At 47.4% G+C, this 72089-nt stretch overlaps 2 protein-coding genes across 2 annotated transcripts; both read right to left on the reverse strand.

Moving 5' to 3' along the window:
* Positions 1-10188: 10188 nt before the first annotated feature.
* On the reverse strand, positions 10189-16667 carry LOC140217259 (uncharacterized). The gene is made up of 3 exons (XM_072287661.1): positions 16653-16667; positions 15505-15603; positions 10189-11682 (listed from the first exon to the last, which is right to left on the reverse strand). The coding sequence occupies exons 1-3, from the start codon at positions 16665-16667 to the stop codon at positions 11293-11295; spliced, it is 504 nt and encodes a 167-aa protein (XP_072143762.1). The 3' UTR covers positions 10189-11292.
* A 34-nt stretch (positions 16668-16701) lies between these two features.
* On the reverse strand, positions 16702-42584 carry LOC129386581 (uncharacterized). Its single transcript, XM_055074662.2, has 5 exons — positions 42308-42584; positions 38637-38765; positions 34101-34173; positions 32466-32637; positions 16702-17012 (listed from the first exon to the last, which is right to left on the reverse strand). Exons 1-5 carry the CDS (start codon positions 42490-42492, stop codon positions 16702-16704), a joined length of 870 nt encoding a protein of 289 aa, XP_054930637.2. The 5' UTR covers positions 42493-42584.
* Between the last annotated feature and the right edge of the window lie 29505 nt (positions 42585-72089).

Consider the following 72089-nt stretch of genomic DNA (forward strand, 5'->3'; position numbering starts at 1 on the left):
CGTTGTCATACATTCCTTGTCATCCGTCGTCGTGATGCTTTTGTGGTCGTTCCATAGTCGCCATTCCACCTTTGTCAACCTGTTCTCGTCATATCGTCGTCGTCAAGCCACCGTCGTCATACACTCGTGGTCATCCTATTGTCGTCATTCCGTAATCGTCACGCTGTCGCCTCTATACCGTCGTCATTTCAGAATCGTAATTTGATTGTCCTCGTGCCGTCGTCGTCATACCGCAATTTTCGTTCCTTCGATGTCATTTCTTCTCCGTCATTACATCGCCGTCAAGCCATCAAGCTCACGGGCGAGCCTGGCAAGTGAGTGTCACAGAAAAGTAGGCCGATACAGGAGACCCGGTGTGTCGCATATAGCTGAAGCAACGCAAGTCTCCTAATGACCACTATGGAATTTAACAACGTGACTTCCGCAATGCAGCGTGTCGCTAAATTGCTTGAATGTTAATCGCATAACTGTGGACAGTCGTCGTGAAATTAGCTCTGCCATAAGTTTTTTTATCCTTGATTTCGCGGAGGATACGCTGGACAGGTGTGCTTCTTCTTGGAGTGTATATAGATGCTTTAGAAAGGCTCGTCTTACTTTCGTAAACTTCAATATCTCTAGTTGGTTCCCTATTTGTGCTTCAATGAAATATTCCCTGGTGTCATGAGCTCCCTTCTTGATGAGTTTTATTGTAGATGTGGTGGGCTAAAATCCCGTGGCGAAAAAAAAAGAAAGGTTGGCAGCTCTTCACACAGAAAGTAAAATTCAAGCCATGATTCAGGCGCGCAGGCGAGGAAACGCCCGTAGAAGCATTAGCGTTTGCTAGGCTGAGAAATTAGGGAGCTAGCGTTTCGTGTTCGGCTATGGGAAATCATACATTTCAATTACTGTGCTGGTCGTGTCGAATTCGTGGACCGGAGATAATACATAGCAAATAAATGGCTGATTCGTTCAGAGTTCCCACCTGGATGCATTCACGACTTCGAATTCGTCCACTTGCCGACTACAGGTGCTTTTCATTTACGTGTTCCTCTGTTCTGTGCCGTTTGAAAATCATGCGTTGTGGTAGCGAGAGGTTGGAAACAAGCAAGCGAGATAGATAGATAGATAGATAGATAGATAGATAGATAGATAGATAGATAGATAGATAGATAGATAGATAGATAGATAGATAGATAGATAGATAGATAGATAGATAGATAGATAGATAGATAGATAGATAGATAGATCCACCCAGGCAGCCGCGATGTCCAGCCACGGCAGTTGGAGCCTCGACACGACAAGCTAAAAAGGCGGCGTCCAGCTTTTGTCTGCCATGTGACCGCCTCTGAAACACCCAGCTGACCGCCGGGCTAGGAGGCCACGACCTTGATCCCGTTTTGAGAATTGTAGCATTGTTCCACGCTACAGCACAGACACAGTGACATCGTGGTATAGTGCAAGAAGGTGACGAAATATGCTCCAGCCGTGACTGCGGGTCAGATGTCCTGATCTTCGGGGCCGAATCTTCACCACGATAGATATTCAAAAGCTGCCTCATTTTCCCGTTGCGGTGACATGCCAACTTTGGAAACCGATAAATTTACACAAATTTACGTGAATGTCATAGTGCGACTAGAAGCACTTGAAAACGTTGCGCGCATGTATTTCCGACTTCTTCGCCAAACTGATTGTGGCACCGCGATTAAATTAGGAGGGAATTAGGGATCACTTGCGGGAAAAGATTGCAGTATTCTGGTTGTAACGGTGGGTTAAATAAAAATTGCAAGACGCTCGTTTTCTCCATGTTTAGATGCGTTATATGAAACGCGTAGAAAGTTCGCCTGATGTCATATGAGAATTAACTGTGGCCGCGACTTTATATTTGGAGATATGTGGGGCTTCTTATGGATGATACGCAGTGGAAGTTTTGCGCGTGTAGGTTATTTGGAGGCTTTGGATAAAATTACTAAACACCCGCTTTGTTTCTATGTAAAGGCTTTATACGAAGTGCGTGCTTTGTTTGCCGCAAATGCAGAAGAGAGACTCGTGCTTATGTGCGCAGTAAACTTGAGGTAGGGGAGTTAAGTGCACCCTTTGCAGTAGACTACTTAATGCACCGCCTGAGAGCGTTGAATAAGCATTAAGTGTTAGAATTTCCGGAGTTCTGGAAGAGCTTAATGTGACCAAAGGAGTTTATATTTGGATGAAATAGAGAAAATGTATGGGTCATATACGGGCAAAGTCGTGAGTTATTGGCTTAATTGCGTTCCTCTAATAAATTGGCTAATGCACGTGCTCGAAAGAAGGATCTCTGTTGAAAACTGGGTTGAGGTACAGCAATGTAACCCAAGTCTGCTGTATTATCTTTTTTTTATGTGTGTACTAAGACAACTATGCTGTCATCCTTCTCCACCAATGCTCCCGGTTCCTGTTGCCCACCTCTAGGTGCAGTCGGCACCACAATAGATGTACCGAGGAGGCTGAGATAAAGGTGTATATTTCTGCACCCTAGACAAACGGCCTGGCATTGGGATTTCCTGCGGGTTTGAATACATACTAAGAACTTAGTGACGTACGGTTTTTTCCTGGCTATGGTCCCACACTGCTCGAAAATTAGGCTCTTTCTCAGATATCGAGACCCGTGAACAGGTAACGCCGGCTGTATACCTTTTTGCATATTAATGCACCCGTGACGAATTTTAAATGGCAGTCTTTCTTAGTTCTCTGTGATAGCTTGGGCAACTTAGGACGGAAGAAAATTACATATAAATGTATAGTCCATCGTGTTGCTGGCTTGCGTACAGCAGCAGCGAATAGATTTAGTCGTTATTGCAAAACGCTCTTCAGTAGTATTTAGCCCTCAAGCACCACGTCCTATCCTCAAAACGTAAAACGCGCATCTCCCTCCCCCTCCCCCCCCACTCTTGGAGTTGTAAAAAAGGATTTCTCTTAATATCTGCTTTGCGATCACTAAGATGGCAGTTGGGCCAAACTGTTTCTGCATTATCAATGGGCGTCAACGTACGAATTTGCTGAAACTGCATTTTCAATGTATGTATTTGGTACTGCACTTCCAATGTAACTTTTCGGTCTTGTACGTAACATATTAAATGCAATAGTTTCTTGTAATAAATTACATATTTTGCTAATTTTGTAACTTATTTAATGCCTTCGTTAAGTGGGGTAATGCTCATTGTAACTCAATTGCTTTTTAAACAATCAATTACACGTAAACAGTTACATTTTATGACGAAATGAGCTATAACGGCAGACGCGGCATCGAGTACATAGATTTGGCGGAAACTACAGCGGCCAAAGGGATAAAACACACGTGTATGCGTTACTTCCCTCCGCACAATCAGCGTCCTGCAGATACACCTCAATCACAACATGACAGGCTTGCCAATTTGCACACCTCTCTTGGAAGTCTGGCTTCTCAGCTTTTCTCTTATGATAAATTTCTGTCTCTCTCCTGGAAGCGCTTTTAATTGGCCTTCATAGACGCTAAAAGCTGCTGCCTACTTCTTTGCGTAGTGGAGCCTATAGCTTCTCTGATATGGGCATAAGCTGTGCGCCATTAAACGCATATGTTTCTATTTGTTTGCTAATACATGATTCATACACATTCATTCTTGCGATTGTAACTGAATAAGGACTGAATAATATGCAGCGCTATAATAAATTACATTACAAATTTCCCAATTTCCTAGTTCATCACCTTCGCAGGCGCTAGTTGAAATACGTCGGCGCAGTAAAGAGGTAATTGGAGATCGCAGGGAGAGGCCTTCGTCATCCAGTGGCTGCTGTTGATGCTGATGATGGCATTACAAATTTGGTCACCTTTATAACTAAGGAAGTGAACGTTTGCTTGACTTCGTTCACCTGACGTGGTTGCTTAGTGGCTGTGGTGTTGGGATGCTAAGCACCAGGCTGCGGGACCGAATCCTGGCCATGGCGGCCGCATCTCTCTGGAGGCGAAATGCCTAAACACCCGTGTACTTAGATTTAGGTGCACGGTTACGAACCCCAGGTGGCCCAAATTTCTGGAGTCCCCCATTACGCCGTACCTCATAATAAGATTGTGGTTTTGGCACGTAATGCCCTACAATTTTGGACTCCGCTGCAGTTAGTCGTTTAAGTCTAAAAGGCTAAAGAATCAAGGGCGTCGGGTGGACGTCTACCAGATGTTGGTCGACCAATTGAAGCAGCGCTTCTTTGACTCGACAGCGATGGCTACTTCGGGAATCACTTCAGGAATACCAGGGAATCACCCATGGACGATATTTCAATCTCTTTACTGGGGTTATCGAGAGCGCCTTCCCCTTGCACCAGAAACACTGAAGCGCTGCGCTCCATAGAGTACCCAGATCTGATCATTACGGCACTGAGTAACCACAATCGTGTGAGCAAGGCGTTCACACGTTACAACACTGCATCGCTACAGAGCAAACGGCGAACGCGTTTTCAGTATCGGTGCAGAGGTCTTCACAAGAAAACGAGAGAAGATCGAGTGCGGGAGAAAATTTTGAAACGCAATTTTTAGTAAAAAACATGTGAGGAGCTGCAGAGGACGCGTTGGAAGGACACAGGCCAGCTCGTTCTATTTACTGTACATGTACAATGTTAGCGAAAATAGGAAAGTAAGTAAACTTCAAATAATCGATTATTTTTTCAATAATTGCTCAGTCGCTTTAGTGAGGTTGCAATTGGGTAAGTGTTATCAATTGTATATTTTAAAGAAGTAATTGTACTTTTAATCGGTTACTTATGTTTTGTAACTTGCGCAAGTTTGTATAGCGTCTTGCATTATAGTTCTTTACTAATGCCACCTAAAATATTCTACTTTATTTTTCAGGCTAACATGCATTTTGTCTTCCACTACGCTGACACCAATGTCTCCTCGGCGAAGCAACCTCGGTCCACAAGTAGGTATTGGCTCAACCACCAGCAGCAAGCCACCTTGCTCTGCATTGCAGTGTTTAATCCAGCGCCCCTTCCGTTGACATCTATTGCCTGTCTCAACTGTTCTTGTTGTTTTTATAAGTGGTTGTTAAAGAAAAAGAAATGGCGAGAGGTCTTTTACCAGTGCATCAGACATCTCGGGGAGCGTGAAAGTGCTATAATGGATTATGGGAACGGATTAAGAGAGAAAAACACAGGAGGGTGAAATATGAAGTGTAAAATAGCGTCCGAGACTGGTTTTTCTAGCTTGAGTCTATGTGACGGAATTAGGTTCCTTAACGACTGAAGTCTTAAATTAGTGGGGAGGTTCTGCATGGGAGCTCTAGTTGCGTTTTGTCACGATCCACCCGGGTTCGTGAACAAGGGAGGGCTCGAGGCACTCTCCGTTAGACGGACGCTCCGAAGCGTTGTGGTGGTGAACGATGACTGACCGCTGAGCAGCTGTGCTCGTCGGTGTTTATTGCAGTGCGGTGACCAATGTTGCCTGCCGAGCTTGGCAGGCCACTGAGCCTGGCGGCGAATGAACATTATGCCTGAGGGGGCGTCACATGCTTGCTACACTCCCTTACCCCCAGTTTCTTCGTTAAATAAAAGAAACAAACGTCCATGTTCAGAGCAGAAGGCTCTGCTACCGTCCCAGCCAAGTCAACGGTGCCTGCTACCCAGGCGAGTAACGGTCCGGTGGCCTCCGCCGTAGAGTACTCCGCCTGGGCACCGGTGTTGATGGGTCGGGTGTGGCAACGCCGGGTCCTGCCTGAGCCAGCCTCGCTCGATCCGGAGGGCCCGTAGTGGTCGGCTTTGTGAGTGGTGCCGGGCTCGACACCGGTCCAACGGGTGCCGTACCACTGGCAACGGTTGTCACCTCCGAGGTGGGTGGTGCTCCGCTGGAAGCGACTGGTGCTGCCGCTAGTTCTCCTGCGCGCTGGAACTCAGAAGTGGCAGTCGAGGGTGCTTGTCATGTCCCGAGGCGAGGCCTGACCTGGTCGGCGTGTCCATGCCACATGGCCCCGTCTGGTATGTGGACGAGCAGTGATGAAGCGCTGGCAGGAGACACCACCTGTCCGGCAGACCAGGGTGAGCCAGGACGGAAGTTCCTGGCAAAATCTGGAGCTCCCGACTCTGGCAAAGGCCCGGGATGGCACCCTTGGTCAGCAGCCAGTTTCTGCTTCAGCTGCTTCAAGAGCACTGTGGATCTTCCACAGTGTCCGGATGCAAGACGTCCAAGGGTGTCTTGACCATCCGACCCGGCAGGAGCTCACAGGGCCAGTGACATCGTGGGGCGTGGTCCTGTACTGAAACAGTATCCGGGCAATCTGCGTCCCGAAATCCGCAGTCCGGCTCTTCTTGAGCTTGTCTTTGATGGTTTGCACCACCCGCTCGGCTGCACCATTTGAAGCAGGGTGATACGGAACCCTCATTCGGCGGATTCCGTTCTTCGTCAGCCAGGCCAGGTACTCTGTGCTGGCGAAAGCAGGACCATTGTCGGACACGATGACATCCGGCAACCCCTCGGCGGCGAAGACCTGTCGTAGCGCTGCAATGGTCGCACCTGCTGATGGAGTGGTGACAGGTAGAACCTCCACCCACTTCGGAAAGGCGTCCACCATTACCACGAAGTAATTGCCCTTGAAGGGTTCCCCAAAATCCACATGTAGGCGGGACCAGGGTCTCTGTGGGAACGGCCAGGGGGTGATTTCCACATGACGCGAGGCTCTCTAATGCTCCTGGCGGATTTGGCAGCTCTGCGCCAAGTGAGCGATGTCCTGGTCCAGGCCAAGCCACCAAACATGGGACCGGGCCACCATCTTGGTCTTTTGTACGCCAGGATGACCCGCGTGCAGCAACTGCAGGACTCTGGACCGGAGACTTTGTGGGATCACCGCCCTAGAACCCCACAGTAGGCAGCCCTGCTGCAAGCTCAGCTCAGCGGCCTTGTGGCTATAGGCCTGCTGCACCAATTCCTCTCCACGGGACACCGCCTTGACCACCTGAGACAGGACTTGGTCCCGGCTGGTCGCTTGAGATACCACAGATCTGGAGAGCCCCTCTGAGTACGCGTGCTCCAGCATTAACACTTCAGCAGGTTCTGGAACAGCATCAGACACCTCTGGCAGGGGCAGGCGGCTCTGGGCATCAGCAGGTCCCAGGTCCTTTCCCGGACGGTAAACCAGCTGGTAAATGTAAGCTGCCAGCCTCAAGGCCCAGCGTACCACTCGAGGTGATGCCTGCACAGGAACTGCCTTGTGAGGCCCCAGCAGCCCCAACAGCGGCTTGTGGTCCGTGACCGTCTCGAACTTCCGGCCCTACAGATACTGGTGGAAGCGTTCGACACCGAACATGAGGGCCAAACCTTCCTTGTCCAGCAGGCTCTAACGTTGCTCTGCAGCATGAAGCCGACGAGAAGCAAACGACACAGGGCGTTCCTGGCCATCTTTGTCCCAGTGTGCCAGGACGGCTCCCACACCGCACGGCGACGCATCTATGGTAAGGGCGACAGGCTTAGCAGGATCGAAGTGCACCAGCACTGTAGCCTTGGTGATTAGATCCTTGCTGCGCTGGAAGGCCCGGTCCTGCTCCTTCTTCCAGACCCATTGCTGACCATCTCGAAGCAGAAGGAGCGGCTGTAGATGCTCCGTCAGGTTCGGCAGAAAACTCCTCTAGAAGTTGATGATGCCGAGGTAGCTCGGAAGCTCCTTCTTGTTCTGGGGCTTAGGTGCCTTGAGAACAGCATCAACTTTGCGGGGAGCCGGGGCTAGGCCTGCCTGGGAAATGATATGTCCTAAGTACTCAACGCTGGGGGCTAGGAAAACGCCCTTTTCCAGCTTGAGCTTGAGGCCGGCGTCCTGCAGTCATGCCAGGACGTTGTGCAGGTTCTCCAGGTGGTCCCCGTCGTCGCTGCCAGTAACCAGGATGTCGTTCAAGTACACCGCCACGTGCCTCATGTCCCTGAAGAGGTTGTCCATCTCCCTCTGGAATATGGCTGGGGCCGAGGCCACGCCAAACGGTAAGCGCGTGTACTGAAAGAGTTTCAAAGTTGTCGATATTGTGACATACTTCCGGGAGGCATCATGGAACACCAGCTGCTGGTAAGCATCTCTGAGGTCGAGCTTGGTAAACTTCTGTCCACCGGACAATGCTCACCAGAGATCTTCAATCTGGGTCAGTGGTTACTTCTCGACGGTAGCGACGGGGTTGATGGTAACCTTGAAATCCCTGCAGATCCTGACACTGCCGTCTCGCTTGAAGACTGGTACGATGCGAGCGGCCCATTCAGATGTCTTGACAGGCACCAGGATGCGTCTCGCTGTAACCGTTGAAGCTCGTGGGTGACCCCGTCCTTCAGGGTGAACGGCAGTGGGCGAGGCTTGAAAAAACCTGGCCGGGCTCCCTCAGGTACATAGATGCCAGCCGTCGTGCCGGAAAATGTGCCCACCCCTAGCTAGAAGAGGGACTTGAACTCGGTCAGAAGGCTGGGGATGTCTTTCACCACATGCACGCTGGCTTCCTGGCACTGTGGCAGACAAACGCCCAGTGCCTGAATCCAGTTTTGGCCCAGCAGCGTCGGCGACGACCCCTTCGTTAAGTAAAGGGTAAGGGTTGCCTGCCTGTCGCCAAAGCGAACGTTGACCTGTGCCTGACCCTGGACCTGGGAGAGTTGCCCGGAGTAGCTGCGCAGCATCACGCCCGAAGCCTCGACGGACACGCTGGGGAAAGTACGCTTGAAGTGTTTCCCGGCAATTACTCAGACGCTGGCCCCTGTATCCAGCTCCATGGAAATGGGGTGCCCGCAGATTTCGATGGTCAGGATGTACGGCGGCACAGAACGTACAAAGCCTGTGTGCCACAAGACGAAAATCGGCGGGTTCTCGGCCACGACGTGGAGCCTGGCCGCGGAAGAACTTGAACCTGCTGCCGCACGCCCCCGCCGCATACCCTTGCGACGGCTACCCTGGCCGCGGGCTTGTATGGTACCTGGGCTTGAATCAGGCTGCTGCTGTTGTTTGCTGTCGCATACAGCCATACAGCCAATATAGATCCGAATAGTGTTTGCAGTTGAATTCGATATTCGGCCCTTCTGTGGTAGATTAGGAAATAGTGCCGTATAACCGTTTGTAAGGGTCATAAGTTGCCTCAAACGGACTTGCTGGGAGCGGGAATAAGATTTGGGAAGGTGGGTGTGACTGACAAGATAAGCTAAATGACCTTTGCGTAGCTTCGCAATAGGTGTCCGGTCGTATTCAGAGTCCGAAGGGGTCCAGCTGGCTTGAGGCATGGTGGAATCTTGATCACGTAACGCCACGCGAGGCTCCTAATTTCCTTGTATTGCAAGGCGGCCGGGAACCCATGAGATGGCGACATTGACGTTGTAGCAGGGAAGCATAGTGGTCTTGCGTTCTTGAATTTGATGTACGCTCAAGGCTGCATGACGTGTGACTCGACTGTGATGCTATAAGGGTCTCGACCACCTTTTCTTTCGATGCGTGGCCTGAAGCGCTGCCAGCTTTTGTCCGCGTTTGAGTCTTGTCCCCGACTCAGAACCCGCGCTTCTCTACCCAGAAGGCATCACGCAGGCTTACGAGATTGCTCAAGCTAGCTCTGTGACAATCGTGGAAGAGCCTATTGCACAGGTCGGGGTTCATTGTGCATATTTTTTGTAATATTTCAAATTTTAATATGGTTAAAGCTAACACTGCGGAGAAAACGGAGACCAGCGATGAAACATAAGCGCTGATTATCAACGGGAAATTTACTGCTGATAAACGGCTGTTTATCTTATCTTGACACGCTGTAGTGTTCACCAACGAACCAGTACTAACTTACCTAGTTTTCTCTCCTCTTCAGTGAGATTTTATTGACCTCATTTATAACGGTTTATTCGCTTCTTTATTGTTGCTATATTTACAACCTTCTATCCAACTTCCGCATTTATATTGTTGAGTGCATACTTGCTTTCTTCATCCTTTATAGCCATATCTTTCCATATTAAAATTTTCTAGTTTGCTTGGCTCCGGGACAATTCTAGCATCTACCTACAGGCGTCAGTTACGACACCCACGGCATTTTCTAATCGAATACATTCTTTACTTTGAACAACAGAACTTGTCTACTTACTTTATGCCAACTCTCGGGTTAAGGCCAGGCGAATACGTTAGAAATACATGTACTGCTTGCGCGCTTTGTCAAAAAAATAAAAAAAAAATAATCAACACGCACACACATACACAAATAAGAAAAAGATAAGCAGAATACTTTGTGAAATGCATCGGCTGTTTTATTGCATTTGACAGGTAGGTGCATGGTACTGAATGGCCTGTCGGAAATGAGTCGGTGGCACAAGAAAGGGTCGATTCGCATATCCGCAGTTGGGCCCACAGGCACGATAAAAGAATAACCAATAACATATCCTCTAGTTTAGCGACATGTAACGTCATGTTTATTGCGATGGACAATCACAACGTATTTTGACATGTCCACGAACGTGGTCCGCAACAGAATGCTGTGATCGATTGCCGCAATAGCCGCAGATGATGCCGTGACAGGTGATGGGTGAGCAGCTGCCCGCACTAGGAATCGCTTCGACTACACACCATGCAGGCGGAATCAGCAACCCTGATTCACTGTCGTCTGCATGTCACTATATTGACAAACACGGAAACGAACGACACCATAGGAAAATATCACGCCAGCGCGATATTATAGGTTTAAAAGGGTGAGCAGTATTTAACACACAGGCACTGTTCAGTTCCGTGTTGTGAGAGGAAATGTACAATAAATTCAACAGTCCAGAATCTCGTCGCGCACAGCCTTTCTTTACCCGTGGAGCAATCGATGCTGCAGTAGAGATTCATACTGTTTCACAGGACGAAGTAGCCACAGGTAAAGAGGTCTACTGCAGCCTTCGGAAGGTTGGGTGATACTCGATCGACGGGTCAATGTGGAAGGCTAATGGTCAACTGTGAAACACTTTCTGCTGCTCTCTGCCTCTCTGCAACGTGTTAAAACCTGTTATCTAGGGCATCGCGAAAAAAAAAAAAATGTTCAGGCTCCGCACACGTTTTCACTTTCGTACACAACCACATGGATATTTGAATCGGGCTTGCGTCGGATTCAACTTCTCTCCTTGTCGTCACGTCGGCGTCACAGTCGGCTAAGAAACCGACATTCTTGGCAAATGCTGATTTTCTCGCTCGCAAGTTCGCAACAGAAATTTCCGTGGCCCTTTTTCACTCACTGCCGTCACTCGCTAACGACGAAGTGTCAGGCATCGAACTGACCAACTGGAACGGCGCTCGTCGACTGCACGCGTGGCCAGACCAGGCGCGCTGCGCTTATAACGGGCCGCGTGCGGCGCTAGCGCTTCCAGAAGTCGTCTTCCTCGCTCAGGGCGACGTAGTAGGCGTCGTTCGGCGCCACCGTCGCGGTCGCGTTCTCCAGGGCACCCCGCAGGTCTCCGATGGCGGCCCGCAGTCCCGTGGTCGTCTCGGCCACCTTCTGCAGCATGGGGGGCATTCGCTTCTCGAGGTCTGCCGCCGCTCGCGACGCCAGCGACGCCGCGGCTCGCAGTGGCTCGTACGCGTCCTCGGTGAAGACGCGCAGCTCGAGAACTCGCGCGGCGGCCGCGGACTCGGCAAGCTCGGCCCTCAGGTCGGGCAGCTTGCGGGCCTGGCCGTCCAGCGAGTCGGCCAAGTCTGTGACGCGCGACAGCGGAACTTCGGTGTCCCGTCGCACGCTCTCGGTTGCCTGCGAGGAGACCGTGCGCATCAAGTACTTCCCTACGCGTACCGTAAAGTTTCACAGTGTCAGTGGGTAGCGTTACATTCTAATGGTTTAACCAGCGTAGTAGAAGCCATTATTTATCATTATGGTATTTATCGAGTAGTCATTAGTGAGAGTGTCCATTGCGTCTTCTTTTTCTTTGTTTCCGTGGCTCAGTATTGTAATTTGTTTGCCAAGCAGCTTTCTTTAAAAACAAGAGATGGTTAATGTGTTGCGTTAAATTGACCTGTAAGTAAATTTAGCATAACATTTTCCAATCATTAAAATACTTATTCTTCCTTCTTCTAGCATAACATTGACTTTATTTTTGTCGACTTCATCTATATATGTTTATCGATAAACTTACCTTGGCCTATAAGTCAATTTATCGCAATGGTTGTAATATGCAACCAAACAATAAATGTTGAAGATATGAATAGGTAAAGCTTCGTAACATTTCGACATCTACATTTATTATACGTGAAAATAGAACATCAACATTTACTACATGCGAAAATAGTTTTTTTTTTCAGAATAATCAGAAGGTGGTTTTGGCACGTAAAACCGCATTATTTAATTTTTAATTTCTCTTTATGGCAGTGGCAAATAAACGTGGCGTCAAACTAATAAATTAATCATGGCCCCACAGCAAATTGCAATGACAAATCAGCGTTAAAAAAATTAAAGGAACGCTACAAGGAGGTATGGTAAGTCGTATCAGTAAATGAGAATAGGTTGGTCAGGCCAGAAGAGGGCGACGGAAAAAAAGTTCACCGACGCTTGCGGTACTTCCTGATGTGAAATTTGAGCGCAGATGTAAAGGTGCTTTCATTTCGCGATATATTGGCTGGCGCGGACAATCTGTCTCGTGAGACACGTTGCAAACGGAGCGAAGTTTCGCGCGACTGCCTCGCTAATAGGGAGATCGCGAGAGGAAGCGCGTGGGTGATGCGTGGTCGCGATTCGCAGCTGCCGCCGCCGACAGACCTCCGCTCATGCAGCGCTTTGTTTTCATATAGACGAAGCCCCTCATGGAGGAAGGAAACTGAGGAGAGGCCCTACCCCCTCCGCACGCTAGAAGAAAAGTGTGGAGGAAATGACGTAGTAGGTTCTCCTTTGTTTTGCTGTTTTTTTATTTCTTTGCTGTAGTGGCCCCGCCTTTCGGGCCACAATGGCGGCTTTGTTATTGTTCTGTGTGCTTACACGTGTAGCTCCGTAGGTTTCGTACCATGGCAAAAGCGCCGTGCGGGCAGGTTTGCGTTGGTCTCTGTGTTTTTTTGCGCTGCGTTATCTGGACCGTGCTCTACCGGATGTTGCTGTGGCCAGGCGGGACAGGAGGAACTAAAGTTTGTGAAATGAACGCGCATGCAACGCTGTACGCAATGTACCTCGCCACGGCAATGGCTACGGACGAAGGAATATTCACGGTAAATTTTGCCCTCTTTCGCGGAATCATGCTAACGTGCTAACGACTGCTTAGTATTGCTGCGGAGCGCATGGGTCCGAGCAGTACGGTTGCGCGCAGCACGGCGTGGTTTCGCGAGAAATGTAAACAAGAGAGGAGAGCTGGCCCGATAGGCGGAGCAACGCCATGATCAACGCCAACTTCCGGCTTCACTTTAGCTTCATAAAGAGTGACGTCACGGCCTCTCCTTAGTTTCCTTCCTCCGTGAGCCCACTACTCTGGCGCCATTTCGTAGCCATCGTCGCCGCAAGGCCACTCATGCGCAGCACTACGCTTCTCTTCTCATGATTTCGCCATACCCTCCTCCTCCGTTTTCCTCCTCGTGCTCTCTTCGCTCTCGCCGCTTATTTCATACACCGCGGCGCTCCGCTTTCGCTCTCATCGTTCGCTGTGTTCGTTCGCTCAGTTACGAGGTACGCCGACACCAACGCTCGCACCAGGAACGGGCTCTCTCTCTAAAGAGAAAGTGAGGGGCGCTTTTAAAGCTCGTTTGTTGTAGCCGTATAGGCCTTGTGCAAACTTCACAAATACTCTTACGCGAGGTAGGCCATCGTGCAATTCGATGTCTCTGACGCCTGTGAGAGACAACGTGACAGCGTGGTATCGCTTTGGCGTTGCACGCGTGGCAAGAAAATGCTTTGTTCTCCTGGTGAGAGATGACGTTCGACATGTCGACCTTACACTGAGTTGACCCCACACTAAAGCAATGTTCTGACAGCTGCAATCAGCAACTTTAGGTATGCACGCTTGCTTCTACTGATCGAGATGCACCCTACAAACTAGCTGGACTGTATAAACCATCTTGATAAAAACACATTCACTTCATCAAAGCTGATCGTCAATTTAGCAAAAATTTCAATAAATAAACGAAAAAATATTTGATCACTTGGATAACAACGTAATCAATTATTCGGAACATAGAACTTTGATAACAAAACTGATCAACTAGCCGAAAAACTAATCCAATCATTTAGGCTAAGCAACCTGCGCACGAAACTGAGTGAGCTGGACTATGTGTTTTCAAGTTAGTGCGGTGGTGCCAATAGTGCACAGGAACTGTGAGGTTTATTGCGTTCTACGCAGACATAAGCCAGCGTGGCCAGGTATTTTTGCGTACCATGTCTTCATTTGCATAACGCCGAGACACGTGACACATCTTCTGCAGTGTAAATTATACGAAACATATGTGAGGAAGCTATAAATGCCCGCGCACCAATTCTTCTGCATGATAAAAACCTGTCTTGACACCGTTGACGACTGAGCGAAACCTATGTGGTAGTTCTGCTAAAAAAGGGTCAAACTTCTTTTAAGAAGGACCTATGCGCGGAAGCGAAACTAAGTGTATAATCGAATTCGGCAAGTATTGGTAAATATTCGTATTGCGTTTAAGGCTATAGCTAACTTTTTCAGTAATTGATGTTGAACTTGCGTACGAATCTGTAAGCGTTAAATTGCAATGAAACTTTCGTATCCAACATCTGAGAAAAAAATGAAGACTATTACCCTGCTAATTGAGTACAGGGATAAATTATGACAAATAAGCTCTGCGGAATTCAACAAAATGGAAGAAGGCTCATGAAAGGAAAAAATTCTCATCCATCTGAATGTAGCCCGAACGTTCAAAGGGAACCCATACGGGTTTCAGTGTTCGCACGTGTACTTCAATTTATCGACTAATTCGCTCTTGCTCTACGATGAGCTGGCCTCCTCCTTTACTGATGGTAGAGCGACTGTTCTGCAAAGGCGGTCGCCCCAGACCAGGACAATTTTGTCTTCAAATGCAAAACTTTATTTCTGAAAATACCTTATGCGTCGCCTTTGAAGCTTCGGACTACAGTCGGATGGATGAAAATTTCCCGTTTCGAGATAGAAACAAGGATAACTATTTGGCCTAATGAATTTGGTGGTTGCATCCAGCGGCACTAAAGTGTACGCAGGTAATTTCATCTCATAGAGATTAACAACTGAGAAGGAGCGCTTAGAGAAGTTACGGCTCAAATGAAAACCTCCTCGTTTTTTTTTTAAGTTGGTGCTGACATTACGCACCTTATGTGATCAACGAGAACAAAGATACGGTTTTTAAAGTTGTATACCCGAAGCTCTGCGGCTGCGCTCACAGACAAACACGAATATGGGCCGCGCACCGTTGGAGGCGCTGTGGTTATCCTTTATAGCTTATTACATTCTGTTAGGACGTCATTGTACTTCGCTACCAGCATCCCTGATAGCTCACTGAACTGGTGCATAACTTGATCGCTTATATTCAATATGACGCTGCTCTAAATTTTTCGGACACCCGTTTTCTGGGTCTACCGGACTACGCGGGAATACGCTGCACGAACCTGGCGTAAGTGCTTAGCGATGTTGGTGCGTGTGGAGCCAAACAGGTCTGTGAAGATGCCGCGCACCTTATCCTGGCGACGGTGAGCAGTGGAGGTCCCCTGTATGAATGACAGAACGATAAGCTTAAAAATTTTCAAAAAAGACACCAGTATCCTTGGCATGTAATAAATCTTAGTGTCCGCTGTAAGATACATGTGCGATGTAGCTATGCTTGTAATGTTGTTAAATGCTTATGAATAGTAGTTTATGTGTGGATGTACTTACGGTTACTGCAATTGCTCGTAAATGTTAAGTGCGGGTATACTTATGGTCTGAGCACTCGCCTGTGAAGTTGTGAACTTATTTATGTGTTAAACACTTAAGCTTAGATATGTAATTGTATACATGTTCATCTTCTGTGCGTTCCTGGACAAACGTACGGAGCTTGGTGTCAATGCTGACTGACTTTTTCGTGATACTTTTGTGTCAGATATTGTTACGTATATTGTGACACTATCTTTCCTAGCCAAGAGACAGGTATAGGAACCGGTGCAATCTAAAGGAGTCAATTTCTCCTATTACGTCAATTACTAAAGAGAAGCGTGACGGTGTGTATCAGGATTAAAGAAACAGAGCCGGCAAGGGACACAGCAACGGAACAAGACAAGGCACACAGCGCAATCGCAACTAATATTGTGGATCTTTGCAGCGCACAAAAGGTGTTGGTTGATGCCGTCCTGCACTCAGTAAATGAAAAAAAAAAAAAAGAAATAGAATAAAAAGAAAATAAAGAATAAATAAATAAAGCATTGTGTTGCTTCTGGATACCGGTCTTGATCAAAACACTACTTTGCAAGTACAGAAATGCTTATGCGTTCATTTCGTCCAAGTAATATTATTGACCGGAATCATTCGTCACACCCTTTTGACTATGTTACAGATCAGTGCGCTTCTTTACTCCTCATGTACGTTTTAATATTTCTTGTATCCGCCCTGTATGAGCCTGGACAAGTCCCGCAGCATCGTTGAAGACGAAACAGATTTCCCTTCGTCAGTGAGATTCATAAAAAAATCGGCCTAGCGTTCCACCCTGAAGACTGACCATTTTTCTTGTAGTTCAAGGTTCGGTTAGTTGTTCTCATGAATTGAACATTTAGCAGTCGCGAACCGGTGCTGTGCGCATCGTAATTCTCTAGATGTGTCTGTATGTCGCGCTGTTATCGATACCCTCCCCCCCCCCAAAAAAAAGAATGCCTACTCGCCTTGCTGCGGAAGGGAGGCGTGGATCCCGTGGGTGACCTGTGGTTGTTCTTGAGCTCAACCATGTGCAAGGGCCTGGCACTTCCAGTACCGCTGGAGCTCAAGGTACCGGAGGACATGGAAGGCTGCGACTCCCAGGGCAGTACTTGTGGTCTCAGCAGGTGCGCCGCTCCGTTGGCGGACGTCTTACCTCCTACAATGACTGGCCGACTCGTCTGTATGTTGACCGCTGGCCTCGCCAGCAGGAAGCCTCGCTGCTCCAGCTTGGCTGCGTGCAGTGCGTTGCCATTTATTCGACGTGCACGCGAGAAGAATAGACCGCGGGGTCCGCGGCGCAGCGGAGCTGCAGTATCCGTGAAATGCGAAGAACTAAACTGTTTCATGGAAGCCATCGGGCTATAAGACGGAATAATATGTGATCAAACAATGCACGCTCCTGTAAATGTGTGCGAAAAAGTCGTTACATAAAATCTTTTTCAGTACGCTGAACGACAAGACCTAGAAATTCCTTTCGAGATCACCTTAACTTAAGAAAGAAGTCGAGGAAGTGTTGTTCGTGAGAAAAAAAAACAGCTAATCTATAACTCAACAGAATGATATACAAGGATAAATCAAGTTTGGGCTTCAGAACTTAAGCCGAGTTGCGAAACTGTAGTTATTTTAAAAGGCTATTGCATTCTAGCCTAAGAGATTTGTAACAGTATTGGTATTTATGTTCCCGCGGCCGCCATTGGAATATGAACCTGGCAACGTTTAACGCTAGAACGTTATCTAGTGAGGCGAGTCTAGCAGTCCTATTGGAGGAATTAGAGGGCAGTAAATGGGATATAATAGGGCTCAGTGAAGTTAGGAGGCCAAAAGAAGCATATACAGTGCTAAAAAGCGGGCACGTCCTGTGCTACCGGGGCTTAGCAGAGAGACGAGAACTAGGAGTCGGATTCCTGATTAATAAGAACATAGCTGGTAACATACAGGAATTCTATACCATTAACGAGAGGGTGGCATGTCTTGTTGTGAAACTTAATAAGAGGTACAAAATGAAGGTTGTACAGGTCTACGCTCCTACATCTAGTCATGATGACCGGGAAGTCGAAAGCTTCTATGAAGACGTGGAATCGGCGATGGGTAAAGTCAAAACAAAATACAGTATACTTATGGGCGATTTCAATGCCAGGGTAGGCAAGAAGCAGGCCGGAGACAAGTCAGTGGGGGAATATGGCATAGGCTCTAGAAATAGCAGAGGAGAGTTATTAGTAGAGTTTGCAGAACAGAATAATATGCGGATAATGAATACCTTTTTCCGCAAGCGGGTTAGCCGAAAGTGGACGTGGAGGAGCCCGAACGGTGAGACTAGAAATGAAATAGACTTCATACTCTGCGCGAACCCTGGCATCATACAAGATGTAGACGTGCTCGGCAAGGTGTGCTGCAGTGACCATAGGATGGTAAGAACTCGAATTAGCCTTGACTTCAGGAGGGAACGGAAGAAACTGGTACATAACAAGCCAATCAATGAGTTAGCGGTAAGAGGGAAACTAGAGGAATTCCGGATCAAGCTACAGAACAGGTATTCGGCTTTAACCCAGGAAGAGGACCATGGTGTTGAAGCAATGAACGACAATCTTATGGGCATCATTAAGGAGTGCGCAATAGAAGTGGGTGGTAACGCCGTTAAACAGGAAACCAGTAAGCTATCGCAGGAGACGAAAGATCTGATCAAAAAACGCCAATGTATGAAAGCCTCTAACCCTACAGCTAGAATAGAGCTGGCAGAACTTTCTAAGTTAATCAACAAGCGTAAGACAGCGGACATAAGGACCTATAATATGGATAGAATTGAACAGGCTCTCAGGAACGGAGGAAACCTAAAAGCAGTGAAGAAGAAACAAACAATAGGCAAGAATCAGATGTGTGCGTTAAGAGACAAAGCCGGCAATATCGTTACTAATATGGATGAGATAGTTGAAGTGGCTGAAGAGTTTTATAGAGATTTATACCGTACCAGTAACACCCATGAAGATAAGGTGAGAGAGAATAGGCTAGAGGAACTTGAAATCCCACAAGTAACACCGGAAGAGGTAAAGAACGCCTTGGGAGCGATGCAAAGGGGGAAGGCAGCTGGGGAGGATCAGGTAACAGCAGATTTGTTGAAGGATGGTGGGAACACTGTCCTAGAAAGATTGGCCGCCCTATATACACAATGCCTCATGACCTCAAACGTACCGGAATCTTGGAAGAAGGCTAACATAATCCTAATCCATAAGAAAGGGGACGCCAAAGACTTGAAAAATTATAGACCGATCAGCTTACTGTCCGTTGCCTACAAAGTATTTACTAAGGTAATCGCAAATAGAATCAGGAATACCTTAGACTTCTTTCAACCAAAGGACCAGGCAGGGTTCCGTAAAGGCTACTCAACAATAGACCATATTCACACTATCAATCAGGTGATAGAGAAATGTGCGGAATATAACCAACCCTTATATACAGCCTTCATTGATTACGAAAAAGCATTTGATTCAGTCGAAACCTCAGCAGTCATGAAGGCACTACGGAATCAGGGTGTAGATGAGCCATATGTAAAGATACTGGAAGATATCTATAGCGGTTCCACAGCCACCGTAATCCTCCACAAAGAAAGCAACAAAATCCCATTAAAGAAACGCGTCAGACAGGGAGACACGATCTCTCCAATGCTATTCACAGCATGTTTACAGGAGGTATTCAGAGACCTGGAGTGGGAAGAATTGGGGATAAAAGTTGATGGAGAATACCTTAGCAACTTGCGTTTCGCTGATGATATTGCCTTGCTTAGTAAATCAGGAGACCAATTGCAATGCATGCTCACTGACCTGGAGAGGCAAAACAGAAGGGTGGGTCTGAAAATTAATCTACAGAAAACTAAAGTAATGTTTAACAGTCTCGGAAGAGAACAGCAGTTTACGATAGGTAGCGAGGCACTGGAAGTGGTAAGGGAATACATCTACTTAGGGCAGGTAGTGACCACGGATCCGGATCATGAGACTGAAATAACCAGAAGAATAAGAATGGGCTGGGGTGCGTTTGGCAGGCATTCTCAAATCATGAACAGCAGGTTGCCATTATCCCTCAAGAGAAAAGTTTATAACAGCTGTGTCTTACCAGTACTCGCGTACGGGGCAGAAACCTGGAGGCTTACGAAAAGGGTTCTGCTGAAATTGAGGACGACGCAACGAGCTATGGAAAGAAGAATGATAGGGTAACGTTAAGGGATAAGAAAAGAGCAGATTGGGTGAGGGAACAAACGCGGGTAAATGACATATTAGTTGAAATCAAGAAAAAGAAATGGGCATGGGCCGGACCTGTAATGAGGAGGGAAGATAACCGATGGTCATTAAGGGTTACGGACTGGATTCCAAGGGAAGGGAAGCGTAGTACGGGGCGGCAGAAAGTTAGGTGGGCGGATGACATTAAGACGTTTGCAGGGACAACATGGCCACAATTAGTACATGACCGGGGTAGCTGGAGAAGTATGGGAGACGCCTTTGCCCTGCATTTTGCGTAACTAGGATGATGATGATGATGATGATGATGATGATGATGATGACCCCAGCATAGTCCATTAAAATAAAATGAGTTCTCTCATTAATATAAGGAACGTGCAGTATATACACTTACGCTCATCGCAATTATTTGCTGGCTGCGAGGAAGACAAAAATAATCGAAAATATTTTTATTTCAGGGCTAGGTGATTGCGCACCTTTACCGTTCTTTGCGTTGATTACGCGCTTTATGTCGCACTTAAGCCTGCCCCTGACTGAAGTAGCCCTTCCGGCACTTCGCAACACGTGGTGGTATATATTTTAGAATAATCACTGAGCAACGTAGCCGGTATAGTTCCAACTGTTGCCACATGGCGCCATTAGGATTTCCTTAATTACAATTTCTTTGCTTGAACCGGTGCAATGGTTTTACGTGGATAAAGAAACGTAAACATGGACAGAAGCATATTATGCTAGTTATAAAAATTGTTGATGTAGAAGCCTTCTCCCTTCCAACCTCCTTCCCCTCGCCCCAAAAAAAGGCATGTATCTAATGTGTGTCATAAAAAAGGTCATCATCATCATCAGCCTGGTTACGCCCACTGCAGGGCAAAGGCCTCTCCCATACTTCTCCAACTACCCCGGTCACGTACTAATTGTGGCCATGTTGTCCCTGCAAACTTCTTAATCTCATCCGCCCACCTAACTTTCTGCCGCCCTCTGCTACGCTTCCCTTCCCTTGGAATCCAGTCCGAAACCCTTAATGACCATCGGTTATCTTCCCTCCTCATAACATGTCCTGCCCATGCCCATTTCTTTTTCTTGATTTCAACTAAGATATCATTAACTCGCGTTTGTTCCCTCGCCCAATCTGCTCTTTTCTTATCCCTTAACGTTACACCTATCATTCTTCTTTCCATAGCTCGTTGCGTCGTCCTCAATTTAAATAGAACCTTTTTCGTAAGCCTCCAGGTTTCTGCCCCGTACGTGAGTACTGGTAAGACATAGCTGTTATATACTTTTCTCTTCAGGGATAATGGCAGTCATAAAAAAGGTAAACTATGGCAAATGACTTCTACGGAAATTCGCCATGTGGAGGAGGAGGAGGAGGAGATTTCATAAAAAGAAAACAAGATCATACAACAGAGAGCTCTCCCTGCGCAGTCGCTCACTGTTCGCGCGCTTCGAGGTCTCAGTGAATAATTGGCTTAGGCGTCGGGGTGACCTAATAGCTTTCTGATTAGCTCAGATCATGGTGGAGCGACCGCCCCTGAAAGGCGATCGTTCCGGGTTCGATCCCCGAGCCATGACGAACTTTTCTGCTACTGCAAAAAGCTTTCTTTCTGAGAAACCCGTATGAGTTTCCTCGGTATTTATTTATTTCAAAGTACCTTACAAGCCCCAAGGGGAGCATTGAGTAAGCGGGGCGTCATTGAACAAATGACAAGAGAAAACAGATATATGAGCGCTAAAAAATGTGACGGCTAAAAATGTTTATTATGATCACGTGCTTGTAAAACTGTAGCAAATAAAAACGCTAAATCAATACAAATAGTTGTCGGGAAAGGAATGAAAAGTACAATTCACGGTAACATAAAAAACGAGGTATCACTCGCGAAAAATAAGGTACATAACGCGAGCACATAAAGCAAACAAAATTGAAACAACAACAGCAAGAAAAAAAAGAATGACATGGCCCATATGTGACACGTATTACATGACATGACATATGTACAGATGAATATATTTGTTATGATGAAGACTACAGGTTCAGTAGTTGTCTGAATTTATTATTGCTCATTCGAGCGACAGTGCTGTTAGGAAGCGAATTACCGAATCGCTCGTGGTAGAACCGAGAAGTTAAATGCGTTAGTGTTGCCATAAATGCGAGTGAGGCTTAGATCATTATAAAGTCGTCGTGATATGCAAGACGCGCGTTCAAGTGGCAAGACTGATGGCTTCATTTGGTGAACATATCTATGAAGCAAGGACAGGAGTGCTATGTCACGTCGGCTACTCAGTGATTGAAGGGAAAGGTCAAGTTTTATTTGAGTAATGCTTGACTGGTAGCTGTAATTTCGGGAAATAAATCGACTAGCTCGGTTTTGAATGGCTTCTAACATGCGGATTAAGTATTCATGGTAGGGAGACCATATAGGGGACGGGAACTCGAGCTGAGGGCGTACAAATGATAGGAATGCTAATGTACGGATGTTAGACGGGCAGTTACGCAAGTTGCGACGAATATACCCAAGACATTTGGAAGCGTTTGCGCATGCGGTTGCGATGTGAAAGGACCAGGAAAGGCTCGGTGAAAGATTTGCGCCTAGATGTTTATATACTGATGCCTGAGATACTATATTTGTGTTTATATATTAGGAAAAGCTACGAATTGATGTTTTTCGCGTGAATGTTATTAGTTGGCATTTAGATGAGTTAAGTTTCATTTGCCATTCTTCACACCATTTGGTAACGAGATGAAGGTCCTCTTGAAGAATGCGATGGTCATCAAGGCTGCGAATTGGTCAATATAATATACAATCATCGGCGAAAACACGCATGCAGGATGAGATATTATTGAGCAGAATATTGATGTAAATTAGAAAAAGCAAGGGTCCTTGAACGCTGCCCTGCGGTACACCGGAACTGACATATGCAAGGGGTGACGTAAAACTGTTAGCGACTGTAAATTGCTGACGATTTGATAGAAAGTTACGAATCCAGGAGAGCGTTAAGGACTCTAATTTGAGAACGGATAACTTGGAAATTAAACGGCAGTGAGCTACATGGTCGAAGGCTTTGGAGAAGTCGAGAAAAAAGCAATCTGTATGAAGATTACGGCCCATGTTAAAATGCAAGTCTGTAGTGAATTCTAGTAACTACGTCTCACATGACAAGCCTTTCCTAAACCCATGTTGGTTAATAAAGAAAAAATTATTTGATTCCAGATGATTATATATGTGAGATGCAATGATATGTTCAAACATTCTGCTGCAAATTCTCGTCAGTGATATTGGACGATAGTTTTCTGGGGAATTCTTGCTGCCACTTTTGAGTACTGGTATCACTTTTGCAATTCTCCAGTCTAAGGGAAGCTGGCCTGATAGTAACGACTGGCGGAAAATAAGACAAAAATTTGCTAGATAATGTGACTGTATTCTTTAAAATTTTTGTGTTAATATTATCGACACACGAAGAAGTAGTCAACTGAAGGTTATTTATGAGACCTGTGATACCATCCTCTGTTATATCGATGGATTGCATGTACTGGCACTTGACTTGAGTCCGTGACTTCCGGCAGATTTGAATCGTCTTCTATTGTGAATATGGATGAAAAAAATGCATTAAAGACGACTGGGAATTCCTTGTCACTGATTCGAGCTTGATTACCATCACTTAGTGAAATGTGATGCGAGCCACTATTAGGTGAAATTGCCTGCCAGAATTTTTGGGGGTTGTTTTTAAGTAGTGAAGGTAGATCTTGAGGGTAGTATTTTTTTTTAGCCTGTCTTAAAGATGAGCAGTAAACTTTCAAAAATGATCTATATTTATCCGATTCCACGGGTCAGTTTGTACGCTTTGCAGTTGCGTATATCCTCTTCTTCTTGTTTCTTAGCCGTCGAAGGTACTTGGTGAACCAAGGGTTCTGTCTATCGCCTGTTATTCTGATTTGGGGGACATATGTTGCCACTAAAGCACACAGCTTTTCTTTAACAGAAGCCAGTTTTCGTTGACTGACCAAGAAAACCTAGCTAAAAAGGTGCCAGAATGAAATGTCTCAAATTCTTTGTTAATATTGGCATAGTCTCCTCTGTGGTAATCACGGATGGTTTTTTTTGAGACGCCTGTTTCGGGCTGCATTCGGGCTGCACACGCGAATGCAGCTTCGGGCTGCATTCGTATGTGCGATAATTTTTCTTGTAAGGTAAACTATAGCAAACCATAAAGCCGATTAAGAGTCTCCTCCCGGATTTGCGCAGGGCTAGTGCACTACTCAATTTCATAATACGGCACAGGCTAAGACCACCACATTTCGGTTGAACTGCAGTCGGAGAAGTTTACGTAGCACTACAGAGTCATTAAACACTGTTACACTAAGGCGAAGAAGAGAACGTCGACGGTCCTGAAGAAGAAGAAAAGTTGACGCAGCCTGGCTGCGCTCTCCTCCGTCTCCGCGAACATTGGTTGTTTGTAAATATACTGTAAATAATTTTATACGCGTAAAATTTGGTGGAGGTGCGGGGTAGTGAGCTGCTATTTGGCGGCTAGCTGTGGACGAGAGGGATCGCCCAAAAGGTCAGACAGCTTCTCCTTGAACAGGTTCCGACTAGTAGGTTCCTCTTCATGTGTTTGCAACCGAACGCGCGGAGTTCCTAACAGATAGAAAATGACATTGGCTAGCATTATGGTCGTGTCCCAATGTTCATCTTGCTGACACGTTCGTTCGTGCTGAGCCATTCTTGGACGCCCATACCATCGAGACTGGAGAATGTGACGGGGTCATGCGGATGTAAAAGGGAAACATACTGGGTCTGGGTAGCCGATGGTGCCGGTGCAGACGTAGACGACGCGTCGTCCCTAGGAGGCATTGTCCCAACCTGGATGTGACGTCTGCTGCGGAGGTCTGTTGCGAAGAAAACTGGTTCCGCGCACCTTAGTCAAATGTTACGCCACCACCGAATTTGAAAATATATTGTAAATAGTTTTATACGCGTAACAATACCTTTCGATGGGTCTGGTTCGCTCCCAAAGTGTAAACTTCTCGTGTGGCAACCCAATGCATCTATTAGCTGGGGCGACGCCCTCTGGTTGAGAAGAAACGCCTCTTTCCAAGCGTTGAGGCCCCGAAATAGCCGAGCGGCAGGCCGGGCGCGTGCTCGTACCTATTTTACCGGTAGGTAGCCGTCGGCTGCTCTAGTTTGTCTCCCGCAACCGCGGCGGATGATTTGCATCAAGGCCACCTGAGGTTGGACTAGGGACGGCCAGAGACGATGGCTAGAAATCTGTGCATGGCCCCTTTCGAGATGGAAACCCGCACTAATAACCGAGCGTTAGGCTGGGAAACATCTCTAAACATTATGAAAAAGAATGTTGCATGTATCATCAAAGAAGACTTCAAAGCGAATAATGTGGAATGCAGACATCTAATAAAGGACACACTAGTGATATTTGTGAAGTACACTGCTGGCATCGATAACAGAGCTTGATGATGACGGCACAAGTTATCATTGGCATGTTTTGGTAGACTGCATGACAGCGTGGCGACGACGGTGTCGGCACCACGACGACGTCGACGGTGTGGCGTTGACGGTGATGACGATGGCAGCGTGACCAAGACGGCATGAAGATAACGCAAAACCTACAACATGATGATGACGGCGTAATGACGATGGCATGATGAAAGACCGCACCTACGCTTTCCTCTCCCCTCGCTAACCACGCAGGCCAGATACTGATCCGACCATTCACTCTAAAATCGTGCAGATTCCAGGAACTGCAGGAGCCGGTCTAAGTGCAAGACGACCCGGCGAGACGAAACAGCGCTTCCAGATAAGACACGCGCAGTAGACTGCAGCGACGAACGTGTCCCACAACCGTCAGCCCAGGCGACGAATAAAGGCGACACGACGCCACCACCGATCACATGCTTCTAAACCACCCAAACTTTCTCGTGCCCCAAAGCTCTCGCGAGGCAGCAGATGCGCCTCAACGAGCCGTCAGCCGTTCGGTGACGAAGGCGCTCCGCAACTAGTTTGCGTGAGAGCGCGTGCCGTTGCATCGGCGGAGGTAGTCCAGCCGCCGACTAGCATGAATACGTTCGAAAGAGCCACAGAAAGAATTGAGGAGCCATTCCACCCTTTGAAGGTCGTTGACCAGCGAGGCTGCTATGGTGGTATAAATTATGTTGGAATAGAATTTCGTTGGCATGAAACTATACATATAATTATGCATGCCATTTATGCGCAATAAAAAAAATACACAATCATTTGTTGTCTTGTCTCTTTTCTTTTTATTTCATCTTTAACTTGCCACGCAAGTGATGGTGACCTTGTGGTCACTGTGATACACCGCCAATGGCTCTGTGACAACGCCGGTCAGGTTCCTGGCTAGCGTCAAACCTATACACGACCATTGACGCGCCGTCGTGGGCACGTTGGGGTCACTGTAACACTGTGGACCGAACTATTCGAGCACAAAGGACAGGTTGGCAGGACATCGACGATCCGCCTCCCGCCGCTGCTCTCTACGTCATTCATCGTATAGAGACACTGCTCTTCAGACGTACGGATCACGCGTGGCCTTTCCAGCGAACGGTGGAGCGAAATGGTATAGCGAAATTCCCATTGGTCGTCTTATCGGGCACGCACTACATCACGGACTACGTCATGCATACACAGAGCTACCGCCGAAGGGCTTTTACTTTCTTCAATTCTTTAATGCCGCACTCTAAAGACGCAGGTGTTGTCGACGCAGCTCCAACGGAGTGCCGTTTAAACGCAAGTGGCCGTTAAACCGAGCCTCGACGCGAGCGACGATATGCGTTTACCGGGGCGCAGTCGAGAGGAGTGCACGAAGCAAAACACGTTTGTTTGTAATTTTGCGATTGAGCATACTTCCTAGTTAATTGGTTAAATGAAACTTGGAAAGACTTGTTTTATTCTAGCGGACAAACATGGGGCTGTCCGTTTCCCTCTTGTAGAAGCCCATGTACTGACAGCGGACGGGAATTCCACAATATTTAGAACTTCACTGTGAACTACGTAATTAAGAAAAGGAAATTAAACTCGGCGTAATGTTATAGTTATTTCAGCGGCTAATTGCCATATAATATTTTTCGGGATAGTTTCGACAAAACAAGAGTTACAGCCGTTTTCTGTAACCATACTCCCTCCGTAGATGCCCATGTATTGACAGCAGACGGGAATTCTGGAACATTTACAACTTCAGTGTGAACTAACTAATTATGGCAAGTAATTGAAACTCGGCGTAATGATAGAATCGTCTTAGTGGCCAATTTCATTTAGATTTTTTTTCAACATACCTACATTAAATTGAGAGCTACAGAGCATTCGCGAGAACGTTAGCTTTGCCGCAAGGCGTTTCCTGTTCGCCGCCATGATTTTCCCGGAGGAGTAGCCATAGCGATCTTCGCTGTAAGAAGCTATTTGCTTTATAGTGCCCCTCACCAGGTCTGGGCATTGCAATAAGGCAACAGAAGTACATGGGCCGCGCGCTAACAAGCGTGTGTGCAAGGTGTCGAGTCGCCGCAGCGCAGCGCGAAAACAGCTGAAATTTCGAACGAGAGTCCGCGCGTCCTTTCTCTCCAGAGGGCTTCGCCTGCTATAGCGGAGAATCAAGGTCACACGCATAGAAGCGTCCGCGTACTGCCCTCGACATCACTGACTACGGCAAGTGATTTAGTAAATCATTCAATGCGGAACCACGGCCGAGCCAGAAAAGGAGCAGGGTGTGCTACTTCCTCTACCCTGGCCGTGGCCGAACGCGCAAAACTACCACTGGCGGCCCGCCACGGAGAAGAAAAGGCAAAGAAGAAAAGAAATTGACTCGCCATTCCGGCCCTGCGAAAGCGGATGTCCAACGTGAAATTACGTCTAAGGCGGATTAGATTTCACCTTGGAATTGCCACAGGATAACTCGATTCGACTTCTAGACCTTAAACTTAGTTTTACGAAGGCCCATGCCTGCTGCACGCATAACCCAAGGACTAAGAAAAGCCTTCTACCATTTCATAGCGCACATCCTAAACTGATGAAGAGGGGAATAGCTAACGCGTGCCTCAGTTCGGCAATAATTAAGTCATGCAAGCACAACTTTGTTAGAGGTTTTAGTGATCAGATCAGCCGATTCGAAGACGCTCGATTTCCTCTCTCCGTTATTACGTGTGTGTGCGAAAGCCTCCTGCAGAAGGTAAAACGCGGGAAAAAAAGCGCAGGAGCCAAAAACAAAAATTAACACGCACGTATTACCGTACGTACATCAGCTGTCCCACAATATAAAGAAGGTCGCAGCCAGATACGATTTGCGCATTGTGTTTTGCATCACATGAAAATTCGCCAAAATTTGCTATTTGATAAGCTGCAGACAATACATGTTCCAAGAAGTATGTCACACGCTACACCGATTGTGTTAAAGAAAATTAAATCATGGGGTTAACCACTTTCTGATTAGAAGCACGTCATAGTGGAGGACTCCGGAAATTTCGGCCAACTGGAGTTCTTTAACGTGCACTTAAATCTAACCGCACGGGTGTTTTCGCATCGCGTCGCGTAGCGTCGTAGCGTTTGTTTTTAGGTCTACTGACCCTTTTCGCGAAGCACTTTGCTCTAGAGAAACGAGATGGTGCTTTCGGTGCCGCGCCGCACGTTGCCTCAGCGAAAGCGGACGAATAGCGAAACCACTACCTCTTCCGCCCATCTTCCGTGCGATCAGCTTTCGGAAATGCAACTGGGTTTTCGCTAACGCACTGTGCTCCATTCATGCTGTAAAATATGGAGTGGTGAAGTGAAGAGGTGTGCAGTAGTTAGTTTCAAAAATTGTGACTACCATATTAAGGAATCGAATGAATCTGCGCGTCCAAGTTCACGGACCGCTGCTGCATAAGAACTGCCTATGTTGCCGGGTGTTCGCGATGCATGGTTGTCATGAGGATAAAAAAGATTCACTCTTCCGCCATCATTGTAGAGCTAACTTCAAAGGAAAACACTTCAACCCCGGAACGCCTTAACGAGCGAGTAGCGCTCGTTATACGGTGATAAAGGGAGTAGTGCCGCTTCTTAGCACCTAGTAAATTTCTCGCTCGTTATCTAGCTACACCCATCCCAACTCATTCGCAAAGTTACGCCCGCTCTATGCCCAACGTAGCAAGAATAAGTGAACAGGCGCATACTTGAATCAATGCACCGAAGCATGGGTGACAGCGACTAGACCGACACCTTACTAATGTTCGAAGCTGAACGTTTCGTGATGGTCAACATAGTAAGTGAGTGACTAGAGATACGTATTTGCTACAACCTATTACAATGTACAGAACATCTACGTTACATGCGTTGTGCCCAGCAAGAACAAATCTATCGCAACTGAGCACATCCGCGAGCGATCAGGCAGAAAATAAACAATCATATAGTGCCTGCCCGGAAAATTTTACCGAATCAGTAACGTGACAAGCCGCTGCTTAAGATTATTTGCTAAATAAAGAACTGAGAGCTAAACACACTGATATTGATTCCATTCATAAGCGTAAAGTTAGGATAGCTAGGAATACATTTTTAACCCAGCTTTTTTCACAAGCGCCGTATAAGCTGCTCGCGCCGTTTGGACCAAGCGTAATGAGCTCCGAAATCTCTTACACGTCCTTTGAAGCTGTCACCCGGCCACCGTCTGTGATATCCGCAGAAACATAGGTTTGCAGAGCCGCACCGGCGTCATGTACATCCCTTGTCGACACACAGGCAACGGAGGCAGCTGAGGCAAGCAATGGACGCGTCACCACGTGATCAAACATGGCAGCGCCCACGGGATCACCGCGAAAAGGGTCAATGTATAGCACCGCGCGTTGCGGTGATGCCATTCGGTGCAGTGATCTCGGTGAGTTCTATCGTGCGCTCCGATGGACGAACCTTCGACTTCGACTGCTCAATAATTAGCTCCGCCCGGCTCCTTTGGAGGTCCACGCAAGTACGCGAATGAGGCTGAGTCGTCATAGAAGAGACGTCGCAATGTTTTCTCATACATCCACGTACGGAGTAAGTGCCCTTCAATTTTTTTTCTTTACTGTCGACATTGCCATTAGGTTTATTGCATTGACAATTTAGTGTAAACAATTAGCAACGTCGGAATTGGTCGTTGCCGTGTGCGTGTTTTGATTTATGAAATGAAGCACCGAGAACGCCCTTTCAACGTTCGCACTGAATACAGGAAAGCAACATCAGTTCTAGAGCAGTAAGGGAAAAGACGACCCAGTGTCGGACATGTATTTACAACAAAAGTATGGTATTAACGATTTCTTCAAGAGCGGGCGCCTCGTATTCTGAAAACTCTTGCCAGCGTGGTTGCCCTAGTGGTAAAACGGCAGAAAGACAACTGATCATTCATATCGGCTGCTGCTAGCAAGTCTGCTTTCGAGTAGGGGTTCACGATGCCAGTGCGGCAGCAGAATGACTCGACGGTGTACTGCAAGTAGTTAATAATGTTTCGCGGCATGACACGGCCTCACTTTTTTTTTTCAGCAGCAGGGTACTACCCATGGGCACTTTTAGTGACATTACAGTGCTTCTCCTCATCTACACTATGGAGAGTGCAATCGACATCCATGCAAAAAGTTTCACAGGCGCGTCATTCCTCCGACTTAAAGGTGCCTGAATATGCATGCTATGGAGGCGGTACACATAAGTTTCTAGTTTATTCAGTCAGTTTCTAGTTCCTTAATTATCGAAAGCTGTTCGTTTACTATATTATTTTTTTTACGAACATCAGATTGATGAGCTGGTTGCCTGAGTAGTTTGTTGTCACAACGGCCGCCTTCGACTTCTCCCATATTTTTTTCACTAATAGCTTTTGGCAATGTGATCGCAAATAAGTTCCTTGTAATTCAGAGTTTCTTTAATAAAATTGAATCGCCATTGTGTTTACCGGTGAGCCTCTGACGAATTTAATCGTATTATCGAAACCACGGAATTCTAGCTATGCTACGGTCCAACATTTGGTGCACCTATAAAGCAAAAAAAAAAAAAAACCCAGTAGCTAGCTGGAATTACGTTCGTTGCTTTTGTAATTCCTTGCGGTCATCGCCTGCAACTGCTGCTCAGCCAGTCGAGCTGCACAAGTGGCAACTTTTATTTATCGCTGCTTTATAGACTTTGCGACATGAACGAACTGTGATTTTATTTGAGCTGCATGCATTAGAAGAAGTATTCCGGTGCATGCAGAGTCCTTGTTGGAATTTACATTAAGCGAAGCTTTTTCGAAAAGTTTCAGTTAAATGTTATATGCACAGAGAAAGAAAAATGCGTGCAATTTTAGTTTATTTCAAACTACGTGCCAGCGATGACACAGCGGCTTGCAAATGGCGAACACTCCCACAATTGCCAGGGCGGGCTTTCATATGCTCAGCCATGCCCACGCTCTCGCAACCACGTGACCGCACACTGCACAAATCCCTGACACGCGACTGCAGTCCGCGGCATCGGCCCAGTTTAGTTGGCGAGAAACCATCCTTACAGCTGTGCCAAGCACAGGGAAGGCCGGCAAAAAAGAAATCTTCGTTTCAAGAAATTATGCGCTTGAAGGCCGATTTTTCTTGTAGTAAAAATATTTAGGTACCGTTTGTTGTTTCACTGTGACATTTTATTGTGTCACTGCGTTTCACTGTGTACGTAGATAACGCAGCCGGTCACCAGCACATTCGTAGGGTATTGATACAAATGTTTATATAAACCAATTCATCAACTTCCTGACCACTCGGTCGTCTACCCGGCTTGAACTATACATATCCACACATACAAATGCCGAGCTTCTAAGGTTATAAGTGGACAAAGAAGCTCCTCTTCAAAAGGCGGCTTGTCCCACATCCACGTAAGTAGGCTATAAAGCTTGAAATGCACGTCACTCTAGTTGCGAGAGACATAACACTTATCGCCATCATCACCTGCTCGTATATAGTGCCCACTGTCATTTCGTAATGTGTTGATCGTCAGCATCGCCATGATTTTACCTCTTTTTTTTAGTAGAAAAGAGATACGTCGCTTACAGCACGTCGTATTATACCGATACGCGCTGCCTGTTTTGATAGCAGCAGCAGCGGCTCGGATCTTCGTGCTTCGCTGGCTTTGACACTGCTTTCTGCTGAGACGTTTTCCATTGAATGACGAAGTACGGCACCCTGGAAGACGATCATGGCTATATTTTTCTACATGTTTAAGTAGAACAGGACCGGAACGAAGGTTTTCGCGAGAAGAGAACGCAAACATGGTCACTGCGGCCTTTGCTGCGCTTAGAAGGCCATCACGCTGTGCTTCGGAGCAGTATGAAACTAGAGTGCGAAGCTACTGCTAGCAACGGCAGCCAATCAGGAGCGCGTACGTGCGTTCGTACCAAGGTCACGGCACACGATCACGGCACGCAAAGCGATCTGGTACGCATTTTTTCGCGGACGCGTTTTGACATAGTAACATCCTGCTTACCGATGATGCGATCTGAGCTGTGCGTCGTGTAATTGCGCAGGTCTCCGAGCATGTGGCGGAAGAAGCGTTGCTCGTCCCTCAGGTCCCGCAGCTGGTCACCTATGGAGGCCAGCTCGGCGGTGGAGGCCTTGTCTCCGCTCGAGGACAGGGAGGACGATGACGACCCGCATCCCTGCGCACGCGTAGTTACGTAATTACATTTTGATTGATTCCTTCTTAGAGTTTAACACTTCAAAGCAACACCTACGCTAAGCGAGACGCCGTAGTTGAGGGCGCCGGAATAATTTTGATTGCCTCGGGTTCTTGAACATGCGACTAACCAGAAGCGCAGGAGTGTGCTATAGAAACCTAATACAATAGTACTTGAGCGTTTTCGCAGTTCGCCCCCTGCGAACATATTTCGTTTGTTTATCACGTTTTTCCAGTCCTTCTTGCGCACGTCGGTAGGCTTTTGTATGCGAACAGACTTTGTTTTCCCTTCCTACCAAACAACCCCGGCTAACCTTAAGGAGGAGACGCGTCGCTGCGTTGTGGAAGTAAGACGGAAAGGTGGAGTATACTTGAGGAGAACCGAATTTTGGTGCCATCGTCTTATCAATCTACACACGCCGACTATAACAGCGACGATAAGTAACACGTAGATCTCGGTCAGAAGCCATAGGCCAGACCACTGATCCCTCAGAACGCTGAAGGAAGGTAAACTAGGCTTGAAGCAGACACCGTCATGCACATGCACAAGAGACGAAGCCTCAGTTATAAATAGAGCCATAGCATGCACCCTGTACACAATAAACAATACCCGTTACGTTAATGCATAAACGGGCTTCCCCACATATATACACAGCGCAGGGCCTACCTATGGAAAGCTCCCACCTTATACGGGAGTGTCCTGCCTCCTTCTCTTCGAGAAATGCCGGTATATCAAACTTGCCACCCCTCACGCATCACGGCAGTTGGGAAGCGGAAACCCTTTCCTTAAGGGCATTGAAAACAGTCTTTTGGCAGCTCCATTTGCTGCCTGTGAATAAACGACGTCGTAGGAAAAAAAAAAAAGAAAACCTTACGAGGCCTATCATGGAATTTAGTTGATTGTTGGGACGAGTAGAGGTGCTCCTAAAGAAGCTTCGCGTAGAAGCCTTTATTTGCGCTGCAGAAGTTCCTGAGATCTACAGACCTTTATGTTACACTTCGAGAGCGCCGACTGCTACCGCAGCGTAGCGTACGCGGTTACCTTGTTTGCACTCGTCTCTCTTTCTCTCTTTCCCCTTCTCATTGCACTCTCTTTCTTTTTTGATCTCCCTACTCATTCCCTTCCTGAACTACCTGTCGTTAACCTGCCTGCTCTTCTATACGTCCTTATTATCTCTCACCTCTTTTTATTTCTTATGTAACACTTCCATCCATCTGACACCTCTGCATACGATGTACAGGTGACAACATATAATGTGACGGTCGCACCAGGTAATAAAAGACACAGGGCCCTTAACGCTATCGCGTTAATATAGAGATACAGTTGATGGTCCTCCGAGCACTTATTTTTTAGACATTTCTGTACGGGCGGCCATCTCGTTGAAACACCGTTTAATGTTTAATGGTCTAACAGCACCTTGTCCTCGCTTCTTTGGAGTGGCTCACCTTGCCGGTCGCGTATCCTATTGGCCTTGGTGGAAAACGCGTCTGATAACCTGCATGGCTTTCGGAAGTTGTGCTGCGAAAAACAAAAGCATAACAAAAACATCCTTGCGGTGTAGTCGGTGCACAGACGCTCACGAAAAAGGTTAACAGCAAGGCACTACTACTGCGACAAACTTTCCATGTAGTGGCAAAAACTTACTTGTGAAAGACGGTAACCAAAAATGCTTCAAGAATCCTGGATTCATAATTCTTTTGCTGATCAGAAATAACTCCCACTGATTTGCGGCGTGTAGTTTTGAGGTTATTATTATGGTTCTCGATGCAGGCGCTCGCCTTTGATAAACTGCCATCGTTCTTTGGGTCAGAATAGCCCCCAAAAATGCATTGATTGCCCTTCGCGTAACGCCTTCCGTCATATTTTTTCATTATCTCTAGGTGACATTTAGCTGGGAGAGCCGGAATGTAGTGTGGGGCGAGTGTAACGCTCCCTTACGTGGCTTGCGCTGTGCGCGGATATGTCAGGACAAAACTGGATGGTGAGCTCTGGACACCGGTGGCTTCGGTAGCACGCTATACACGCTGTGAGCTGGAAGTAGCAAGCAATAAAAGACGCCTGCGCAACAAGGAAGCCAAAGACGATCGAAATACCAATTTTTTTAAAGGTGCGCGCACCTACAAAGCCCACCAGAGAGGTGTAGTAGCGGATGAGTTCAAACTCCTGTGATATATAGCTGTGATCTTGACTATTTCTTTTGTAGCTATATTGTATCCAGGTTTATCTTAAAGCCGGGAAAAGTGGCTGATAATATTCCCTGATGACAGTGTCGACAGCTTGAAGTTACTCGAAAGATACAACTTTCTTATCACATGAAAAAAAAAATATATTTACACAACAGAAAAGTTCGGCGGGAAATGGAGACTTGAAGCAATCACCAGTGTCGGAATGAGGGATGTGCGTGGAGCCAACGCTACAATGAGGAGACGGGTCTTTGTCACGGTTCCGAGAAAGAAAAGTGTCCTTATTCAAACGTTGGCGCCACAGATATCTCTTGTTCCATCACTGCTCATCTTACCGTTAACCTCCTCTCCCTCTTACAACAACCACAAGAAAGCATGCTGGGACGCTTTTTTTTATTAAACGATAGCATCCATAGTGACATTAGGGAGAGCTGCTCTGTACTCGCGGACAACTTTCTGCGACAATGAAGGGAAAGCTACGGAGGCAAAGCGCGCACAAGTGAGAGCACTTTTGAAAACAGTCCCGTGTTTTCATCCACGTTAGTTTAAGCTGGGTAAGCGAAAACACAAACATCTTATTAGCAACATCACCTTATTAGCAACAATTACATAATATAAAACACGCCACTGAATGTAAAAGTTTACTTATTCTGCGGCTTTTCCCTTCCACGCCTCGGTAAATGCGAAACCGTCGCACGTGAAGCTGCGTCGGTTCAGTGTCTGTTCTGAGCAACCAAAAGCTGCGTCAAAGGCTGGCGGACTACTTCGAGCCGTAACACATGTGCAGCAGCCACGCGCCCATAGCCTTCCATTCATTGCCACAGAAAATTGATTGATTGATGGATATTGTTTCTTGGCGCAAGGGCCAGAAATGGCCAAAGAGCGCCATTACATTTGGTGATGAATGGCAATGAGTATCGATGAATATGGCGGTAATCGGGTGGCTGTATATTGGCCTAAAATATTCGCTGTAAATGGTGTAAAATATGTATATATTAAAATGAGGTCGATGAAAAGTGAGTCCTGTGGTTGTAAAAGTACGTTGTGAAGGATTAGATACAAAAACATGCTAATTTATAGCAGCACCAGTGCCTCTGCAGAGCCCTTTAGTGCAAGGGCTGCGAGGCATGTGTTCTGTAAGTGATTTCATTGCAGCTACAGCCTCTAAGCAAAGGCTGCGCCACAGAAAGTTGTCCCTGAGTATAGTGACTTCTCGGTGTAAAAGCGAATGCGTTATACAGGTAGAAGGAAGGAGTTCTGTCTGATGGTGGCCGAAAGTAGCTTTACAGATATTTTTTCCCGCATTTAGATGAGTGGTCACACTGCGTTTGATGACTGTGGACGACACGAGACGCTTGAACATACTTTTATGCGAAGCATATTACTAGAGCTCAACCCAGCTCCTCAGGCGCGGCGGTGTCGCCTTCAATGACCTTTAGTGACCCCATGCCATACCACGTGACACCGTGACGTCACGACAGAGGAGAAACGGGGCTCCAACTCGCGCCGTCGCCCGCGGCGTCGCCTTTAAGGCTGACCACGTGACACCATGACGTCACGACAGAGGAGAAACGGGGCTCCAACTCGCGCCGTCGCTCGCGGCGTCGCGGCGGTATATAAGCAGCTGCGCTTGTTTCTAGGTGGCTTTGGCTCAACTCTTGCAAGATGGGCTTGGGTGGGAATCGAACCAGGGTCTCCGGAGTGTGAGACGGAGACGCTACCACTGAGCCACGAGTACGATGCTTCAAAGCGGTACAAAAGCGCCTCTAGCGAATGCGGTGTTGCCTTAGAAACGAGCTTCGTTGCCGCGCCGAACGCTGCGTTGCTCGACGCTCACCGCGTCCAATGCGGGGCGCATAGTCGCTGCGCCGTAGCCCATTGTCTTACACTCCTTGGCGGGTCGAAGGGAACGCTGTCGCGTTCCACTCTTGAAGGCGAAGCAGAGTAACGCATGAGTCGTTTCTTCGTCTAGCCGAACCAAATATAGCCAAGCAACAGTAGTTCACCAGGCTAAACAGTGGTTCAACAACTAAAATAAAGGCTAGTATGCTTCGCATCCTGGGCTTAACCTTAGCTAAGCCACAGCCATTTTTTTGTGACTGTCCTCGGCATTCTGCACAGGGAGATTCGTACGCGACTGTGCTAGCTTGCGTTGATGACCGACCAATTTTGGGACGAACCATTGAGCAATGCAGACCTCAAGAGCGGTCGTGGCAAAGGAAACGTTCGGCCCACTCAGCGCTGTCATTTCTCAATTTAGAGCGCGCAAGAATAATCAATGTAGATTTGGGAGGGACTGACGCTAGCAGAGAAGGCCGTGCTAAATTGAAAAAAAAAAACAAAAAAAACAAGCTAAATAGTGGAAAAAACAACAACAACAACAAACAACACTTATATACGTTGCTAATATAGTTCCAAAACGTTTGATTTTGCTACTTGTAGCGAGCATCATGGTTGCTCCCAATACGTATTATTTAGGCTTTAGCAATGAGTGCCATGTTGTGGAGAGCCTACGGCACTTATGCATTCGAATGATCAAGCTCGATCAGCTTCCTCGCTCTAAAAGCAAGCTGGCCTAGCCATGTGCTTTAAAGAACAGCAGGGCCTCTCAGAGCGCCGTTCCCGGTATTCCAAGCAGCAAAGATTAACGTCATTTGCACAATCAGTGTTAAACCAGTAATATACAGACCACTATCGAACTCTTGTTATTTGAGTGATAACATATCCCAACAGAAAGTTTATCTCGTATACATGCGTTGTTGAAGCGCTAATAAATTAAATTCGACGCGCAGCATCAACAATAAAATATTGCAATCAGTATCACTAAAGTATAACAACAATTACGTAAGCTTCAGAGGATATGTTAAATTTGAAGCTTCGTTTAAGCAGTGTGTTTTTCGGAGCGTAAATTTAGGCTACAAACCGGGCTCTCAACCAAAACGCAAGCTTTGCATGGTTCGACTTGGGAAACGGGAAAAGCACCGCAGCTGAGTACGGATAATTTTTCCATCCAGTCAAAGTTTTCTTTTAAGACGCTGTGTCTAAAGGTTGACATATTTTGATAAATGTGAACTTTGCAATCAATCTAGCGCGCGGCGTTGTTTACCACATATTTCTGAAGCCATTGTTCGGTAGCTCGCACGAAAGGTGGCGATAAACTTGATGGATTTCCTATGACACGGCCGTGTAGAAAAGTTCAATTTTTGTTGCTGATTTAGGCGTGCTTATGACAAAGCTCTGTCATTGTAGGGCGTTCATATGTCTTTATTTTTCGCTCAGAGTTTGTGTTACTCAAGCCAGTTTTTTCACGTACCGAAATATAACGAAATTCAGGCGCCAATAAGTTTATAAGCATATAAGCCTAATCTCACATGGCCTAGAAGCTGCGACGGACCACCTAAAGACAAACAAACCGACAGTGCACTATTGCTTTAGATATCTACGTCACCGAGCTTCATTTTACTTTGCATGAGAAACTATGTTCTGATAGCTTTGATGTCAAAGAAAGCATGAACTAATATGTAGCCTCATATGGCCACGACCAGTCGGATAAGTACTCAGCTGCTACACAAACACTGACATCCGTTCCAGCACAGTGTACGCGTGCTCACGCGACTGAGGTAGGCTAAATGTCTCAAACTAATAAGGCTGTAATTGCACAATTGCAGTTTAGGGCATAGTGTTTTCCCGTGACTCCACCTAGTCGTTACGCTATACATTGTCGAAGAACATGACTTCGCGTTTTTTGTCCGCAAGGTAAAGTGAACCACATATGCAGGAAAGCCTTTGCACGCTCACCTGTCTCGGAGCAGAGCCCTCTCCAGGCGTCCGATGGCGCTGTCCATGCGGCCTAGCCGTGGCTCTAGCAGGGTGACCTTGCTCACCAGTAGCTCTACGCCGTAACGAAGCTCGGACAGCGTCCGCTCCCTGTAACATGCGTCGAGAACATAAAACAAAATTACGTTTTACTTGACTATTTTCCTCACCGAACATGGAACGTCACACGCTCAACATACAGGAGGAGGAGGAGGAGGAATAAACATTTATTGTACAACCAGCACTTTATGATGGCCGGGCCTAAGCCTCCCATGAAGGGACGTCGAGGGCTTGCCTCGCCGCCGCCTCGCGGGCGTGCTGGGTCGCCCAGGTTTGGTCGTCGAGGGCGGAACGCCGCAGAGCCTCATGCAACCACGACGAGAGAGTCGTGGTGTTAGTCTGTGTGTACTGTGCTGGGCACTCCCACAGCATATGCGGAAGCGTAGCCGGGTGAATGCCACAGCACCGGTAGTTGGGGGTAGTGTAGACGTCTGGAAATATAAGGTGGAGGCGGGCGGGTGAATGGTACGTGTTTGTAGCAGACGCAGGGTGGTAGCCTGCGCCCGGCTGAACTTGGGGTGAGGCGGAGGGAAGGTACGGCGACTGAGGTAAAAGGCCTTAACGAGATCGTTATAAGTTGTCAGATTGTCCCTGGTGTCCAGCTCATCTCCAGTGACTCCGGCGCGGTTGACTAGGCCTCGCGCAATGGAATGGGTGACCTCGTTGAGATTAGGGAGGTGTGGGTGGAAAGGGCCCGCATGGGCCGGGATCCATGTTAGAGAGATTATGCTGTCTTTAGAGTGTGGTGCCTGGTAGAGGATGCGAAGAGCTTGGGGAGAAGTACGGCCTTTCTCTAACTAAATTCAAAGTTAGTGACGGCTAAGCGAGAATCACACACGATGGTGTGACAGGTGGGATTTAAAGTGGCCAAGGCGATGTCCACTTCTTCAGCCGTCTAGGCAGTGGGGGTAGTGACGCTGGAGGCGTGGTGTAGGACTCCATCACGTGTGGCGACGGCCACAAATTGTGTGCCATGGGAATATTGGGCTGCATCGACAAATGTGGCGCCAGGTACGTGAGCAAGGGCTTTTATGATAGCTCGGGCCCGAGCTTGGCGCCGGGCCCTGTTATATTCAGGGTGCATGTTTCTAGGGATAGGATCTATGTAGATGCAGCTACGGATGTCGGTCGGGATCAGTTGTTTGGGGCCCTGTTGCTGATGGTAGGTGAAGCCAAGCGCGGACAGAATAAAGCGTCCCATTTCAGTAAGGGCGAGCTATTCAAGCTGAGAGCGTTGTTGGGATCAATGAGTTCGGAAAGGTTGTTGTGAACTCCCAGTTGGTTGAAGAGTTCAGTGCTGGTGCAATGCGGAAGGCCAAGTGCTTGCTTGTAGACCCCTCGTATGAGGGTGTCGAGCTTGTTTTGCTCAGCCCGGTACCAGTTGAGGTACGCAGCAACGTAGGTAATGTGACATATGACAAAGGATTGGACGAGGCGGAGAAGGCTTTCTTCTTTGAGTCCTGCTCGTCGGTTAGAGATACCTTTAAGAAGTCGTAGGGTGTTTTGAGATTGGTCACAGATCTTGTTGAGAGCCAAGGCGTTGGAGCCGTTGGTAGAGATGGTGAGACCGAGGACCCGGATACTAGGGACGTGTGGGATAGGACTGCCATCTTGAAGGCGTAGGGTGATGGCGTCACAGGGTCGGTGATCAGATTGGTGTTTGGGAGGGCGACCCCGCTGAATGGGCTTGTAGAGCAGAAGGTCTGATTTAGCCGGCGAACAGCGCAGTCGGTCCCTTGGAGATAGGCTTCCACCGTGCCAATCGCCGTTTGGAGGGCTGATCACTGCCTCGGTACGACCAGATGGTGATGTCGTCGGCGTAGATGGTATGGCTGATATTGTCGACTCGTTGTAGTTGCTGGGCAAGGCCAATCATGACTAAGTTAAAGATTGCGGGGTGCCTTTGCTGCCAAGGGGAAGCTGGTCTGATCGTAAATCCCCGGCCGAGAGGGTGACCGTGCGATTGGAGAGAAAGTCACGAATGTAATTGTAGGCTCGTTCTCCCAGGTGGAGGTTGGAGACCTGGTCAAGGATATCTGCGTGGGAAATGTTATCAAAGGCTTGAGTGAGGTCTAGTCCGAGGATGGCTTTCATGTTACGGGAACGATCGTTTAGCATTTGATGTTTGAGCTGCAACATAGCGTCTTGAGTAGAAAGACAAAAATATAATTTTTTTACAAGTGCCACGCGCGCGTGTTAGCTTTTGCCGGTGACAGCCTTTTACTGATGATCACTGTTATCATGTCATTGTTAGGCTCAAGACGTACGCGATTGCTGTATCGCAAACTTTGCGAATGTGGCCGCACCTTCGCTAGCGATATGGACCCATCATAAAAGTAAAACTAAATTCTTTGATCTTACGGGGGAAACCACGATCTGATTATTAGGCACGCCGTAGTGAGTGACTCCGGATTAATTTTGACTACCTGGAATAACTTAAAGTGCACTTAAGCCAAAGTGTGTGCACGAACATGTTTGCATTTCACCCCCATGAAAATGCAGGCGCGGGTCCGGAATCCAACCCGCAACCTCGAGCTTCGCATCACAACGCCATAGTCGCTAAGCTGCTGTAGAGGGTCACTACAAGGTTGTACACACTGTAGACACGTAGCAGTTACTGCAACACATTCTCGGACCTACGCGAGCAGCAGCGACTGCTGTGTAACATGGAATGACATAACTAAACGTAGCGTATACGTCCGCAGGCGTGAGAACTTTACTCCTCATTCTCGTCTTGTGGGCCAGCCGATTCCTTTGAGTGGCAAGCCGTCCTTGCAAAGCATTGCCTCGCTTCACAGTGCATGTAGGTACTCCCAGCAGTGCCAACTTCTACAAGGGTGTTATAGAAAAGCCCGCCTTCAAAGGAGCACTAGAATCACTAAAAAGCTTTGCTATACAATGATTGCGAGATTTGCCAGGAGACCCCCGAATAAAAAGCACACATTTAGCCGGAACACGTATGGCTACCAATATAAACGCCGTGTTTCAATGACGATGCCACGATACCCTCGTGTCGGTCGTTTCGTCCCCACTTTCTTCAACACGTGAAACCGCCAGATATACATATATATATATATATATATGCGTAGGTCCGTGCTCGTCAGCGGGACAGTGCTCACTTTTATTTCTCTCGTTGCGGCTAGCCTGTTTACAAAATATGAAGGGACATTTCTTTTCTCTTAGGGTTTCTCCTATAGATGTCCTATAGTTGGTTTTGTTATAGCTAACTAAGCACTGAGAACCCCATCTTTGAATGGCTCAACCGTTATGATTGTTCTATTTGGCGAGCATGGCTTCTTGCTAACCGAAAGCAATCACTGAGCTTAAATTTGCCACTCGCCTGGTCTTTCTTCCGCGCTTGTTTCTCGGCGATATAATGATTTGGTTCACACTTTAAAGCTCGAACATTTACACCCGTTTTGATAAATATAAACAACGCTTGTCACCCGCCTTAGCGTACGCACGATCTGCCTCCACGAATGTACGCATGGGACCACTTTTCCACGGAAGCTCAAACATATTCTAAGCACACCTGCCGGCGCGAAAAGTGGGAAAGCCCCCCACACAGTTCAGACATGTGTATATATACGCACAGTGTCTGGCTGTCCATATTCTTGTACTCCGTGCTCCGGGTCGAGGGCTTCGGGCTCGACCCTGGCGTCGAAGGCGGCGTCGTCACCACTCCGGACGCAGGCGCTGCAGCTTCAACTGCACAGCGCCTCACAGTCAGCAGAAACAAGGAGGCGGTGGCAACGACCACGGTGGGAAGGCGGCTCATACTGTTAGCCTTCGCGACGCAGCCGCGTGAACACCCGATACCTGGTACTCCTTCGAGATTGCACAGACGCAATCGGACGGGAGCGGACGACACGGCTCTCGTCTCCACACCGTGCGGACATCTGGGAGAGGTCCGGCTTTTATATATAAGTGGTCGCAGTGGGGCGACGGAAGACGCTGCAGGGAGGCGAAGAGAGGTGACCTTGATTCTCGCTTCTTTCGTGCCGTCGTTACGGCAGCTCCTTCCTCCGGACAGCCAGTAGCGCCACTGCCATCTCCTCGCTTTGTCGTCTTCGGTCTCGCTCTCGCGTCCTTTTGTCCGAACTGTGCTCCTGGTGCCCACGCGCTGCGAGGGACGCCTCGTCGTTGACGACGGGCGGGATAACACACGGCGCTTCCTTCTCACTCGTCTCTTCTCCTTCGGTATTTTTCTTTTTTCTCTGCGTACATTTGCATGGTGCGAAAGAACCGCGTGAAGTCATTGAGAAGAGAGAACGGGGCGCCCGACTGAGCTACAGCGTCGCGGGCTGCGCAGCGCGCGCGGTGTTGTTTCCGCGCCAGCGACTTCGCAGCGGCGGACAGTGGTCTTCTCCTCCCCTCACTGTGCGACTTTGGCGCGTACCTAGATGTCGGTGCGCGATAAAATAGAATTCCGAATTGCCTACGGTGAGCGCGATACGCAAACGCCAGCCTTGTGTGACGGGGCGCGGGTCTCCCGTGGCCCAAAGAAGTGGCCTACAATGTTTTACGCACAAAGCCAACGTTATAAAGCTAACAAGCACGGTCGAATATCTCCAGCGGTATGCGTGTTAGTGTTTAATTAGTCTTCGATTTACTAATATCCAAAACGAGGTGAACGATGCGTAGTAGTGACACGAGAGGAAAGAGCATCGATTTGCAACTAAGTTTGTTCGCAGTGCGCATGCTCATTTTTTATAGCGAAGACGCTAGCATGCGCGCACGATCCTCTTCGTTCGGCGTTTTTCTATGCCATAACAGCTATGAACCAGCCAGCTTAGCAACACGCGGTCATATACAGTGCTCAAGAATTAGTGGTGCTGTTCAACAGTTCGTCTTGTTTAGAAAGCGCATTCACATGTGCAGGCATTGTGAGCGATGAAGGACGGAAAACTTTCCAGATTTAAGGAAATGTGGGAAGCTAAATAATGCGAAGTTTGAGCCAGCGAGGCAGCAGCAGTACCCGATGACACCGCCATTTCATAGTCGCCCGTAGCTGTGAGCTCTCGACGTCATGACGACGAAGGCGATACATGATGCCTGTCGAGGGGAAGAATGTTGATGGCAAGCGTATGCCCCTGGAGAGGTACAACACGTAACACAAGTGTAATACAAGTGACAAGTGTAACTACATTTAGGGATTCGACACTTTTGGGGTTACAGGGGCGCATACTCAGTGGCCAAATACAAGAGACCACAGACAAGAAATATAAGAAACTCAATGAAACCTATGTATATCATGCGCTGTTTAGTCCTTCACGGCATCTGCGTGAAGAAGGGATAACTTTTAGCTGACATCATCTGCGCAGGTTTCGTATCGGGATTCATCGTTTTGCTAACTCAGAACACAAGTGCGCTTTCTGGCACTACTATGTTGGTCAGCATTCAAGGCTATATAAGTTGCCTATTCTCCGGGGAACGTTACCTACGTACTTCTGGAAAAGGCCACAAAAGGTTAGCTTTAACAGGAGTACAGGGTTCCTGTCCTTTGGAGGGTAAGCTGCATTGCCAGAACCGATAGTCTCTCAAAGATCAGCACATGCGGAACGGTGGCTGCTGCGCCCGCTGTCTCGAGTTCGATTCAGCGCAGCGGCGTCCGCATTTTGATGGGGAAAACTAAATAAAAAGTGCAAAAAAGAAACGTTCGTGTACTTAGGCACACGTTAAAGAACCACCGGTGGTCAAAATTATTCCGAAGTCCTCCACTGCGGCGTCTCTCATAGACTGAGCGTTGCTTTGGGACGTTAGGCCTCATGAATGAATGTATGAATGAATAACGAAGATAAACCGTTTGTCCTGCAGGGGCTAAGTGGTAGAACATAGAGTGCTTTGAAAATGGATGGTTCGCTCTTAGCGCAGCAGTAGTGAGACCTGCGCAGACCACCGGTTGCTCCTGTTACATGCTATAAAAAGAAATAAATGTTTATTTCTTCATTAATTGATTGATTGATTGATTGATTGAAAAGTTTATTATTCCACCGAGCTGGGGCGCCCGCCTCTTACCCTACACGCAGGTAGGGGGGGAGGACGAAGCAGTCGCCGCGCGTTCAGGACGGTGAGTCTTCACGGCCTCAACGGCCAGGCGGATTGCTCGACGCTGGTCGTCTTCAGCCTCGCTCTGGAGCTAGGCCTCCCAGGCTTCTCTACTGTCAATGTTTTCTTTCGCCCCTGGGGAGCCAGCGCACTCCCATATTACATCGTTTAGCGTACATTCCTCCTTACAAATTAGCCCTTCAGGCTGGTGACGTCATATGTAGGGCTAGTTGTAGTTTTCCATAAGTGTTCCACAGAGAAGGGGCGGTTATATTGCTCAAACGCTTCCGGGGGACAACTCGTAGGTCGTCACCTGACTGAGGCAGTGCTGCTTGTTTCTGTGCCTGTTCTGCATGAGCGCTGTAGCTTGTTTCACAAAATAAATAATGGGATAAAACCAATTTTGATTACATCAATCTGACGCTGTAGCACTGTGTTTGCAATGGTAAGCAATTGCTTACATCTACGCCGTTCACCGCCAATAACTGACACTGAACACCGAAATAATGCGGCACATTGAAGAAAAAGAAAATATCAAGAAGTGCCGCGTGTATGATGGTGTGCTTCACACGGATAGTGTGAAGCAGCTTTCGAAAAAAGGCAACGATTTGTGGGTAAGCTCGGAAGCCAGTTCTGCTCATAACTTATCTAAAAAAACGACCCGATAGGCATAGCGTGCACAGCCATTTCTATTGAAAAAAACCCATATGCCCCATAACTCCCTTGTCCAGTAATCTGATTTGAAAGATATGTGATACTTTACAAAACTCGTTTTTTCTCATGTGTCATATGGCTTTATTGGACATGCGAGTTATGGAGAATACGAGGTTTATTCTGTACGGATGCTTCGCTGAACTCTATTCCATTGTCATGAAATTGTTTTTGCAGAACGGGCTTGTGCACTGGTATTTAAGACACATGACCGGTGCTATAGGGCTACAGAAAAAGTTGCCCTCCAAGACACATCCCAAAAACCTGCATTTGCATTCGACAAAAGCTCGTTTAAATGAAGATACAGTTCATCTTGACAGCAGTATATTTAGCGTACCCGTTTTCCAGCAAGAAAATAGAAAACTGAGCACTTCAGCGATTCCTTCGTTTCTGGTATTGCGAGAGTAGTCACTCGCCTTTGGGCAAAACTTGTGCAATCCTGTGCAAATCGCGCCCGCCAACTGTGGGCAACAACGACAACACAACGACGCTGACGGCATGCCGCAATGATGACGACGGCAGCAGCATGACTGCTTTCATCCAAGACAGCAAAGAGCGAGGTTTGTGAGAGGTGCGCTGAAAATGACTGCTGTATTGAAAGCCGCGCTGCGAATGAACAACTGCCGCATGTCTGTTATTCTCAGTTAGCTACTTGCCCATTCCACACGCCGCTTATTGCTGGCCTGTAGGGGCTACCTACATGCATGTAGAGGTGCCACAACTTAGAGTTCCAACTGTGTTGTTTTCCTTTATCTCAAGTGCCCATGCCAGCTACGGAGGACTGGCCAAAAATAATCCATTGCCGCAGCGCACTGCCGCCATTGCATGAGTTAGGTGCATATAGAGTGCTTTTATTTAGGTGTTCCAAATGTTTTAAAAACTGACTGTGACAGAAAGCACTATTTAACCCTTGAGCCGATGAATCTCACTCGACGAGGCGGCCACAAGAAATTTAATCAAAAGGCATAGTTATATAATTAGCATATTATATTAACTAACTTTTTCATTGCTTACTTTACGGTACACTATTCAATCTAGGAATTGTAACTAGCGAGTTTGCAAGGCATATCGACTTAGAACGATTCTGAGGATGGCACCAGTTTCGAGATGTGCACCCTCAAACTTACGATAAATATGCAGTGTTCCACACTCTTTTTTATGAAAATGTTTTTATGTTTTATGCACTGAAGCTCAGAATTAACTGGAACGCCAATATATTTTGTCGCACACTTTGAAAATTAATATATAAAAACTGCTGTAGTCCTGCGAATTTGTTCCAAGTGGATGCGGCTTTCGAGCTCACCGGCTATGATTCATAGATTAAAATATGCGCCGTAAAATAAATATATAATCAAGAAAGTTAGTTATTGTAATTACGGTAATCTTTCAATTACGATTTTGATTTCTCATAGAAGTAGTGGCCGCTTCATCGTGTAATTTAGCTCATGGGTTAGACATCTGGTATTTAACACAGGCAATTTTTAGATATTTGGTGCAGCTCTAATAGTGGCGGCTGGGAGCAACGCTTTTGTTCACAAATTGACCAGTGGTAAATGGACACTAAAGCGAGAAAGGAAAAAAAAAGGACTCCAGCAGTTTTAATAACTTACCCTTCCACAGTACGAAAACAGCCACTCTTACCGCCATAAGATCCTTGGTAAGCCATAAAAGAAGTAAGAACGAGCGACAGATGGCGAGGCCTCCTTGAAGTTTGCGCCCTAGCTTTCGGTGACGTCATGGACTCTGACACCGGGTCATCGATAAAAATAGAATATATAGTATTCCAAAAGAGAGAAAGACTGAACATAGCGAGTTTCATGAATTTAACTGAAACACTAGAGCCTAAATAAAAAAAAAAGAAACACATTACAATCTGTGATCACACTGATGGCATGACACTTCAGTGTGAAATAAAAAAAAAAATGAAACTATGACCGTCATTTTCTCTTCTTATAATTAACCTAACCCCGCGACATCAACTAAAGTAGGCTTCGTCAAGAATATATAATCAATCGAAATTTATTTAGTGTTTGTCCTTACTGGGGGTCCCTTTTGTGTCCCTTCAGTGTCAGTTTAATATGAAAGTGAAGGGTTTCCTGACCACAGCACTAAGATGACGGCATAATTGGGATGTGTAGATGGACGGAACGGCAAAGAAACCCTCGCTTCGAGCTCTTTTCAAGTTGCAAATGGCTGATCGATCTTGTCTTTCTTTATTTCTCATAGCGGTATTAGCCATCTTAACCATCCGATTCATAGTCAATCTGCTATACAGTGGTTAGGCGACGACGACGACGACGACGACGACGACGACGACAACAACAACAACAACAACAACAACAACAACAACAACAACAACAACAACAACAACAGTCAGTTAGCAGTTTTAGATGTGTATATTTAAGAGTTTCAGTGTAATAAAACGGACTTTTTATTTCGTTGGCGTTGCCTGGTCAAGCAACGAAGAAGCGCATGTTCGGCATGACTCAGCGCTTGCGAGAAGGTATTTGAGAGACCCAATGCCTTAAGACACCGAGTTTCTGGCGATAATACTTTCAGAAACGAACATGGCATATAGATTTGACGGGATTATCATTTGAACTGACAGCTCATGCGTGCGGTCAAAGCGCCAATATTGCACAAATGATTGCGCGGAAATACAAGAGCCCACTAGAAGGGAGGGGAATGGGGCCCTTAGGTATAGATGCCGCTCTAGCGGCCACACAGCACGGAATAGTGAAGCGTTGTTATGTTGTTACTGGGCGCCCCTGTTAGACGGGCCAACCACTGAATAAGCTAACTGTGAGTACGTAACACTCGCTGAAATAAGAAGGCGCTCCCCTCATTTTCTGAACTATATGGTGAGGGGACCCGTCATAATCGTGTATATATAGGCCACTATGATGGGCTCCTTCACCGTATATAGTGAGTGGCGATTTTATTTCCTCGTCTTTCTTTTGACGCTGCCGATGGTGGGCGCGGTGTCCTTGCACGCTTTGACCCATAAGCCGCAGTTGAGGAAGGCTTTTACGGTGAAAACAGAAGTGCGTATGATGATGTCGTGGTAAAAAAATTCCACTTTTATTTTATTTAGGGAAAGAATTATTAATGAGAAGTGTGAGGAAACATAGTACTCTTGTGTCCGAAATACCGCAGGAACGGAAGGAAGATCAGCATCTCGAACAATGGCAGTGCAGTAATCAGCGCAGCATGCAGTATATTGGAGCACTTTGAATAATGCAAGGAGGACACAAATGTGAAAGGGACAAATCCATATCCTTGTATGCGTCTGAGATGAAATATCCCAAGAATGTATTCAATGTGATGTGGTGGGGGTTTCTTCGTCATTGGCACAGTACGCTTGCGCTGGCCGGTGGGGCTTAGATAAGTGTGACACCATTTTGGGCATTCCGCACGTTTCATCACTTCCACAGATTTAGACCCAATATACAGATGCACCTCTCAGAATGGAGGCATAATAATGCCGCTCGTTATCTAGGTTGAATCACCTGGAAGCTATGACGGTAATCCTTGCATCTTTACGAGCTGAAATATCTGGAGGTCCAAACGTTCCAAAAATAAATGGAACTAAGTGATTATGCGTGGACACTTGTACTAATGAGGAGAACTGGTAGCGTCACTACAGCCATTACACCCATACGATCCCTCACCTGCTCGCCTCAGCTGGGAATCCTGCTCACACATTGAAATAGCAAAGGTGAAGAAGACACCCAAACATGCAAGAACTGCTCTGTTTCGTATTGTCCGGTCGTGTTCTTCCCTTGTCTCACTTTGTGCATGGTACATCATCTCACAGAGAACGCCCACATGATGATATATATATATAATAAGCGAAATCGCCTTTGGAGATTATAATATTTTTTCACACGGCACTACATCTCGTAGCATGTTTATTACATACTGAGGGTCACTAAGGCATAGCCTACCTCCCAATATAACATTAGCACCCACAATGCCTCTGAGCATATACACACGCATTTCCACATAGTCTTTATTATTTTTTTTTTTGCTTGCGAAAGTGCTCAAAATTGTTCCTGTACAATATTTTTCCACCTTCGCACTTCATACTGTTGGCGAAACGTATAAAGCGTCGCGAAAGGACCCTCTTCTCTCCTTTCTTTCTTTGTTATGGATATGAGAAGAAATAGCTGAATCGAGGGGAGCCGACGCACCCACCGGCACCGGCGTAGTGCCGGCTTGCACGGGCCCTTGAGTAACAATCCGAGCGTCATTCCCCGCTCTTTGCGCTTGTCGCCGCATATAGACGACGCTCGGTTCCGCTCCAGCTAGCGGCAACGACGACGAAGCCGGCGAGACGGGAAGAGGCAGCTCGATTGTATCGAGTCCGCAGCCCTACGCGCCGTACCACGCAAGGACGCCGACGCGCGTCCGCCTTGGGGGTTTTACTGGGTCAGCCTCGACGGCTTTAGGACGCTGCTTCTCCTCTTGCATGCGGCTCGAGTTTACGTATACGCGTGAGACCGCACGAATACTTGCGGGTTCCAACGTCCTGTGTGTACTCAGCGCAGACGAAACGGAACAGAGTGAGAGAGAGAACGACTGTGATGCCAGGAAACGCAATCGGTTTTTCGCATCCATTTTTCCATTCGGTGTCGCCGTTTTGATTTCTCGCGGTTCGCGTATACGTAACATATACGCCATGGGTCAGTAGTTGGCGTCGATCTGACGTGCAGTTACTTGACGGGGTACGCAAGCTATTATCACTATGCGTGTGCTGTAAAAGAAGGCTCGCTGCAGAACCTTGACACTTTTTTTTTTAATCATTGATTGACGTCTAGCAAGGCCGCTTCAGCTTCTCGCCAAACAGGAACGTCATGCCACCGTGACGTACCATGGACGCTATTCCGCTCTCGCTGCACGCGATGCCCGCGTGATCTCTCATCCTCCTCCAGCACCTCCTCCCCCACTGTCACTGGCAAGTGCAGGTTTCTCCGCTTAATGCGGATAAATAAACATTATTGTAGTGGCAAAAAAAAAAAAATCACAGCGCTAACCGGCGCGTAGAAAAATTCTGCTATATCTGTGCAACGTTTCAGCTCCAAGCATTCATTTTCTTGCGCATAATAGCAGCATTCAAGGTAATTTTCACCCTTTCTTAGTCCTGTAACAGTGAATGTCTAGTGTATCTATCACTATACGCAAAGACTTCTTAGAAACATCATTTCACAGTGTGTGAAATGATCATCGCTTTCATGCAAAACATAATTTAGTTTCGGCGTTTTGTTTCATTCCGGATATTGTTTTCTTCTCTTCATGGTGCGAAACTTTAGCCCAAAGTTTGATAATTCTTTACGACTGCTCCAACAATAAGCGTAACTTCTCCAGTATGTAGATAGTCCAATGTAGTAAATCCGTTTCCAATTTGTTCGGAGCTTTCTTTCGGTTACCTAATCGCAATAAATTGAAACGTCCGTGAGGGCGTCTCTCGCTATTATCGAGATTTGGATAATGCTCGGTGATAATGCGATACTCATCGCTTCCGAATGATGTGCAATGCTGCCTGCATTTTCTGCAAATACTTATGCCGAAATGGCATCTATTTCACACGCTATCGTGGCCGGGAATGCGTAGTTATTCTCCACTAGTAAAGACCGCGTTATGTCGCGGACGATTTGGTGGTCCAGGGTCTTTCTTTTGAAAAGTCAAAGAAGGAGAAGAAAATGGGCACAGAGCATCTGCTACGAAAGCAACACACACTATAAAACTTAGAAGTTTCCACATGTTGACGGTGAGAAAGCGCGCACCCTTCTGGAGGCATCTGGAGAATAATGAAACGGAGGCCGAAGCTTAGAGTACCACATGAAAAAAAAAAAAAAAAAAAGAAGAAAGACGCAGCACGAGCTAGTGAGATTTCGGTAAGCGGAATCCCGCAAGAAAACTGGAGTAAGCAGATTCTATGGCCCAACCGTAGCTCGGGGAACGCGAAATCAAGAACAGTGAGTCAGTAGGTAAAAGGGGGCGCTTATCTCCCTCTCTTGTCACACAATAAAAATGCTTACGTTTACCTTTAGGACAAAGCTTCGGCTAACATCCCTGCATTCCGATGCGGTCAAGGAATCTGTGCTGTGAGAGAGTACGAGTCCGGGTCGACTTCAGCGGTATGTTTTTATTTTCCCATACGACGCTCTGCAAACAACGATACTTACTTACGGTTCTGTATTGTTGCGTTTAGCTACTTAGGTATTTTCGTACTCTTTCTTTTCTAATTTGCTTCTAGCGTTGTGAGGCACGTGGCACAAATACCAGCGATTAACGCATTCAATCAAGGACGTGCACTCTTAAAGGCTGGACAGAAGACCGCAAGCAATGTCCCACCGTACAGAGTCGCGTGAGGCCTCTTTTCGTTTGCCGAGGAATGCGGCTTCTTCCGTAGCCCGCTTCGTCACTGGCGCGCACGCAACAATGGCCCAGAGGGTGATGTATTTGTCTCACGCACCAGAAATAAAAAGAGAAAAGTACCCGTGTCCGCAGCTCTGGACGAGGGGCACGAAATAAAAAAAAGAAGAAGACACCCCAGAAAGGTAAAGAAAGATGACACACCTCCTCGTCCGGTCAAAGTGCACGAGAATTAACCTTGCTGCTCCGGTTACAGCCAGAGGGGCGAACGGGCAGTCCGCAGATGTAGAATGCGCTCACGTGCGAGCGGAAATAAAGGGCCTGAAAGATAAAGAGGCGTGGAGACAAAGGTGGTGGAACGCATCGCCTTCAACCTTGTCATCGTGATTGTGCCGCGGGTCCGACAATGAGGCGGCGGGACGCCCCGACCTGACCGCCGCAACCCGGGAAACTTAGCGGAAACCCTCCCTCCCACCACTTACCATCATACCCTTTATTGCTACCTCCTTTCCGCCACCGAGTGATTTCGCGTAGGAACAATTTCACGCGACACCTGCACCCGCGGTGGATACCACCTGGAAGTCCAAGGTTTTGTTGCCGGCTTCATTCTGGATTAGAAGAAAATATCCACAGACGACCCCGTAGACCAATGTAGAGGTAAAAAAAAAAACTCTCCACTTCAAATATTGTACACGGACGGCAACAAGAGTACAAGGAAAAAAACACAGAAGCAGGAAATCAAGCACGCTGCTTATTTGGTCTACGTGCCACAATATTGACTGCACTCAGCACATAACTCCTCGCAGTCTTCAACTAATCTAGAAAAAAAGAAAGTGGGGTAGAGGGGGAGCATTATTTACAGTTTTGTAAAACAGTTCGTTTTAATTTTTTCTTTGTAAGCGATAAACGATCAAACAGAGGGAGGTTTGCAAGGCTGCATGAGGACGTCCGAGGTGGTAGGATTCCTAAAGCCAGCTGTGGTTGCTGATTGGCTAAGGCACTGCGCTGCTAAGCACGAGGTTGCAGAAAAATGCAGGCCGCATTTCGATGGGCGCGGAATGCAGCAGCGCCCGTGTACAGTGCTTTGGGTGCACGTTAAAGAGTGCCGGGTGGTCAAAAGTAATGCATTGTAATCATAGCGTGGTTTTGGCACGTAAAACCCAATAATAATATTTTTTGAAAGATTATTAGGAACTGTTGATGCCTTGGTCCTCTTTTTGCCAAATGATTCTTTTTTCCACAAGCAAAATGTGTATGTTCCCACAGTATTGCTTCACCTTTTTCCTGTTGGTGGCTCGCGACGTTTTTTTTTACTCATGCAATGTAGAACAAATTATCATTCATTGCAACATATTTGTGGCGACTGGAAATCAGTATGACCTCCTTTCTTTTTATAACAGAGTCAATAAATGTATAAATAAACAGATAAGCAAACAAATGAATAAAGAAACGAAAACTCTGTAATTTCCTTTTCTGGACACGTTGCCTACCTGAAGTTGCGTATAGCTGGACTACCACTATGACCATGCTTGGTTATTTGCCTCAACACAGCAAGTCAGTCATAGTCTAATAAGAGTAATAGACAACTTCAAGGTAAGAACACCGTCAAAAATAGGTTTTACTCAACACTGTCTTTGGAAGCGTTGCAATATCTGGGCCGAAATTTGAGATAACTCCTGTCTCATACATTATTCCGAACTTCTAAACAGAACAAAACCACTCTCAAAATTAACTCTAAGATTTTTAAGTGTGACCCAGACTAAAGAACTAATTTTGCCAAGTCATGTTCTATGTACTCGTGCTTTCTAAGCCAAAACCCTTATCCCGTTTGTGCAGATCACCTCTCATGATTTGCCGCTTGTTCGAATCGTAATTGGCGTCTACAAACGTCTGCATATAAATTTTTAGACTGGCATATTACAAGTGTTTGTCAATTAATATGTCTTTTGTCATTACTGCTTATTTATATGATTATTTCAGAAGGTCAGCGAAGTTTAATATGAGTGGGTTAATGAAAGCTCTGAGAAAAATTACTAACTGCTCTTCTGCCTCCGTACGCGAGTTCTAATAAGTAGCGCAGAATGTTGACCCACTGACCTCGGAAAAATAAGCGCGTCACCAAATTTACATTTGATGGAATACGGAGAATGATGGGTTTAATGTATGGTCAAAGTTTATTGTTAATGGGTTAATTATAGGAGCTTTTGGAGTAATTTCTAAACGCTGTTTTCTCCCATTTTAGCTTTTCGATACGAAGGGCGAGGGAACTCTACTGAGTGTCCCGGAAGAACTAATTGTGACCTTGAGTTCTTACTTTCACATAGTTGAGGAGATGTACGTCAAGGAATAGGCTGTGTGTGATGACAAACTTCGGAAATAGTAATAATAATACAAGGATGCCAAGCTGTTATACAATCGTTAAAGGCGTGTTATCGCAATGTCATGAGACAATTGGTTGTGTCGTAGAATTTACCATATCCAGGGAATGGATGTTATGTTAATCGTGATGTTCCAGCTAGTATAACTTGATGTTCATGGATTATTATGTACTTTCGAAACATGTACTAAATACTCGTTTTGTGCTTCTTCAGAAGGATAATGCTAAGGAATAACATTTTCTAAAAATACTTGAATGCGGCAACCACCTCACATCTAGAGAAAATTGGGGGCATTTTGTGCAGGACATGCTGAAAAAGTTTAACGAGTCAAGGCAAACAGCAGGCCTTCGTAAAAATTACAAACACATGCGTTCCAAAGCAACAATTTTCTCCGAAATTGTGTAAGGTCATCAATGCGGTGAGGCGAACTGGTTGGTTGCTGGAGCTTGTATTCATGTTCGCAGCGCATGCTTAACACTCACACAGGAAGAAATAAGTAGGCTGGACAAGCGCTAGACACCAAGTCTGGCGTAATTCTACCATTTTTTTTTTATTCTTTGAGTTGTATGCGTGAAGAAATGAAATTTAGTTTTTATTGATGTTTGTAAGTTTATGAGGCGTCACGAATCGCTACCATCGAAAATTTTCTTATTTGCGTACGGTCACATGTCATAGCTTGAAGCTACCAGTGCAAGCCAAAATCAATTTAAAAAGTACGCTGAATAGCTTTTTCTGAAATTGGTTTTCAATTCGCAAATGCCTGCATTCCACGGGGGAAAGGTCTCACAGAAACGTTTGCTCCGGAATCATGAAAATTTTGAGTAGCATCGCGTGGAACCACCTTTGCATTTAGGTTATGGGTGGCGATAATTATGGCCTAAGGTGCACGAACCTTTGCTATTGGCCTCGAAAGCCACCACAGGAGAGACGGGTGCTAATATCGCTGTGACTTAGTAAACGACATCACGTGACTCGCCTTTCGCGCCGCTAGCCACGTCAGCGCAGCTCGCTGCCTTTTATCCCGAAGACAGTAATTTCATTTATTGTTTAAGAAAGGTTCACTGCTCGGAGCCGCTGTGCCGAACGTATTCGACGGAGCCTAGTGCTAGAGCCTATGGCCAAGCAGCAGCAGGTTGCATGGTTGATAAAGCTGAGAATGGGTAAACAGCCCACCATTCACAGCGAGCACTTCCGCGAAGAAGATTTTGTGTACGGCGTTGGAGCTAAAGTGTTCGGTTAGTACGACGTGGAACTTCGCGGGACGTTTATTCGCGCCAGACTGGAAAGTACGACGTTTTGTTCCCGGAGCAGTGCCATCGCAGAACCTTCCTGTCCAGACCTTGGACCGTCCAAAACACACGGAGCTTCGCCGGGAGCTTGCTGTATATCGGGAGCTGGAGATAAGCTTGAGGCTGATTTCCTTCGGGTTGCATGACTTGTGGGTGGTTACGCGCAACGTGCAATGCGGAACATGAACCTTTGCTAGCCTTTGTGAAGCGGTCGGTCTGATTTTATTACGTAAAGTTTTTATTGCGAGGGCAATTATATGGACACTCCAAGCGCATTTCAGCCGTCGCCGTGTCCGTGTAGTTCCGTGTAGAGTTCAAGGGCGATAACACCGTCACCGGGCAAAATTACGCAAAATTGCCGCGGGACTGGCCGCTCGAGGCACTTTGCGTGAATTTGCGGGCTTCTTTCGTGCGCGAAAAAACAATATTATGTAGCACGTATTGAGCAACAGAAAGCTGTGTCGGCAGTATTTCAAGTTTCTCTACAATTTCCTCATTGACATTTTGATCGAATTATAATATTTTATAAGCGGATTCATTAATTAAGACTGACTATTAAATTAGGCGGAATTTCTCCTCATGCTCTTCCTTTACGCTGCATATTCGAACATGGTCCGCCTCGCACAGTGCCTGTCCTGTTAGTAGTCGTGATGTGCTGAACTGCTGGTCAACGAATTGGTTGATGCTAGAAACCGGCAGAGTCACGATAACGAAATATGGTGATCGTAATTAAGAGTCGAGCAAGCGATGCACGCTGGGCTTGCAGCGTGCTCACTCGATATCAGATCAGTGAAAATATTCTGAGCAGAGAAGCGCGAATAGGGGAAGCATGGATTGAGGACAGAAAAAATATAATCGGTTGAAGTTCCACCTATGAAAATATATGAGCGATAAATCATCGTCCGGCGATAATTATGGCGAAAGTGGCACGCCGCACTCGCCACTACGAATGCTGCGAACAGTACTGTTATTGCGCCAAGAGTGCGTATGGCTACCTTTAGCAAAGGTCATGCGAACTAAATAACCGATATCAAAGCGTTATCTGTGTCGCCAATTTAATTACGTGGTCAAAACTAGGGCGAACCTTTGCCGTGAATCATGCAGGGCAATCAACGCAAATCCGAATCTTACTTCTCGGCCGCGCACCATGCGCGCAAAAGCAAGAGATACGTGCGCGCGGTCACGCTTGCCTCATTAAACATAAATGTACGCGAGATGTGTGAGTGCTTCGAGTTGTAGATTACTGGGTGAATTTCGTAACAGCTCTCGCATACGCGAGTGGCCTCTTCACGTTCGTCGTCCATGGAGCCCCGTGCACACGCACTATCCGACGTGAGTGGACGATGCCGCACGTTTGGCTCGCTATGTACCTTTCTTGGCCTGCACACCAGGCTGTTTTGCAGTTAAGACGCAGGCATTAAACGTTTGCGATACGAAAACAACGGTGGCTGAACGGGCTGAGCCACTGGTGACGTTGAACACTTCCCAATCGGTATCACGTGATGACGTTTTCCACGTCACGGAGAGATTCCGGCAGGCGGCGCCACGCTATGTCCTCGACGCCAATAGTAGTGAGGCGGTTAAGGTCTGGAAAAACTTATGGGAAATATCGCGTAATTTAAGCTACGTCGCGCATAAAAAATACTCATCAAATGTGTGCATGTGTGAAATGACTAGCAAGCACATACACACCTTAGGACAGTTACTTTCTGGCCATGTGGCAATGCAGGCTGCTATATGTTTAGGTCTGTTAAAACATAGTTTTGTAATCGATACATACCACATTTCACGACGGCAACGACCCAGTGACATTTTACAATGGAGCTGTATATAGCTAGGATATCATATAATTTCCGTGTCCGCAGACGAAAACTATCATCATCAATGGCCCATACCCCCGTAAGCACTCATACCTCTGCAAGGAAACAAGAAATGCAATGGCTCACATCACCGCGAGGCAGAGGTTACAAGCACTCAGCAAAGTGAAGCGAATAGTACGTACATTTTTTTCAATCACGCATGCAACATACATTGGATTGGATTGGAGACAACTTTATTTATGCCTGCAGTTGGGCATAAATAAAGTGGATGACGCGCCCCGACGAGGGCCTACGTCATCCTCGAAGTCGCCGTTACTCGGCGCGGGTCTCCGCTCGCCGTTGCCGGCTCGCTGGGTCCCTGCCTTTCGAGCGCCTCGAGGACCTGCTGGACTGCCCAGAGCTGATCGTCTCGGTCATAGCTCTTCGCGGCTGCCTCGAGCCGCGGTGGGAGTGTTCTTGATTCTTGCAACATACAGAGCAGCGTGTCGAAAACTGTCATCCTCAATGGCTCATACCCACGTAAGCGATGGCTAATTTCCCCGTAAGCAAGCGAAAATTCTAATGGCTCATACCCCCGTAAGGCAGTAGCTACAAGCACTCAACAAAGTGCAGCGAACAGTGCATACATTCTTTGGAATCATGCAGACAACATGCGCTGTCGATGATTTCAATATGAATGTGTCAGGACCGAAAAGGGAGTGGGTTACGCGTTTCGTGTTTGAGACATTTCGCTTGCGATGCTACACCGATCCGGCCCAACTGACCTCCCAGCGGCATACGTGCATCGGTTTGACATTATCAAAGAATGTGTCTGCAGTTGCGAGTATGCCGATCAGTGCATATATCATAGCGACTACAAAGTCTCATTGTGACCGTCGTTACCAAGTGACAATGGGTGATGCAATAAACTCTTTACCGCAAGTTTTCTTACCATGATGTTTACAGCTCCGCTTGTCATCCACATTCGCAGGGTGGAATGGCCTTGAATTTATTATGGTGTGATTATAAACACAGTGATATTCAAGCGACAAAATAACATTCCAATGGCACCTTCATGATGTGACAAATAGATATACGCTGAAAACTAAGCCATAGTATTTGGTGAATCATTCCCAAAAGAGGCTGTTAGACTTGAAAAAAAAAAAAGAATATCCGTTGCAGTTCATGTTACGAAGGTATTTACTGAAAACACCGCTAAGCTGTTGTGCACATAAAATAGTGGCTGAAGAATACGAAACAAAATTTGTACTTTGAATGGTAGCCAATATAAGAATCCGTCGCTTTTGTAAATATAAAAGCGAAGAAAGGAAAACCCTGAACCATGAAAATTGTTCCATCTATACATGAAAAAGGCGATGAGCTGGGCGAACGTTCTGACCTCACCTTTGGGAAAAAAAATAAACTTGCGAACTAATCAGGCGTACTTTCTGTGTCAAAGGTGCGAGGGATACACAGGAGTCAGACAAAAAAAAAAACGTTACAAAAGGTATTTCATATAAGCTGTGCCAAGCCCTAAAGAGAGAGAGAAGTTTAATGATACGAAATGCCGACAGGTCGCCCTAAAGGATCCACGTGTGCGCTAAGAGACTGCAATCAACGTAGTATTGTTCACTGTCCTCACGATTCAGTTTGATAAAGCAAAAGCTTAGACCAAACTCATCAACAATTATTTCGCCAATATTAAAAAAAAATGCTTTAAACGCAACATATTCAATGTGAACTGGTATGGGCTGCGACTTCGGAGACACGGACACAGTAAGGAACACAGGTAAACAAATGGTAGGACTCCCGTTTGTTCATTTTTGCGCCTTACTGCGTCCTTGTCTTCGAAAGCGCAACCCATACCAGTGCGCAATTTCCAACTGGAAGTTGTACAGCCTACTGAAAAATATCGAAATAATTTCTTCCCGTGATATTAGCTGCTGTAGTTTTAATTTTTCATCATCGTCACCATCAACCTGGTTACGCCCACTGCAGGGCAAAGGCCTCTCCCATACTTCTCCAACAGCCCCAGTCATGTACTAATTGTGGCCATGTTGTCCCTGCAAACTTCTTAATCTCATCTGCCGACCTAACTTTCTGCCGCCCCCTGCTACGCTTCCCTTCCCTTTGAATCCAGTCGGTAGCCCTTAATGACCATCGGTTATCTTTCCTCCTCATTACGTGTCCTGCCCATGCCCATTTCTTTTTCTTGATTTCAACTAAGATATCATTAACTTGCGTTTGTTCCGTCACCCAATCTGCTCTTTTCTAATCCCTTAACGTTACCCTTATCATTCTTCTTTCCATAGCTCATTGCGTCGTCCTCAACTTAAGTAGAACCCTTTTCGTAAGCCTCCAGGTTTCTGCCCCGTACGTGAGTAAGGCACACGGTAATACACAGCGTTATACACTTTTCTCTTGAGGGATAATGGCAACTTGCTGTTCATGATCTGAGAATGACTGCCAAATGCACCCCAGCCCATTCTTATTCTTCTGATTATTTCCATCTCATGATCCGTATCCGTGGTCACTACCTGCCTTAAGTAGATGTATTCCCTTACCACTTCCAGTGCCTCGCTACCTGTCGTAAAGTGTTGTTCTCTTCCGAGACTGTTAAATATTACTCTAGTTTTCTGCAGATTAATTTTTAGACCCACGCTTCGACTTTGCCTCTCCAGATCAGTGAGCATGCATTGCAGTTGGTCCCCTGAGTTACTAAGCAAGGCAATATCATCAGCGAATCGCAAGTTACTAAGGTATTCTCCATTAACTCTTATCCCCGATTCTTCCAATCCAGGTCTCTGAATACCTCCTGTAAACACGCTGTGAATAGCATTGGAGAGATCGAATCTCCCTGCCTGACGCCTTTCTTTATTGATATTTTGTTGCTTTCTTTACGGAGGACTACGGTGACTGTGGACACCGCAGTCCACTTTGGCACCATAGTTAATTTTTCGGTGTTTCCAAAAACCTAACGAGACGAGACGCAAGAAAAGGTATCACATGACTAGGCTCAGTTACATGGGCGTCACCGGTCGATGACGCAGTCATGCGCAGGTGGCGACGTCGTACAGTGCGTGCGAAAGCAAGCATCTACCACGGTTCTGTGCGTTTCAAAGGGAAAGAACGCGTTCGCTCGCAACTCAGTGAATGGGCGTGCGAAGCCGAGCTGAAGAAAACAGTCGCCTCACAGCGGATCTCGCCGTCTCTCTGTGGATCCGGCTGAATGCGATCACGTATGCGTGCACTGGGCCTTTTTTCTCCTTCGGTAGCGTACACTGCACGCATCGCGACGCGTTTCTCACGACGCGCGAGTTAAGCTTTTGAGTGAACCGTGTGAAGCATGACGACGGAAGGAATTCTACTCTCGTGGTCGGCACTGTGACCGTACTCGGGAGCTTCGCTTGCTACTGTCACACCTAGTCGAACAGTACGAAAGCAGCCTGAGACGCTGGAGAGGTAGCAAACAAGGCTGAGAAACTAAGGCCCACATTCTCAAAAAAAAAGAAAGAATAAGAACGAAGGTTCTTACGCTACAACTGTTCGTAAGACAAATGTAGGCCAGTCGTGTTGCTGGAAAAATTAGGAGAGGCAGCGAGTGAACAGACCCGGTTGCGAACACAAAATTTCGTGAATTCGTCGCCACAAGAAGGGAAACGACAAAATAATATACTCAGGCCCATTACTCTGAAATTTGTCCCTCTATTGCCCGAGAAGTACTATAACGTTATACCAAAGGAAGTGGCATGCAATTCAAACGAAAAGAATACAACGACAACAAGAGCTGCCAAATTATTATGCTTCAGTGGAGTGACGGCAGCGACAATGTTTATAGCATCTTGCTAGTCCATGGGCGCTATAGCATAAAGTTATTCCATACTTTTCTATTCTTCTGCAATCAACCCTCCGCGATTGGTCAAAAACTTTCTCAGACCACCCCAACTTCGTTTGTCTATCACGCGACGTAACGAAAACCGTGATAGCTCCTCATCCGATATGACATGTACACACTGATTATGCATGATTGGACCGAACAAAAAAAATAGTTATTTCTTATTCGATGCCTTTCCGCCATTAGCCCTCGGCAATTGGTCAAAAGTTTTCGAGTTGCATCCACTTCACCGGCCCGCCACGCGATGTCGCAAAACCGCGAATACTCACCGCGTCAAAGTGACGTGTACGCGCTAAGGATGCATTAATATGCCGAACAAAAGTGAAAATTTTTTCTGGATAGCCGCAGGCTGCCCTATTACGAAAGGAATAAAAGAAGGCTGCCGCCGATTGCTCAGGCATTGGCTACTCGCACCTGCCGGAGGTCATGGGAATATTTGCGTATAATAAAACTGTGCGTGGACGTGTAACGTTTTCGAGCACTTTCGGCACGTGTACGACCTCGCTCTGCCAACTCTTCGTTTTTGAGGATCCGTTTTAGCGGCATTCTTAACCTTCGGTTATGCAAATTTGACGTCAGGAGATTGGAATAAGAACACATCGGAATAGTTTTACGTTACACAGCCCCATGTTTAGGAATAGACCTCCCACCTTACGTAACAGTTATGGCGTTATCGTTCCCTGCTTCTACTGCTTCCTACGAGTCTACATCGTCAGATATTGGCAACCAAAACGCAACAGCTCAATCAGTGCGTATTGTTCGGCGTTGTTACAGAAACACGTTAAATATAGAGCTTTTTTTACTTCGCAACAGGTTTTGTCTTTAAAAACATCATGAGCCATTCCACTTTGTGAAGGTGGATGACCAGCGAAGCTGTGTAGCACAGGAGAATGAGGTGACACAAAATTTCGGCAGAACTACGAACTCATTTATTGTTATAATCGGTGGTCATCGGGACGAAAGGTGCGCACACACATTTATTTCTATACATTCGCGTTCCTTCTTGTTATAGATTCGTTGTACACGTTCGTTATATACATTAGTGTTTTCGTTTCCAGATATATAATGAGGCAAAGAATTTGAGACTGGAATCACCACACCGACTGGCAGTGGGCCAGCGTCGCCTGTGCCGTCAGCGCCTTCGCAGAGGGAGGGGCAGTGTAAGAACGCTAGCACGATGAGCGCCATCGGAGGCAGCTGTGGGAGAAGACGACGACGACGAACCTGCGTGCACTGGCAGGAGCCATGCTGGTGATGAAAATTTTTGCTCGCACACATGAAATTTTCACGGAACCCTACCCATAAACAGTTTCACTGTAAAATTGTTCCTGGGGTGCTATGCAGGATGAGCCGAGTTCGGCGAAACGAGGGATCTTCACGAGCTCTGGCGACGCCTCAAGATGAAAGTACTAATGATACTAAGACAAAGTTTGTCCCGCGGCACGCCTCCAGTTGCATTGGTTTATCTAGATTCACTATGTGTGGCTATCATCACTTGAACGTTGCCTTATGGGTGGTCGGCAAACTGGTGCTCCGGTGATCATATCGCCGGTGCATGGTCGGTGGCTTCTTTCACTAATTTATCGTTCCACCGAGTGCATTACATTCACAAGCTAGTTAGAAAATAAATGCATTTAATACAATATTATTAGTCACATTACTGTAGTTTATAAGCATTTTAAAGCGCACAAGATGTACACTGAATGTGTAGTAGACTAATTTGCAATTTATTACATTGCGCTTTATACCACGAGGGAAGGCTCCCCTTCCTATTTCCTCTGGATTGGATTGGCGCAGCTCGCTACGTGCTTGCGCTCGCATATCCGAGCACAATTTGGTGTGCGCCTGGTTTTTACACTGGGGTTTCAATATATCGCTCGTTGCGAGCACTAAAGTAAGGCTCCGAGACGAAGTCAGCGTCGGCTAGCGCAGAAGGGGCGATATTTACTTTGCGGAAGTTTAAGAATTTAGATACTGTGCGTATCGATTTTTGCTTGGAGGCACGTGCTCTGAAAGCTGCGGTGCTTGCGTTAGAAAAAGCTAAGTGCAACACATGGCAAGAAAGACGGCAAAACGTGCAGGGTGCGGGGGGTCCCTCAGGGTAGACGAGGGGAAGGATGAGAATGGAGAAGAAATCGAGCCAATCGGCAGACAGTGTGATGTCGATGCTATGCTAAAGAAAATGGAGGATTTCCAGCATAAGCTTGTGAAACAGGTCGAAGAGCTCAAAAATGAGCTAAATAGGGAGCGTGATGCACGGAGGGCGGTGAAAAAAAGACATCAAGCAGCCGAGGAAAAGCTGAACAAGTCCGCCATCGAGAAGGAGAATGGTCGTGCCAATAAAACGTAGTCTCCCGACGTGACAAGGCAGGAAGTGTCAGCAAATACGTAGAATACGTGCAACGTGCGGAGGAGGTAGGCGGAAAGAGCTGCACCTACCTTGAAGCTGCCAGGTTCCCGAGTTCAACCGGACGAGGTTTCGCTATGCACGAGTTTGGCACAAGTTCGCCTGCCAATCAAAACCATAGGTAACAACGCGCAAGAGGCATGCAAGTCTTATGCGCGCAGCCACCACGGTTAGGCCACGGCCAACTTACTTTTAGGCAGAAGCTACGCGGTGCGGAGCCGAGAAGCATATCTTGACAGTAGAAATAAAAAAGGCACAACGCACTGTCATCGGTGAAGTACTGAGCGCCACTATAAAAAAAAAAAGCCGGACCCTACCCCTACCGCAACATGGAGGTAGGCGAAGCTTCTCCTGCGTGCACCTGACCTTCGTCACGGCTAAGTTACCCACAGGTAACGGTGCCGGAGTGTCCCTAGGCTTCCCGCTCCCTCTGCTCGGTATCTTATCGTTGCTCTCGGATTGCCTGGGCTCGGGCGGCTCTAACGGCTGGATTGGCGCGCCGACGGCGAACCCTTTCACGAGCGAGTTCTCGCCGCCGCTCGTCAAGGGCTGCCAGTTAATCGGGGGAAGCAACAACGGGTGGTCATCCCATTTATTTTCTGAGAATGAACTGAACGGAAATGAAGCCGTCGCGGCACGCACGTATCCTTTTCCTGCCCTTTTCCTCCCCGGCGGAAGCGAAACGGCTCTGATTGGTTGAGTGCGTGGCGTGAGCGCGCGCCTATGCAGCTGGAATCCTTGTTAATAACTCATACTCATAATAATAACTCATAATGACATCATACCGGTGCCGTGGCGCAGGTGTCAACTCATCAAACGCGATTTCCCGGAACTGCTCTGCTTTGGGGGCAACTGGGTTTTTGCGTGACCACAACGTCACCGAAACTTGTGAGCCAATACAATCTTAGCTTGAAAAAAAGCGCGGACTGCCACTGGCTTATGCATATATCCTCTAGAGCTGTGATGGTCTCACAACAAGGTTTCATTGCCTGCATTGTGCTGATGTAGCGCACAGCAAATAATTATCGGCACGTCACCGTAGCTGCTTGCAAGGCGTCGATGCGCTGTAGTGGACGACGATGCTGAGGAGTACGCAGTGTTTTCCAACGAAAACGTAGTGCAGGGGTAGCTTGAGATGGCTGCTTTGTCATCGGTGATGTATCGGAGCCGCATTATCGCAAACACGGTCAGCGTCGAGAATCGCTCGCCTTTCTACACCCGGCGCGATGGCATTTCTTCACAAGCACTGCGCGCTAAACAGTTACAACACCTTTCTCCGCTCGAAGTCTCATTTCATGACTGCACACAAGAGCCTTCACCTGCCAAAATGTGATTGCTGCGGTGTCGTTACGATATACATAGGCGATCGTTGTTGCCTCCAGCAGAGGAAATGAGCAAGCGCCCTGGAGTGCACAACACATTCAAATACTGCGTAAATGCGCACAGACGCACCTTCACTGGGCAGGCGATCCCAAGCGTTGAATTGTGTCACTTGGCAGCACGCTCTTCTTTGCAATGCATCGTGGAGGCTTCACGCAAACAGTTCCGCGTCACAAACGACTCTACAGTACCGTACCGCCATTTTGGCGAAAGCCATTGCTCCCGTCTCTAGGGATAGAGTGTCGTTTTACAGCGAAGCTGTATATGGCTATTCTCGCGGACAACTTTCTGTGGATATGAAAGAAAAGCTACGGGGGCAAAGCGCGCACAAGTGAGCGCTTCTGAAAAGAGTCCCGCGCTTTCATTTACTTTAGTTTAAAATGGGAAAGAGAAAAGATAAAGGAGAAGCAATAATCAAACATAGAGCATTTTGGGGCCATGAGGTGGTGAGGTAGTGCGTGGAATCTGGAAAGGAGAATGGTGCCAGCGCTAAAGTTCGCAAATGCCATTCTGCCCTCCAAAATTTGGAGCACGCTTAAGCTTCACCTTTAAGGGTCGAAGGCCGTGGCATTCAAAGATCCCTGACTACTTGTCATGCTTCCCGGTAACTAGAGCGTAGGTAACCGTAATGGTTACCGGGAAACGCTGGCCCCGAATGCTAAACACGAAGGCGGGCTTTCTGGTGGAAACTCGGCCTCTTGCATGCGCCGCGATGCGACGGAGGCGAGCGCCAACTGGAGGAATCGAAAGGAACCGGGAGCGCCGTTCCATGGCACCCAGAGACACCCACGCGCACAAATGGTGGACGCCACGGCTGATTTGTGAATGGTAGAAACGCTGGAAAAGGGATAACTGAGTTTTCGTGTAGCAGAATTATGTTTTTTCATATAGTAAAATTACAATCAGAGAGTGATCAAGTCTGTAGGTTGTGTTTCAGTCATAGTTTACGATATTGTCACGTACTTTAGCTAGAAAAATTCAATTTTTTCAGTAAATTTTTCGCTTCACTTTTTCAATTTTTCACTTCAATTTTTGCGCCAAATGGAGGGCCTGTGTATAGGTGGTTCGAAAATATTTTCGCCGAAACGACGTCCGAGGCTGACACCGGATTTTCTGCAACACGGGCCGCGGTGGGAAACTCCCCGGCTTCGGTGGCAGTGGTAATTGGCGCCATCTATGAGGAGGGCGAAGCCAGAAATCCGTTTCCTTTGCATGGCCTCGTAGATCGTCGCGTGCACGCGCGCCAACCCAGATGGCCGAGCCCTTCCTCCCAACTCTACTACCCTCGCCCTCCAACGCAATTCCCTCACCTTCGACTGTCCCCGCACGCGCGCCGTGCGGCCCCACCGGTCCGGTGCCAGCTTAGGGCCGATTTACGCTCTTGCCGCCCATCTCCGCACGCCGCACCGCACGGGGGTGGTTCGCGAAAAGCGGGCGGTCGCCGCGATCGGTCACAAAATTGCATTTACGCTGAAACCGAATGGTGCGGTGTGGTTCGCATGCGCCCTCTGGTTGTCCAAATAGGTAACCAGCAACTGGCAACATGCATCAGCGAGTTGGCAGCCTCGAGCGCTGGCAACCAGTAAAATTTTGCGCTGTGCTAGGTTTTTGTTATTACGTTTGCTCTCTTATTTGTTATTTTTTCATTAGTTAGCTCGAGCGGTTCCAATGCGCCGGCATCCGCACTTTGGTTTGGGGACGCGACGTCTGTTGAAAGCTGGCAAACGTTCGGCAGTGCGCAGAGCAACGCTGTTCGATGTCGGCCACTATCGCCAACAGCAGACGACACTGGCATATTTTTGTTGATGTAGGTTGAGGTTTCCGCGCCATGTTGAAAACGCGACTCTTGCGCTGTCACATTCTTAGCTGCATGTGTGGCGTTGATGTGGTGACCCGCCTTTAAAACACTGTGCAGTCTTACCTGTGCCGCTTTTTTTTTGTTTATTGCTATTCCATAATGTTGCGACAACATACGTAACTATGTGCTCGGTTGTGTGCGGCGTAATGGGGCACTTTTTGTGGCTATGATAGCGAAAGCTTGTGTTGTGGAAAAGCGAGGCACCACCACTTCTCGGCTGCACAAAGCACCAGCGCGGAAGAAACGGGAAGCGACTCCATCCCGAGTCGAGTTCCGAGAATCCTTCGTCGACCTCAGCGTCTCGGCTACCGGACAGGGAACGAGAGTTTGCCCCTTCGAATGCATGCAGCTTTCGCCTGCGTCTTTTGTAGAAAATAAACGCAGTTTGTTTTCTGCCACCAACCGATGCGCACTCCTTTCATGGACGGGGCAAAACCCCGTGCGTAACACTGGCGATGAGGCAGGCGTTGCCAAGTGGATAATTTTTCGAAGGCCATTGCCACAGGACGAATGCACGGCACTGTCAAGCCTTTCTCGGGCAAACCATGCGAATCATGGATCCAGCGCCTCGACTTTTACTTCGTGGCGATCGACGTCAGCGACGAAGCGAAGAAGTGCGCACTTCTTCTCACGCTTTGTGGAGCCCACACTTTCGCACACTGTGTGCGCGCTGATAGCTTCGAAGATCCCGGCAGAAGTCAACTTCAATGATTTAGTGACACTTCTCAGGCGGAAATTCGACACCAGGACATCCGAGCTTTACAGCCGGCACGTGCTCCAACGACCCGACTAACGGCCAGACGAGTCTGTGGCCGAGACAATACCTATGGCCGCAGCATAGCTGCGGCCATAGGAACTTCGACAGCCGACTGCAACTTCGGAGCGCTGCCTTCGGCTACAGTATCGACGACATCACCTGACACCTAAATGACCGCTTCTGCCGCGAACGCAACTATGTCGCCCCAAGATGTGATGCTCCGGGACAGGTTCATCCGCCGCGTCTGGGAAGAACATCTTCCGCAGAGACTCTTCGCAGAAAAAACCTGACATTTCTACGCACTCTCAACTTAGCCCTGTCAGCCGAAAGCGCGCCAAAACATCAGCGATAAATCAAGGGAGAGGCAAACTCAGGGGAAATTAAGAAGATGTCGCAAATCAAGCCAGGAGGCAAGCATACGTCAGCAGGACATTGCTATCGATGCGATGGCTTGCATGACCTTCAAGCATGCAAATTCAAGAGAGCCGAGTGCCGTTTCTGCTCATAGGAAGGTTACGTCAAGGGTGCCTGCATCTCAAAGAAAAAGAAAAACACGGAAGCACGCTCCGACAACTAGAAGCAATGGGCACACAGTGTCAACCATCTTCCTGTTAGTGGGTCGTGCTGCAACCTGCACACAGTGAGTGTACGTACTCACTGCCCAAAGTTCCTTGTGGACTTGAGAGTGGAGGGAAAGCCAGTCCAGTTTGAGGTGGACACAAGTATCGCATGCTCCCTGATAAGTGCGGACACGGACTACAAAATCTATCTACACTATCTGCTACCGAGGACACGGACTACAGAATATGGAAGAAAAACACACCGTGGCTTCTAAGCGAGTCGCTCGATTTGCGCACATGGTCAGGTAAAGAATTATACGTCCTGGGCTCCACACAAGTTCGTGTGAGGTTGAGATCAAAGGACTATATGCTGCCGTTGTTGGTTATGAAGGGCACCGGGTGCAACATCCTAGGATGAGATTGGTTTTCGGCACTTCACATTCAGGTGAGGGAGACTAACCACATTGGAGTGCCAGCACAAGAAAGTACAGAGGTCCTAGGATGACACCCAGATGTCTTGAAGGAAGACATTGGCAGCTATACGGGTCCTTTAGTTCACCTGGATCTCGAAGACGGTGCGACAGCAAAATTTTGCAAGGCTCGTCCGACTTCAGTGGCGCTGCAAGCGCTTATGGAACATGAGCTTGATCGTCTACAGCGCAAAGGAATGATAAAACCAGTGTAGCATGCCAAATGTGCAACCCCATTGGTACTTGTTCGGAAGACCGACGGTACACTCAGTGTCTGTGATGACTACATGAGTACTCTTAATGCAACATCAAAGAAGGCATCGTACCCACTAACAACTACAGATGAAGTGTTCGCAAACCTACATAGTGGAACCCTCTTCTCAATGTTGGATCTTTATCAAGCATAACAACAACTGAAAGCTGACGAAGAAACAGCAGCACTGCTCACAGTGAACACCACAAAACAACTATTCATGGTGGAATGCCTCCTGTTCCAAATTTCCGCTGCGCCAGCTATCTTCTAGTGCACGATCGAGTCAATATTACATAGAATTCCAGGGTTCAGTGTTCACATTGACGACATTATTGTCAACGGGAATGCCGCAAATGAGCACGCACAGCCTCTCAATCAGGTTCTGTCGAGGCTAGCTGAGAAAGCCCAACGCCTCGAGAAAGAAAAGTACTGGTTCGGAATTACGTCAGTTGAATTTTTGGGACATCGAATTGACGCCAATGGTGTTCGCAAAACCGAGAAAAGGGCTGAGGCTATATTGTGGAAACGACTCAGTCGTTTCCAAAAGTAGCATAGCTGGCCGGCATGTGACCATAATAGCAGATCACCAGCAATTGATTAGAATCGTGAGTGAAACAAAGCAAGTACCCCGGGTCCATTTATCAAAAATGATGCGATGGTGCCTTAAACTAGCAACGTACGATTACAAGTTGGTGTACAGGCCTGGCCTACTGCACGAAAATGCGGACACTCTAAGCGGACTTCCACTACCGTCACAAGTTGATGAGCCTTATGCCCCGAGAGGCGTGCTCACGTTGGCTACCATGCCCAGCTTCGAGATTTCACCACGTCAACTAGCACGAATGACTCGAGAGGACTCAGTTTTGTCGCAAGTGCTGGAGGCTGTCTGAAACAGTGAAGTTCATAAACTCCCAAAAGAATAGTTTTTATCGTGCGGGAAACTCGAGACGGAGCTTTCAGCGCAGGAAGGGTGCCTTGTTAGAGGCTGTCGGATGCTAGCTCCAACAAAGGCAAGAAATTACCTTCCTAAACTCGCACCTGCAAACCACGGCGTAATTGTGGCCATGAAGGCATACGCACGAAGGCACTTTTGGTGGCCAGGCATTGATGCAGATATCAAACGGCTCGCTAGAAACTGTGCAACTTGTAAACTCCAAATGGCACCAGCCAGGGCACCAGTGCCCAAATTGTAATGCAGAAGAACGCTTTGGTAGACAGTTCACGCAGGCTTCGTTGGTCCCGTAGAAGGCAAAATGCTGTTAATTCTTGGGGACGCATACAACAAACGGTTGGAAGTGTGCCCCATGCGCAATACACAGTCTGCCACAATGATTGAGGAACTCCGGAACCATTTCGCAGCTTTTGGGCTCCCCAAAAAGCTTGTGACTGATAACAGACCATCCTTCGTTTCAGTATAAGTTAAGAACTTCCTCAAGAAGAATGGGGTGACCCATGTAACAAGCGCATCGTATCATCCTACAACGAATGGCGAAGCAGGAAGGATGGTTTTTGAAACAAAACGAGCAATAGCCGAAAGCAAGGACAAAACATTCGTATCTAGGCTGGCCCAGTTTTTGCTAAAGCAACACACCACCATCTGTACATCAACGGGCAAAGTGCCAGCTTCGCTGGTGTTCTAGTGTGAGCTGGATACAGCTCTCACACGCATTCAGCCCGAAGCAAAAGCGAACAATATCCATACCAACTGCAGCAGGGACTCAAAGCCGAGAGAACTCGCTGTCGGACAATCTGTTTTCTTTCGAAACTTCGGAGGGAACCCGATCTGGACGGAGGGAATGGTTTTGGAAAAGCTAGGCCATAGATCGTGGCTCATTAAAGGCCCTAACATGTTAGTGCGATGATAGTGTGACCACATCAAGCCCGGCGCTTTGAGACTCCTCACCGAAGATTCGGTGACACAAGATAAGGGCTGTACGCTAACCGCGAGCAGCGTCCCGCTCCCATTCATGCTTGGAATAAAAGCAGATAACTCCACGTCGTCGGAGGCCACTATCTCAAGAACGCTGGAGCCTTCGCAATCAACGGTGACCTAACCAGAGATTGGCACTGCCCCTGAGACCGTGCCAAACACGACTGCAGGGTCATGCCCGCAGTGGGAACGACGCCCTCCGTATTGCTACGGCAACTGCATGTGTAGAGGGAGCAAAGTGCTGTGTACATGCGACGCACCACTGCTCATCGGCTAGACAATGCACCAGTGCGGAGGAAACAGGAAGCGACCCCGCCCCGAGTCGAGTTCCGAGAATTCTCCACCACCCCAGTGTCTCGACCACCGGACAGGGACTGAGAGCTTGCCCCGTCGAACACATGCCGCTCTCGTCTGCGTCTTTTGTAGAATATAAACTCGGTCTCTATTCTGCGGCCAACCGATGCGCATTCCTTTCATGGATGGGGCCAGACCCTTTACGTAACGCCTTGCGGCAACGCGGATACACGAACACAAAGGTGTATTTAAGCCAATGAGCAAGGGCTCTGTCGCAGCAACAGTGCAGCACTCTGAAGCACCGCTGCATTATCTATAACATACTCCTATACAGATGGTTTATTATCACGGAATATAGCTGTGTTGATTGACAAGTCACTTTATCACCGAGCACGTGTGTCAAACTTCAACAATGTCTTGTTGATTTAGTTGCACTTTGCTGGTGAGGTCTCTTTAGTAGCTGCCAAGTTAATAGCGAGCCTACAATTGATTATATTGTCACAAGCTGTCATGAACCACGCCGGCCGCGGAGACAACGAGAAGAAAGAAGAGAACGACGTTGGCCAAGCTGCCGCGAGACCGCTCTTCAACAACCGCGCCTATCAACCAGATTCATCTGGTTCTGCGTTAAACACCTCGTGTGTAACATTTGGTGGAGCTGTGCGGGGTAACTCCCACGACCTGCAACGGAACCACCAGCACTAGAGCTACGCCGAAGCCGTCGCCTCGCCGGACTTTCGCCGTCGCGCTCAATCATGGCTACAGAGCAAAATACCCTCACCAGCAGTGCCTCGGCAAGCCCAGTCCCTATCCAGCACTACCGAGAGCCACGCATGTTCTCGGCGAAGGCAGAGGAAGATGTGGATGAGTGGCTAACCCATTACGAAAGGGTAAGCCAATACAATAACTGGAATGCTGCCAGTCAGCTTAGGAACGTTGTTTTCTTCTTGGCCGGCACGGCGCTGGTA

Source organism: Dermacentor andersoni, chromosome 4 (assembly GCF_023375885.2).
Source record: "Dermacentor andersoni chromosome 4, qqDerAnde1_hic_scaffold, whole genome shotgun sequence".
Taxonomy (NCBI): Eukaryota; Metazoa; Arthropoda; class Arachnida; order Ixodida; family Ixodidae; genus Dermacentor; species Dermacentor andersoni.

Bases quoted from the DNA above. Each gene is read 5' to 3' on its own strand.
- LOC129386581 (XM_055074662.2), bottom strand. From the start codon at position 42,492: ATGAGCCGCCTTCCCACCGTGGTCGTTGCCACCGCCTCCTTGTTTCTG. The intron at 38,766-42,307 runs GTGCGTATATAT...CGCATGTTACAG, and splicing joins AATATGGACAGCCAGACACT to GGAGCGGACGCTGTCCGAGC. The intron at 34,174-38,636 runs GTGAGCGTGCAA...TGTTTTTCGCAG, and splicing joins AGGGCTCTGCTCCGAGACAG to CACAACTTCCGAAAGCCATG.
- LOC140217259 (XM_072287661.1), bottom strand. The intron at 11,683-15,504 runs GTTCGTGCAGCG...GTCTCCTCGCAG, and splicing joins TCGCTAAGCACTTACGCCAG to GCAACCGAGAGCGTGCGACG.